The sequence below is a fragment of the Pinus tabuliformis genome, chromosome 4_1 (genome assembly GCF_031772625.1).
Source record: "Pinus tabuliformis cultivar Carrire ecotype Pingquan chromosome 4_1, CPIR1, whole genome shotgun sequence".
NCBI classification, from domain to species: domain Eukaryota; kingdom Viridiplantae; phylum Streptophyta; class Pinopsida; order Pinales; family Pinaceae; genus Pinus; species Pinus tabuliformis.
Window position 1 is genome coordinate 59,682,091 of NC_142303.1, and position 72,089 is coordinate 59,754,179.

A 72,089-nucleotide genomic window follows, 5' to 3' on the forward strand; every position below is an offset into this window, starting at 1 on the left:
AGTTTGTACTGGCTTTTAGCACTGTTTCAGGTGTTTATCTTGGAAGGCTCCCGTAACAATGGTAAACCCCAACGAACTGGTCGATTTGGACCCAGAGGTGGAAGACATTCTCTCTGTTTGGGGGAAGGAACCGACAATACAAAATGTGGAGCGTTATTTTGGAGGGTTCAAATACTCCAAGTCATTCCCGGTCTCGCATGGAAATAAGGTCTTGTCTCAGCAAACTGGTAAGGTCCAGGACAGTTTGGCCACCCAGGTTTGCAGACAAGCTCTCCAAGAGCAGCCAGCCAGGGAAGAAGCAACTGATAGAGTGTTCACAGCGGGTCATTCACCCAGGTCAAAGGGCAAAGCAGGGGCCTCTCTGGCGAATAACCATTCTCTTTCAAATGGCATCGAAGTAGGAGGGCGCAACGGTCAGGTTGGCAGCCATGAGGGAGAGCCGGAAGGCAACAAGGTATTGCTGGCTGGGAGACCCAAAACAGATACTCCTAAACCTAAAAACGCTGGGCTCTATCAGTCTGTTCCGGAGGAAGTGAAACAATCGGTCCCGCCTTTGGAGGATCCAGAAAGGACTGGTTCTGTTGAGGATGCTAGGGATTCAGCGGAGGGATCCTGGAAAAAAGGGGGAAAAAGGAAAAATCAAAGGCGCTTTGGATCCCAGGAGTTGGAGGGCAACCTGATCCTCGGAATGGAGGTATCTATTGATGAAACCATAGTTATGGCAGAATGCTCGCTGGTAGGCAGGGTAAGAGGTAAGAAGTTTTCGTCAGGCTTTTTGCAGTCATGGGGAGAACAACGTTTTGTCTATGACAGACCCCTGGGGTTTGAAGCTTTAGCTCTTGCTAAGGGCTGGTTTATGCTCAAGTTCGAGGACAAGGAGGCAGCGGAGTGGGTGCTCGGCAGGAATTGGAGTATCGATAACATACCAGTCCTGTTGAAAAAGTGGAGTCCATTGTTTGATGCTTTCAAAGAAAAATCCGATGTTTTCCCGGTCTGGGTAAGGGCCCCGGGACTTCCGTCGTTCCTTTGGACCGAAGCAGTTTTCAAATCCATTGGTAACAGATTGGGAACTTTCTTGGCGGCAGATATGTCATTCTTGCAGACCAAAGATAGAGCAATGGCACGCATTCTGGTGAGTCTTAATCCCAGCAACGGTCTTGCGCAAAAAATCAATCTCCAATACAAAGATTTTGTGTTCGAACAGTTATTGGACTACGAGCATCTTCCCTTTCGATGCTTTCAATGCCATGCATATGGTCACTTTTTCAAGGATTGCACACAGACCAGAAGAAGAAGGCGTAGCTGGAGGACCCCCATACCAAGACAACCAGGTTTCAGGCATGGATTCGCCTCTCAAGAGGAAAAAGGCATGGCAGATCAGAACGCGGAAGTTTTGGAATCGAAGGGGGGACAGAACGCAGAAGCATCGGTGGATTCCCAGCACCATGAAGTGGTCAAGGATCCAGCGGATGTCATGGAGTCGGAGGGGGGACAGAACGCAGAAGCTCCGGTGGATTCCCAGTCCCATGAAGCGGTCAAGGATCCAGAAGCTCGAATGGAGGATTCTAAGGAGGAGCCTGCAAGAGATCCAAGCGGTGATCAGCCCGAAGCTTCAGTTCCTGAGAAGGATAATCCTCCTCCCTCCACTTATCTTTTTCCTGGGCATTTATCTGATAACCATCAAATTTCCTCTCCTATTCATTCTTCTCCTAATCATGGTTTAAATAATAACACTGATCTCCTTGCGGGATCCCCTGTCATCGACCCCCTTCCGGATGCCATGCCTTCCTTAGATTTAAATAGTGATGATAAATGGCCTCCTCTTGGTCATTCGGTTCCCCAGACTCCTTGTCCCTATAATCTCAGGTCAATGGCTGGGAAGTCCGGGTCGTCCGTTTCTGTAGGTGGTTTAGGGGTTATGGCCTCCCATAGCTTACCTAAAAACAAAAGGGGCAGAATCTCGGAGCTATCAAAGGCTAAGTTAAAAGCGAAGATGGATGTAGCTGACGGGAAACAATTTTCAATTCCTGGGGTACTTAGAGCAGTGCAGAACCCCGTCTCGGTAATCAAATGATCCTGTCTTCATGGAATTGCAGAGGTTTGGCCAGCAAACCTAAAAAACTGGCCCTTAGAGATTGGCTCCTCTCCTCCAAATCCGACATTATTTTCCTTCAAGAAACTCTGGGAAAAGGGTTGGAAGTGGAAAATATGTTAAACTCCTTTCTCCCAGGTTGGAATTTCACAGCAATCGACTCATCAGGCCATTCCGGGGGGTTGGCGATAGGCTACAAAGAAGGAAGAATAAAGGTCATGAACCTATGGGGGTCAAAACAAGTAATGGGTATGGAGATCATTTCCCCAGATTTTTCCTTTCCCTTTTTGATTGTTAATATATATGGCCCCTGTCAAGGAAGGGAGTCATTCTGGATCGAGTTGTTGAACAAATCTTTGATGAAATCGTCCCTACTGATTGTGGGAGGTGATTTAAATTTTTCAATAGGGCGCGCAGAAGCATGGGGCCCCTCAGCAAGGGAAGACCCCCTATCGGACTTCTTCCACAACCTTCTCTTGGATAATAATCTCATTGACCCGTCCCCCTCTAAACTGAAACCTACCTGGAGGAATAGAAGGATTGGGGAGGATCGCATTGCAAAAAGATTGGACCGGTTCCTCCTCTCTGAAGATTTAATCTCAAAGGCTCCTATCTTCAAGCAATGGGTGGAGGAAATTGGCAATTCTGACCATTTCCCTATTTTCCTTGATATCTCCTGCCCTCCCCCTAAACCTCCCTCCCCCTTTAAATTTAACTCTTCATGGCTACAAGATCCCTCCTTCAAAAATCTTTTTGTGGAAACATGGATTCATCCGGACAGGGATGCAAGGGAGGACAAAAGTTTTTTATTTATGGAGAATCTCAAGAGACTGAAGAAGGCAACTATTTCCTGGGCAAAGGATAGGAAATACAAACAGAATGAAGAATTACATAGAATCAGGGAGGAGTTGAAAATTCTGGAAAGCATTGAGGAGGACGGCTATATCTCGCAGGCAACCAAGGATAAAATTCTTCAATTGGAGAAGCTTCAGAACAAAATTCTTTTGGATAAGGAGGAAGAATGGAGGCTCAAGAGCAGGGCTATATGGCTGAAAGCAGGTGACGAGAATACCAGCTTTTTTCATAATTTTGCAAAAGGGAGAAAATCTGTTAACACCATTTGGAGTCTAAAAGATGAAGAAGGCAGAGAGGTAAATACATACACAGGCCTCTCCGGTCTTGGACAGAGACACTTCCAGAGTCTTTTCTCAGATTCGGGAGAAGCCACAATAGCTGAGGTTATTAGAACTGCACAGTGTTTCCCAAGATTTGTCGAAGAGGATGAAGCAGAGGACTTATCAGCCCCCGTTACCAAGGATGAAGTTGAAGCTGCCATGAAACTCATGGGCAAAGATAAAATCCCTGGGCCGGACGGGTGGACTATTGAACTCTTCCTCTCTTTCTTTGATCAAATAGGTTCTGAAATAACTGATGTAGTTGAAGAATCAAGACAGAAAGGAGAAGTTTACAGGCCCTTCAATTCAACATTCTTAGCCCTCATTCCTAAAAAGGATGATCCGGAGACCTTTGATGACTTCAGGCCGATATCTTTATGCAACTGCATATACAAAATTATTGCAAAGGTGATAGCTATAAGAATTTCTCCCATTCTGTCAAGGAATATCTCTATGGAACAATTCGGGTTTTTGGACGGAAGACAAATCCATGAGGCCATAGGAGTAGCACAGGAAGTCATTCACAGTGCCAGGCAGCAGAAAAAGAAAGGGGTGGTCTTCAAAATTGATCTATCTAAAGCCTATGACCGAATAAACTGGATTTACCTTCGGATGCTGCTAACTCACTTGGGTTTCAACTATTCTTTCATCAGCTGGATAATGGGTTGTATCTCCAATGTCAGCTATGCGATACTTATTAATGGAGCTGCATCCCCTTTCTTCAAAAGCCAAAGAGGTTTAAGGTAAGGATGTCCCTTATCACCTCTTCTTTTTCTTCTAGTGGCAGAGGGCTTAAGCAGGTTGATTCATAAAGCCAGAAGAGAGGAGAAGGTAAAAGGTATTGAGGTAGCAATTAATCTTTTCATTACCCACCTCCTTTTTGTCGATGATATATTGCTTTTCACTAATGGATCTATCAATGAAATTAAAGAGCTTAAAAGCATAATTGATCTGTTTCTAAAAGCTACAGGCATGCAGATTAATCATAGGAAATCCCAGGTATCTATGGCAAACATTGAAAGAAGGGAAAGATCCTTGATGCAAAATCTCTTCCCCTTCCTTCATCAACAGATGGAATCACCTTTTAAATATTTGGGCTTTTGGTTAAAACCTTCAGCATACAAGATAGAGGACTGGAACTGGCTCATTGGTAAGATTGAAGCTAGAATTTCACACTGGAGTCATAGATGGCTGTCCAGAGCAGGCAGATTAACCCTTATTAAATCAGTTATACTAGCCATCCCTGTCTACTGGGCAGCCTTAACTTGGGTTCCAAAAGGTGTGATGGAAAAAATCAGGAGGATCTGTAGCAAATTCTTATGGGCAGGGGCTAAAGAAAATTCTGTCCTCCCATGGGTAGCTTGGGACAAGCTGGCAAGACCCAAAGATTGGGGAGGATGGGGAATAAAAAGGATCCCTGAGTTTAGCCTTTCATTGGTAGCCAAATCAGGTTGGTGGCTTATTTCGATGGAGAATCTTTGGACCAGAGTGGTCAGAAGAAAATATATCGACCCTGTCCCGATGGAGGACTGGATCAGAAGCCAGGAAAAGAGGAAAAAAAATGTTTCAGTCGTATGGAAAGCAACGGTGGAAGCTTTCTCTGTGATTGAACAAGGGCTAGCGTGGAAGATAGGTGATGGAAGTCGTTGCAGGATTGGAAGGGATCCCTGGGTAGGCTGTAATGAAGCTTATGCCCTATCCCCAGGTTTACTCAGGCATCTTGAACACAAGGGCATATATACTCTAAACCAGGTGGAGAAAATTGGTCAATTTTCAATATGGGGACAGGCTTGGAAGAGTGCAGAAGATCTGGGATTAAATATCAGGTGGAAGAACGAATGGTGTTCTTATATACAAGAACTTCACCGCTCTAATGTCAGGCTCAAAAATGAATCAGATCTTTTGATATGGGCGCAGGGGGAAATAGGCGAATATTCCCCTAAGGATGGTTACAATTTCCTTATGCAAAAGAAAGGTTGGGGCAATCCAGATTGGTGGTCGAAACTTATCTGGAAGCTTAAAGGACCTGCAAAAGCCAAGATTTTCCTCTGGTGCATGCTAAAAAGGAAAGTCCCAACCTGGGATACATTGCGAGCCAGATATCTAGTTGGACCAGGGAGATGCCCTTTGTGCAAATCAGAAGAGGAATCTATTAACCACCTTTTTATCACATGCGCTGAATCAAAAAAGATTTGGGGGGAGCTATCTAGTCTGCTCAACATCAATGCACAGCTGGGTGATGATCCTTTGGAAGCGGTTTGGAGTAGGTGGTGGCAAACCTACAAGGAAGGGAATATGAGAATCCTTCCTCTTATTTATTTCTGGGGAGTGTGGATTGCGAGAAATAAGAGCTTGTTTCAAGATAAAGACATCCCCGTTGCAATTACAGCGATAAACTGTGCAGCTATCTACTCTGCCATTCCTGTTCCTGATCTCAAAACTCCTCAAAAATTATCAAAGCCTGTAAATATCCAAGAGGGTATTCCCTGGGCCTTTTTTGACGGGGCCTCTCAGAACAACAAGGCAGGGGCTGGACTGTGTATTCACTTTAATCAAGAACATTCTCTTAAAGCCTCTGTAGGCCTCGGACCAGGCTCAAATAACTTTGCTGAGATCTCTGCTTTGCGCTTTCTTCTATGTTTGCTTCTTCAGCGAAATATTCACTCAATTCAAATTTATGGCGACTCTTTGAACATAATCAATTGGGTGAACGGAAATGCTGCATGTCGAAATCAAATCCTGAAGATTATTCTTGAGGAAATACAGCGCTTAAAGTCATCTTTCAATGTCTTCATCCTTTGCCATGTATTCAGGGACAGAAACGAGGATGCCGACAGGTTCTCTAAGGCTGGTGTACAACAAGTTTTGGGAAGCTGGGCAATTACAGAATACAGGCAGGGGCAGTCCATCGTCTCGAATGACCCTCCTTTCGAACAACCTCAGTGATAGCGACACTCTGTCTCTATACGCTTTCTTGGTCTTGGATATTTCTTCATATATGTTTTTGTTCCTCTGCTTCATGTTTTAATATGTGGACAGATTTTTCATATCAGAACTCCATTATATATTCCGCATCATACTGATCTTCATCTCGCCTGAAGTTCTGAAAACAACTTTGTAAGAGTGTGTTCTATCCTCTCTGTAGGAGACCTCGATCTGAAAAAGTTTTCTTATAGTTTTAGTGCTCAAAGACTCGCCCAAGGAGGAAGACCAAACAGGTAGCTATATGTCCATATCTTCGGAGTGTTAGTTATCTGAACTCCTTTCTAACAGTCAATTAGGACTGTGTTTTTTTGTGTACTCTACAGTGCAACAATCTTGCAACAGGTCTGCAAGTGGATCACTGTATGTAACTTTTTATTCTGCTCAATAAAAAGTGGTTTTTTTCTTCCGGAAAAGAAAAAGTAATGATAAAATGAATAAATACATAACGAGGACAAAAAATAAAAATAAAAATAAAAATCAAGCGAGCGACTAAAGGGAGAAGCCCTGGGAGGAAGGAAGAGATAAGGCTCCAAGAGACGAAATCCTAAAAAATAAGGGAAACAACGAAAGAACGAAAAAGCAAGACTAGGAACAAAGGGCAGGGATCCAACAGCTACTGATCTTTCAGCCGTCATCTCTATTGAGATTGCCCAGCCTTCTTTCAATTTCAGTGGCTTCCCTGAATTTACGGTGATGGTACTGCGCAACCTTTGCAATAACTTTGGCCTCCTCAATACATACTTGATGCTTGGTCTTTTCCGCATGCTCTGCTAATGTTGAAGACTTGGTTCTCCCATGTCTTAGGTCAGCTGCATGTTCATTGATCCTTTGCTGGATGGAGCGTCTTGTTTCCCCGATATAGGGGGTCCCACAGGAACAAGGGATCAAGTAGACACCTTTCATATCTTTAGGATCAATGGGATCTTTCACCGATCCCATTGATCCTAAAGGTGTCTACTTGATCCCTTGTTCCTGTGGGACCCCCTATATCGGGGAAACAGGACACTCCATCCAGCAAAGGATCAGTGAACATGTAGCTGACCTAAGACATGGGAGAACCAAGTCTTCAGTGTTAGCAGAGCATGCGGAAAAGACCAAGCATCAAGTATGTATTGAGGAGGCCAAAGTTATTACAAAGGTTGCGCAGTACCATCACCATAAATTCAGGGAAGCCATTGAAACTGAAAGAAGGTCGGGCAATCTCAATAGAGATAACGGCTGGAAAATCAATAGCTGCTGGATCCCTACCCTTTGTTCCTAGTCTTGCTTTTTCGTTCTTTCGTTGTTTCCCTTATTTTTGAGGATTTCGTCTCTTGGAGCCTTATCTCTTCCTTCCTCCCAGGGCTTCTCCCTTTAGTCGCTCGCTCGCTTGATTTTTATTTTTATTTTTATTTTTATTTTTTATTTTTTGTCCTCATTACGTATTTATTCAGTTTATCATTACTTTTTACTTTTACTTTTATTTTTATTCATTTATTCATTTATTTTTATTTTTATTTTTATTTTTTAATTTTATTTTTAATTTTTAATTTTAATTTTAATTTTTTATTATTAATATTATTATTATTATTTTTATTTTTATTTATTATTTTTATTTTTATTATTATTATTATTATTATTATTAATTTTTATTAATTTTTATTTATTTATTTATTTTTATTTATTTTTATTCATTTATTTATTTATTTATTTAATTATTATTATTATCATTTTTATTTTTATTTTATTTTTAATTTTATTTTATTTATTTATTTATTTATTTTTAAGTTAACTTTACTTTCCATTCCAATATTCTTATTAATTCTAACTTACTTCTATGTATATTACTTTTTATATATATATATTTATTCCCCTTTTAAATACTAATTAACCTATAATTTTTAATACATTTTTAACTAACCATTAACACCTTTAAATTACTTTATATATTTATATATTTTTAATGGTCACCTAATATAACTAATTGCCATTAAATTATAATAATTTTTTACTCTGGTCCTAAGGTCAAATGTAGCCGTTAATCCAGATAGTCGTTGGAGACTCTGCTCATACTATTTAACATGCTAAGCTAGATCTGTCTCTTCAACTTGTCCTGACGATGAACCACACTAGCTGGTTCGAAACGCGTCGACAAAAATTTCTCTATGTGATTTTCGCCGAAGAATCTTCAAAAATTTGATATGGATCACAGAAGCCTTAATTCAATAATTTTCTTAATGTCACAGAAGGCATAATTCATTGCCCTTTAAAATGTAGCCCCTGCATTCTTCAAACCAAAAGGTAACTTTCTATACGTGAATGTGCCCAGGGATAGATAAATGAAGTTTTTGACTGATCCTCTGTGTGAAGATTGATTTGATTGTAGCTGGAAAAACCATCCATGAATGAAAAGATTTCACATCCGGCACATTCGTCAATAATCTGGTCAATGAAGGGTGTAGGATAATTGTCCTTTCAACATGCTTTATTTACATCCCGGTAATCAACACACACTCAGATTGTTCCTTGTTTTTCATCACGGGAACAATATTTGATACCCAATCAGTAAGAGGTACAGGGTAAATGAAGCCAACACGCAAAAGTTTTTCAACCTCTATCTTAATGGCAGTAGCTTTCTTTGGATGTACAGGTCAAAGCCGCTATCATACAAGTTTGACATTAGGGTACATTTTGATTTGATGTTCAACAATCCTTCAATCAATGCCTGGCATTTCCTCGTAAGACCATGCAAATACATCTCGAAATTCACGAAACAGAGCACAGTAAAGATCGAGTTCCAAAGGAGAACAAGATTTGCCAACATGAATGTTTTCTACAATGTTGGGCTTGGTCGAAATGTATATAAAAATGGTTTCTTCTATGTTAGACAAATTATGCTCAGAATCTACCGAATCTATTCTAACAAAATTCGAAAAGAAATCTACAATCGAAGAGTGTACTAGTTCATCTGAATAATCCTCCCTGGAATCTGAAAGAAGGGAACGATGATGATAGCCTTCCCATGGTTCTTCTCCTATCATCATTGATTGGATGATTTCCTCATCTATAGAGTATATACAAGCAAAAGGATCAGAATAAGTACTGTATTCAAGTGAACGATCTACCCATACAATTGGCGAATGTGGATCTGGAAATGCCGCACAAGTAAGAAAAATTGATTGCTATACGAGTTCGATGGGACTTAGCGGCATATCCTCTGAAAAACTTTTGTTTTCAATACTATTGGTGATCCTCTTTAAATCAGATGAAGTAGAGGATAACATATTCCATGTCTTGATTCTTGCAACTTCCGACATTCCAGATGGTGGAGGAAGTGTGAAAGTACCCATTAGGGAGGGATCTTTGAAAAGACCTACACCAACAGATTGAAGTGAAAGGAGGGGTTCGTTAACAGATGGAATGCTTCCCATAACTTGAGAACTAGAGGCAAAAAATGAGGTTTGCTCGATAACTGTTATTCCAACTTTATGAGGAAATGCAAACGTACGAAAGTACATGGAAACAACAATAGCCATAACATAAACCCATGGTCGTCCAAGTAAAATGTTGTAATAAAGGGGTCCGTCAACCACCTCAATCTCAACAGTTACCATTTTTCTCCCTAGTTCTACTTGCAAGCTATTCAAAATCCCACATGAATTATAAGTTCTTCCATCAAAAGCCTTCAATGTGGTTGGTGATCTTGACAACATAGGTGACCCCAATGTTTTCCAGTAGCTCATTGACATAATACAAGTAGATGCTCCCTCATATATGATTGTTCGATGAATATTTTTGTTGAGAACTTTAACCTGAATTAGAAAAGCTAATTGAGCTGGTAACTGTGGTGTATATTCGGAGTGATTAAAAACCACAAGATTAGAATCCACTGGATCTACTCCACCTATTGCTAACAGTAAAGCCTGCTTCTTGGAGGGACAACTTTGTAATACCTCAATAGTCGACATAGCAGAAGGAGACTGAGCAAGATCTTCTATTATGTTATAATTTTGAGTAGATCGAGCTTGAGGGTTAAACGTTGATTTATACACAACTCAGCTGGCTTTATTTCTAACTCTAGTGCAATGGGCAGTGCAATATTTTTTGATGCGATCGAAGTTAAAGAACCAGGTTGATTAGTGGCTTGATTATTTGGTGATGATGGAGGATTACCATAATCTTTACTATGTGTCTGAACCAAAATATCATCTTTAGGTTTTGCGATGGATAAAATTAATACTTGGAAGCATTTTTTGTTGCAACCATATTAGTTTCTCAGTTCGGAAACGAATCTATCAACACTACGGAAATGGTACAAGTTTTTAACAGCTTAGAAACTTCCGAGCAGTGGGTAAAATCTCTTGTAAAGTGCTCGTCATTACATATCATACATGGAAAATGAGGTTTCTTTCCCAAATTAGAGGAATCAAATGATTTCTCTTGAGGAGGGTTTTCAGTTTTCTTTTTATTTTTCCCTTTCTTCTTGCCTCCTAGTTGCTTTTGATTCTTACCTTTGTCAGATGAGATGGCATTAATCTTGGTAGCAGGAACCTTAGATTCATTTACAGTTTGATTCGTGGCAAGTGATTGACTAGATGGTCTACTTGCCATTTGCATGCTCAAGGAACCAATCACACCGTCTCCGACATGAGAGTCCCTATTCAATGATTGAGGTGGAATGGATTGATTTAGGCATGGCGCATGTGGAATTTTTTCATAGAGCATGCTGGATTGCGTGTAAATTAAATCCAAGTATTGGGCATGTTAGAGCCTAGATTGACCTTAGGCTGAAGGGAGGCAATCCTAGGATAACCACAAACCAAGCTTAACTTGGTAGCTAGCCCTACCAGGTCGGGAGAGGGCTCTCTCCTTTATGAATCTCAGTCAAGATGACTGAATCAGATATGGATTTTAGGCTAGGTATAGTAGCTCTAGGGTTTTTGATTGATTTTTTTGGGTTTTTTGCTAGATCAATGAAGCAGGCAGTTTTAGGTCTGGGAAATCAAGTCAGGATGTGGGGTGTTCTATGGGGCAAGGTAGATAGGTGCTTTGGCACTTGAAATTTGAGATGGTAGGTCTAAGACTGGTGAGGAGCTGAGGAGGGAATGCAAAGATCATGTATCCTTCTCAAACAGTAGAAAACATAAAAAACTGAATAGTTTCCCAAGGCAGAGCACTGTAAAAAATGAATTCTACCTATCTATCTTAATATCATTCAGCTAGAAGAAATGAATTAGATTGTGGCACACATAAGACATGAGAAAAAATGATAACGAAAGATGAAACTATGCAAAAACACCATACCACAAGTATCCCATAAAAATAGCTGCAAACCCTGGTTTATTTCCTTGCCAAACTGTTGATAAAGTTTGTACAATATAGCTCAGAGCATCCAAGAGAGTCCAACCTCACCAAATGACCAAGAGAAAACATAATATAGAAATATAAACTACTCATCCTAACCATCAGGGATCGAATCCATGAGAAGAGGGGCAGTTTCAACCATTTCCCAACTAAGAATTGGAATATAGGCAGTCAAACAACTTGCCTCTATAAGTAGGGAAACTAATTCATTAGCCTCAGAACCATATCTAAATAATGAATCTACTCTCTAAGATCATTTTACTATTACATTTACATTGCAAATCATTATTTACATTATCAAGATCATCCATGAGGAGAAAAAATCAAAATTTCAGTGAAAACAGGCGAAAATTTGAATTTCTGGCAAACTGGCCAAAAGCGCAGCGCCGCTTTCCACCCACTTTTGGAGACCTTTCCCTTAGAAAAATTTAGACCAGGATAGCTCATTTGAAAGGTATTCCTGTCTAGTTTGTGGAACATCTTGAATTTTTTCATTTGGAGGTCATTCTTCCCTCAAAACTTGAATCTCCCAAGGCAGCTTCTGTGTGTCCAAAAAGAGGCAGAGAGGTCATTTTTTGATAGTTTTTGGACCTTTTGGTGGGCCAGTTTTGCTCCAAAGTTTCTAAACTTTTCAGGGATATATGCTCTCATCAGGATGAATCCAAAAATGTAAACTTTTTCCTCATTGGATGTCCCAGGGAAAAGCGCAACACTGGTGGCACTACACATTTGGGCCAATTTTCTGTGTTTGAAAATTAAAATTTGAAAAATGCAAAATTTTCCCAAAATTTGCCCAAATTTGGCACAAGGCACCATCATAAACTGCTTTGATGGGCTAGGGAGGCTTCAACCAATATTTTCAACTTATCTTGCTCCTTTTTTCTCTTTAAGGCCTTCCTCAACCTAGCTTTAAGCTTCCTGATCCTCATGTTGCAGATTTTGTTTCAAGCCATATAATGATATGACATGTGTTGGAGCATCTTCTTGTCCCTATTGGCCTTCTTAAGCACCCTCTCAAGATGTATGTTGACCCTCTCAAGCCAAGTTTCCCGATCATGTACAATCTCTTGCTCAATGGGAGTCAAAGTGACATGAGCCTCTTTGTCACCTTGCCTCTTTAGTTTCAACATTTCAAGCTCCATTAGGACCTGCTCATCCTCCAACTGTTTGTTCTCTTGCTCTAGATATGTGACAATAAATCTAGCCCTTGCCAAGCTATCCATCAACATCCGAATGTGGGCATCCTTCTCCTTCAAAAGCATGTTTTGCGCTGAAGTTTCAATTTGACTTTCAAGATTAATGACCTCTACTCTATGATGAGTCTGGTGTTGTGGCTCATCATCATGATCTTCTAGCTGAAATTCTCTTTCTTGTTCATCATCTATATCATCCTCGTGCATCTTCTCTTTGCCTTTTCTTTTTGTGGTTGTGAACACTTGTGGTTATATATGGACAATAGTGAATAATAAAGTGAAAACAGGGTGGAGGAATGAAGTGGTCAGAGTGTAGGGAGGAGTATGTGAGAGTATGATGTGTAAATATATTTTAGGGAGTGTGAATGGGATTTTAGGAGAGTGGGTAGGTTTTAGTGATGTGAATAGGGTTTGCAAGGTTCGGGGAGAGTGTAAGTAGGAATGGGGAAAATGTATGAGGGGAATGGGATTTAGGAAATATGTAAATGGGAATAGGGTTTAGTTTAGGGAATAATGGCAATTATATAGGGTTTGGTATAATGCTTGTGAAACGAGGAAAATTAGGGTTTCACCCTAGAAGCTAGGGTTTGATACTAAGAATGTACAACACCAAAATTTGGTAAACAAAACCTTGATTCACAAGCTATGACAAGTATATTTACTTGAAAGAGAGAGCATTTGAAGATTATGAGGTGAATTTGACGGTTTGGGAAAGTTTTAGTTGATTTAGAACTTGGCTGGGTAGATGTGCAGCACCTCCCTAGATGCGCAGCACCTATGCAAATTTACAAAGGAAAACACTGCCAGGTACGCAGCGCCAACTTAGATGCACAACACCTTTTTGTAGACCACTTTTGAAGGCATTTCTGGTCTCAAATTGGGTTTGTGATAGCTCATTGGAAATATTGGCGAGTCTACTTTCCAAACATCTTGAATGTTTCAATTTGGAGTTCATTTTCCCTGTCAAAAGTCCAATCTCCGAAGATTGGTCAAAATGTGCAGAATGAGGCTGCCTAAATGCAGAGTGTTGTTGCAATCAAATTTTGAAGGTCTTCCTCAACTCCAAATTGAGCTCATGATAGCTCATTGGAAATATCTTTGTGTCTACGTATCAGCTAACTCATCAATAAATTCATTTGGTTATTCCATATAGGAGAAAATTTGATTTTACCAAGGTCACTCCAGAGGTGCAGCAACCCTCCTGAGGGAAATGATGTTTTCGACATTTATACCAAGCCATGAAACCTGTGTAAAAAATGAAAGAGGTTTTTCTTCTTGGGTAAATTATAGACAAAAACCTCTCTCACGTTTTTCAAATTCATATTCTATTTCTCGAAAGCATCATTTGAATAAAACCTATCCCGATATGTGGAACAAGGGATTTGTAGAAATGAAGGGAAATGAAGGGGATAAGGGGCTTCTAAGTTCTTGAGAAAATTTTGGAGAATAGGGAGGGATGTTATGAAGTATGGGAAAGTGGAATTTAAAATATTGAGTGAGGGGAAGGGGTCCAAAAGGGTAAAACATAGGCTTAGCCTAGAAAATTGTCAAATTGTAGCAATAGGCTAGGGTTTGTGGGAAAATGATGAATTTGAGGGATATCAGTGATGGAAAGTGTTTAAGAAGGTATATTAAGTATAGGGGAAGGTGTATGAGCATCAAGATACAAGATTTTTTTATGATTTGACCATCCAAGAAAAACTACCTTCAAAACCCTAGGAGAGGGAAATGAGCCTTACCTAAGCACAACTAAAGCATGAACAAGGTATAAAACGACCCATTGGAACTTGAAATGATGATGACAACTCTTTGAATGATGGTACACTCAGCTGAATGGTGACATGGATCGACATTTGGAAAACTTTGGAAGGAGTGAAAATAATCCTAGACCTAATACCCAGTGACCAAATTTTACTTGAGGACTCACTGAAATGACAAAATTTGACTTTGACAACCCTAAGAGCACTTTGTAAGAGCATGTTTAATCACTGGTGGAAGGCTTCAAAGATTGACACTAACAGGGCATGAGCAATCACTTGCTCTTATGTAACAACTCCACCTTTAGCCACATCCTCAGTGATAGATGGCAATAAGGACTTAATGAACCACTCAGCTAAAAGCTGATCAGCAACATAGGTTTTAACCATGCGACCACGATGACACCACTCATGAATATGATCTGATATGTGAATAGAAATCATTTGTTTAAAGTTGTTCAAAATTTCTGTTCCAGTTTCATATCTGATGGGTAACTGGAAGTGGGTCAAAAAGGTAGTGGCTAAATGGGTGAAATTATTAAAAGAAGCTCTCGAAAATTCAATATACCACTTAGCAGTCGAACTAGTGAGCGTTCTTTGGAAAATACGGAGTCTTACTGAATCATCATTCAAGGATTTCAAAGAACACCATAAATGATAAGTCATAACGTGATTTGACAGGTCTTCTCCAAGATTTTCATTAAACTTTGGAATATTGGAAGGCAACTTATGAAGAATTACTGGCCACCAAGGTGCATACAAAATTGGATCATTGGTAAGCCAGTTTAAATCTGGTAATTCTGGAGTTGCCACAAATGGCAACTGCCGATTCAAATCAGGTTGAGCATATCTAGGAAAAGATGGAATTGCCTGTGCCATAGGCCTTTCCATACCTGCATAAGGTGGATGTCCTTGATAGGGTGGTGGGACATATCCAGTATATGAATTAAAACCAGGTTGACCTTGCATTTGTCCGTAACTAGGTTGGGCTTGATACACAGGACCCTGATATGCTTGATATTGTCCTTGCCTAGGTTGAGCTTGGAAAGCAGGCCCATACTGAGGTTGGACATTCTAAAAAGGAGGTTGTGGATACTGTGGTTTCCAAGGTTGTTGGGGTATCAGTTGTGAAGTTTGATATTGCCCCCCAATGCCAATTTGACCAAGCTAAGAATAAACTAAACCAATGGCAACTTGAGTCACTCCAGATAATGGCACACTAACCTGAGGTAATTGTACCCCAGAAATAAGCGGTTGTTGCATAACAACCTGAGAAGTTTGGGTTTGTTAACTTGAAACTTGTGGTTTCGAGGTAGCAGAACTAACTCGCATAGGTTGAGATACAACAGGCTAAGCTTGTATCTATGGTTCCATAGTTACTATAGGTTGGGTTGAAATAATCAACTCATTTTGCATAGGTTGTGTTGGATACACAAGCCTTGGTTGTGGTGGTATAGTTGGCTGCCACTAACAAACTCTCATTTTAGGCTGACCTGAATATGGTGGCACATAACCATAGGGTTGTCCTCCTTTGTAGGGAGGATGCGGTGAATAGGCATATTGCTGACCATATGGTGGCAGTCTAGTGTTAAGAGTATATATGGGTCTTTGTTCACTGAATTGCCTAGTTTGATACTGGTAAGCAGGATCAAACTGTTGTCCTTGATAAGAAGAACCAGGTAAAATCCCTGATGATGACATGGGTGATGACCATGGAAAAGAAGAAACCCCTGAGTGGATTCTAGACATAGACTGGTAACCATCCGGAATGGATGGCTATCCATATAAATGTGACTCATGTGTGGTAGTAAACATCGAAGAAGTAGCAGCAAAGGATTTTGCCGTAGCTGCATCAAATGAAGCAGTCTGGGATGTTTGCGGTTGTTCTGCCATGGTTAACTGACCGAAAAGTTGACCTAATGAATCAAGTGGTATCTCAGAGGCAACAGCAGAACGAGGAAGAGATTGAGAATAAAGATACAAACCAGGTCCAAAATGATTTCGAGTCCCGGGGGTAGAATCTTCCTCAGCATCTTCCTCTACAGCAATTAATCCATGTGGAAGGATTTCACTGTCAGGTTCGGAAAAGACTTCTGGTGTTAAAGATGGAGTTTCAGGAACTACAAATGACTGAGGTATTTCAGTAACAACTTTAGAATGTTCAAGGTCAAAGTCCAGATGTTCCGGTAAAAGAACTTCAGTTTCAAAGGAAGGTTCGTGAACAATTTCAAGTTCAGGAATGCCTTAGGTTTCAACTGCTATAGGTTCTAGATCAAATTCCAATTGAACAGGTTCAAGTTTTGAAGTAATTTCTCATTGATTAACTTCAAGTTGTCGATCAACTTCAATTACCTTTTCGCTTGTTTCTGTTAAAGTGGCCTCAGGTAGTTGAGTAACTTCTTCTTGTGTAACAGATATACCAGAAATAGTTGGAGTAACTTAAGGCTCAGTACTAGCCGTGATAGGCGGCTTTGGTAATTCAGATAAAGTACCAGAAACTCTTGAAGTACCAGACTCAGTTTGATGAGTTTGCCTTGACCAGATGGGAGTCGCTTCCAGTAGCAAGGGTAGTTTGCTCATAACTCTCCTTGAACGACGAAGTGGAGGTTGATCTTCCTCCAGAATTGCTGATTGTTCTTATCAACCTATACTCAACTAAGGAATAGGGAAGTTATTCATGGTCAATTAACTTTTACGACACTAGAACATAACTTTTTTTTTTCATTTTTAAAGAGTCGAGAAAAACAAAAGATGACTCTAGTCACTTTCGATGTTTAATGAGCTTGAAAGGACAAGTGCTTAGACGGACCTTTTCTTTTAAGGAGTCGAAAAGGAATGAAAATGATTGCTTTGGAGATACTAGATAAGAGGGTTTACCAAACTAATCATAAAACTGCAATATACACCTTGGTGATAAATGAAAGAGAAATTACCAAGGATTTACGATACGGCAGTCAGTCTTCCCAAATGCTGTGTTCGGTGCATTGTCATCGGTAAGGTGGCAGACTCGGCTTCCTAGGGATAAATGATTTCAATCTATTGGAGTCTCCCACTATATACTTAATGGTATAGGGAACATAAGTCCGTACTAGTACTTATCGAATTATAGAGGAGGAATCACCCAACCTCAATGAAAACGATAGCCACTAGGTTTTAAGACGTCGGAACATGTCTCTAGCCTAGACCTCTTGATGTTTGCGTTTAGTTCCAATGTGTTATTAGGTTAATTGATGTAAATTTTAGATTGATCTTGCTTAAATTTTGCCTTTGAGGGTTCACCATGAGATGTTTTTCGAAATTCCTAAGAATGCAACTAGAATGAGAAGCACTCTTTCCATTTGTTTTCAACAATGAAAATCCTATCTATGAGGGATAGAGAAAACATGTACCTTTTGAACAATCAACAAAGAGCACAAACTAATGCAATTCCCTAAACCATTCCTTTTGAACACACAAACTCAAACTCTAAAATGTAATTGTATGTATTTCTTTTTCTTTTTAGTTTCTCTTAATGTGAGTGATGCAATAAGAAAAACTAATGCACAAACGATTCAGAAATTTTTTTAACAAAAAAATGTCGATTTACGACAATTTCTCTTAAAGGGAAAGGAAGACTAAATGACACTTTCAACTTTAAAGAAACGAAGATTTTCGACACTTTAAATGAAAATATGAATCAATTGCACAAATAGATCAATCGATTATTTATGAAGGAAGACTTTACGACACTTCATTTTTAACAAAACAATCGATCGAAACTACCTTTCAACAATGGACTGCAAATGATAAAACAAATACATAAAAAACATTCAACAATCCAATCTAAATCAGGTCAAAAACAAGGAAACAAAGATTGTTTTCAAAGACAAGACCTCATCTATATCCAAGAAGCAATTCAAACAATTCAAAATTGACTAAAGGTTTGAATGCCTAGATGGGAAAACTGACCCTAAAGGGATCAGCGTAGGCCACAGTTAGAGACAGTGCACTGAATCACACTGAGTCTATGCAGAAGGTGCACTGCAGCACACTGTGTCAGTCATAGAGGTGCGCTGATTACAGTAAGACAATTTTATGCTCAAAATTGACTCAATTTTCAATGAATTGAACTTGAATTCGATGAATAACAGAAGGTACAGTATGTCAAAGTGTTTTAAGAGATTGATAAGCTACTATAAGGGATAGGATTGCTCCCCAGTGGAGTCGCCATTTTGTTTTGGGAAAATTTAGTGTTTCTTCAAATGCCTAACCCTCTAGACCTAGTAGCTAGTCTAGAAACAACAGACAAAGTAATTCGTCGCTTTTCCTATAATTAACAGATAAGAGAAAGAAGAATAAAGGTACCAACCTGCAACCTTCACTCGATCCCTCTCTCCTTTGACCAATTTTGCCACTCCTTTCCGTACTTAACTCGCTTGGAAAGTACCTGCACATGAGCCGAGATAGAAACCCATCAAAGCATACAATAACGATCTGTTAACTAAACATATCATAGAATCCAGAATATGATATACATCATATAAACACATGAATAGAAAAAGCTTAGAATTATTTATTAATAGAAAGAAAGATTACAACCCATGTAGATGCATGCTCAATTCAGTGTCATCCTTCCAGCTTCAAACCCTTCTCTCCTCATGAAGCAACAATTCGACATCATTACAATACTCTTACTAATCTCATTCAAACAACATTTCCTTAGCTCAAGAAGTTCCAACCTAGACCAGCCTTTAAGTGCTTGGTCAATTTATAGCTGAATGGAGGAGGTTAAGCCATTAATGGCCCCATGAATGCTCTGCCAAAATTGGGAGGTGGTTCCATGGAGGAAGGGATAATGGATTAAGGTTCATTCATCCTCTTCCTCATCCAAAAGCAAGCTCAATCCATCTAGAAACTTCCAAAAGCATCCATTGGATGAGGAATCCAATGGATTCATTTCAAAAATTTGATGAATCTCACTCAGCGCAGGTGAAACAAAGGCCAACTGCGTTGTAGTGCACCCAAACAGTGCAATTCCTACATTGCAATGCAGCCTGATAAAGGGCCACCTGCGCTAATCTCCTTAGGGGCATTTTTTGGATGAATGGTGACATGGAAACTCTTGGGAGGCAAGCATGATGTAGGTTAACTTCATTAGGGAATGAAAACAACTGAATTAGGGATTGATGGACCCTAATAATTTGGATCTAGAAGCTAGGGTTGATGTGCCCAAATTGACCTGTAACACCCATGGGCAAACATGGTTTCCTTTGTACCTTCTCAATTGAACACAACATAAGATTCAGCCAAATCATAGTCTTTTGAATTGGGAACGGTAGTTTTTAGCTTGCAAGCTTAAGATTTTTAGAGTACAATTTTTCATCTCTGGTGTTTCTCCACTAGCAGTAGGTATGGACAGTACCCTAGCGGAGTCACACAGAAACACAAACATTGCTCAACTGCCAGCGAGTGTGGAAAGTACCCTGGTGGAGTTGCTTGCTTCAACTCTCTATGTAGGAAGCCTTTCTCTTCTTTTTCCTTCATTTATCTATTAAAGAGAACTATGTGTTGGCACTTATTTATTTTGGGGAAAAAGATGGATCCTGAATTATAGAGAGCAGGAGAGGTTGTTCCTTCAGAGAAGCATATAAATACCTATGGTTTAGTTTTTCTCGTTTAGATTTTTGGATTTCCCCTTATCCATTTCTACCAGTTGTATAAGCTTGAAAACACCAAAGTAGAAAATTGAGTATAGGCATGAGGTTCCCACACTAGACATAGGTGTGAAAATTTTAGAATCTACACATCAGAAATCCTACGCCAATCACTAGTTTTTCATCTCCTACTTGTTTCTGCATTCAACAAGTTATTTAATTAATTTAAACAACGATGAACACACTATTGTAGGCTAAACATACATACAGATCATGAACTGAAAATAGAATGAGACAAATACATAAGGGATACTGTTATTTTTGGACAAATGTCCCCAAAAAAGCCCAATGCAAGAAAACTGGTGTAGCAGCTCTAAGGGTTTTCTATTATTAAGCAGTAGTTCTTAATACAACTCTATATTTCATCTCGACAATCTAGTTACAGAGATAAAAATATACTGGCAGAAACCTAAGTGAGATTACCTTACTTCACCTGCAAAATCTCTTCGTTTTAGCAACTGGACTAGTTGTCCCCAACTACAACTGCGTTTCCCCTTCGCAGTTGATCCAGGTGGATATTGGTGGCCACCCACCAAGTCCACTTGGAGCCTATTGAAAATGGCAACAAGAAATGCTAAAAATAGAAGTGCTAAAAATAGCACTGCTATAAATAGTAGTTTAGGTACCAGTGTTGGATTGAGCAACAAGGAATGAAAAATGGAAGTGTTAAAAATAGCATTGCTATTTTTAGTAGTTAGGGATAGATTCCAATTTTAGTTAGTCCCTGGACTAAAATTGAGAACTAAAATTCGAATTTGATCTTACCAGCTGTTTGAAAATAATTAACTAATTCACCATGAGTTAATTAGTTGTGAAAAATCAAACATGAAGTCTATGTGAGGACATGCAACAGTTTCTCCATTAATTGAGGAATTTATCCATCAGTTAAAGAGATAAGGATGAGTTGTAATTAGTTGGCTCAGTTAACTGAGTCAAGTCCAGTTAGATTGATTTGAACAATTTGTTTAAATTAATGTGAGTTCAATTAGTTAATGCTTGCTTGCATGTAACTGCTACACATCAGATAACTGAATATTATCTCATAAATAACTCATGCATGTCAGTTCAGACAGAGACCCATTTGAGATCAAAGGAGGGACAATGTACTATCAATTGGATGGATTTTTCCTATAAAGGAAACTCATCCATGGAGAAGGATTTATCTCCTTCAGGATTGCGCGGTTTGATTAGAGATTAGTAGTGTGTGAAGAGGCCAATTCACACATGTGGCTTCACTGGACCCCAAGGAAAATTGCGCAAAGAAATAGGAGGCTTGGAGGGTAGAGGAGAAGGTTTGATAGAGGCCTTTGACTGTCTGTGAGCAGCAAAGGTATTGCAGAGAGAGCAGGTAGCTTTTGAGCTGATTCTTTTTTTAATACTGAACATATTTCCACTTGTATGATAATACAGAGTTGGGGTTTTAGGCTGGTGCTTTCCCCTGGATATTTCTTCTGTGTTATGTGTGATTGATCTCTTCTTATTAGTTATATGTGTTCAATTGATCTTTCTCATGTTTGATTAAGCTTCTGCTAAATTGGTTATAGAAGTAGATCAAGTATTTTGCTTTAGTATATTGCATTATCAAGTGATCTACAGGTGGGAATTTCTACATGGTATCATAGCAAAGGTGATCAAGGAAGAACAATATACAAGAAGGGAGAAGTTTGAATTTTGTGATTCCTAAATATAGAAATCAAGTTCTTATCACATCTCTATTTCACCTATGTCGTTCAACGCTTTAAGACTCAAATATGCCCTTGATGGAAGTTTGAATTATATAGCCTGGAAGGATGGCATGGAAGCAGTACTAGAGGATAACGGTCTAAAGGAATTCATTGATCAAGAAGTCCCCTAGTCGACTGGTGCTACTGAATTGGTTGAATGGAAGAAATGTGTGGCTAAAGCAAGGAGAATCCTTCTGGAGGAAGTTCAAGATCACATATTCTCGAGTCTGCATGGGAAGGAGACACCATTTTCAATGTGGAAAACATTGAAAGATCTATATCAGAATAGCAGTGATCAGAGGAAGCTGGCACTGAAAGACAAGCATCAAAAATCAAGTGTGAAAAGGGCGACACGATCTCTATGTATATAAACAATCTCACCACATGCAAGGATGAGCTTAGAAGTGTGGGGGTCATGATAGCCGATGATGACATGGTGAGTCTTGCTCTCCTCGGTCTTCCTAAGAGCTGGTATAGCTACCAGGACTCAATTAATGGAAGAGAAAAACTGCTAGATTGGGAACGACTTTGGTCAGATCTGATGCAGGAGGAGATAAGAAAAAGCACCAGAGATGGTTCTTCATCCATGGAGGATGAAGAAAATTGTGCCTTAGCGAGTAAGGTGAAGAAGGGGAAGGAGAATAATTCTCATTCCAATTTGAGTTCTTCCCATGGTGGGAAGAAGTTTGACAAATTGAAAGTGCGATGCTTTAGTTGTCATGAGGTGGGCCATTTTGCTACAAATTGTCCACTAAGGAAATACAAGAAGGGATCTGTGTAAGGATCTGAAGGTGAGGCTTTGGCCTCATAGTTCGAGTTGGATTTCATTTCACACTGTTCGCATACATGGTATTAGAGCAAAGGTGATCAAATCATAAAATAGTATACACGAAGAAGAGAATTCGAAGTAAAAAAATTGGGTCGCGAGTTTTCAAAGCAGATCTGAAAATTTTTGTGCAAAATTTTCAGAAACAAATAGAAGATCTAGATTCCTTACAGAAAAAGACCCAAATTCAAAAAAAACAATCAGCTGAATCGGAGTTCGGATGAGGGAGATATCGTTGATTTACAATCAACTCTTTTTCCAGAAAATTTCGTGACGGCAGGAAAGATGAAACAAATTGGTGTGCTAGCCAAGAATCTGTATGCACTTGAGGTACAAGATTAATGCAAAGCCTTAAGGAGCAAGGCAAATGTTAGATACTTGGTGGTTGAGAGGGAGAGTAAATTACCTCTCAATATGTAGCACCACAAGAAGTCTGAGACAATTATGGAGGAGCCATGATTGGTGAAGCAGCTTCAGGAGGTTGTGGAGCAGCCACAAATGGGGAAGCTGAGAGGAGACAGAGTGGAGGCATCCACTCATGTAGAGACCTCTATTAGGGGGAAATTTCAAGCCAATTGGGCAAAGGGATCACATGCATCCATACCTCTAGGTAGGAGGTGGGGCAATGTAGAGTGATTGTCCCAAGAAGGCTGGAATAGCCGCAGGATCCTTGAGGTACCCAACCTCTTTGATTCAAATTTGCTATAGGAGCCCCGATGAGGAGTAGTAGGACTGGTTGATTGGGTAGAGATAGATGCAGATGGAGTGGCAGAGAGAGCTACAATGCAGGAATCCCAAGACAGTGTAGAGCTAGCAAGCTACAGCAATGCGAGAGGCACAGGAGTGTTGCACGAGTGCAATATGGGACAAAGAGGTGTGCAATGGTGTAAGATGCATGGAGTGTTGTAGAAGCTCAGAGGTCAAAGAGGGAGCACTTGTCAGCGGCAGATGGAGCTTCAACATCAGAGTATGTTTCTATCCCAACAGAGAGGTCAGTTGGGAGTTTTTTTGTTTCTAGAGTTGTTGGAGTAACAACACTTGGGAGAAGTGTTGCATGCAGAACATTCCAAAGGTTCAAGATCGGGTTCGCGTTGAAGCCTTTCTTGCTGAGAGGGAGTGTTGAAAATGGCAACAAGAAATGCTAAAAATAGAAGTGCTAAAATAGCACTGCTATAAATAGAAGTTTAGGTACCAGTGCTGGATTGAGCAACAAGGAATGAAAAATGGAAGTGCTAAAAATAGCATTGATATTTTTAGCAGTTCGGGATAGATTCCAATTTTATTTAGTCCCTGGACTAAAATTGAGAAGTAAAATTCGAATTTGATCTTACCAACTGTTTGAAAAATAATTAATTAATTCACCATGAGTTAATTAGTTGTGAAAAATCAAACATGAAGTCTATGTGAGGACATGCAACAGTTTCTCCATTAATTGAGGAATTTATCCATCAGTTAAAGAGATAAGGATGAGTTGTAATTTGAGTTGTAATTAGTTGGCTCAGTTAATTGAGTCAAGTCTAGTTAGATTGATTTGAACAGTTTGTTTAAATTAATGTGAGTTCAGTTAGTGAATTCTTGCATGCATGTATCTGCTGCACTTCAGAAACTGAATATTCTCTCATAAATAACTCATGCATGTCAGTTCAGACAGAGACCCAGTTGAGATCAGAGGAGGGACAGTCTACTATTAGTTAGATGGATTTTTCCTATAAAGGAAACTCATCCATGGAGAAGGATTTATCTCCTTTAGGATTGTGCAGTTGGATCAGAGGTTAGTGAGTGTGTGAAGAGGCCAATTCACACATGTGGCTTCACTAGACCCCAAGGAAAATTGCGCAAAGAAATAGGAGGCTTGGAGGGTATAGGAGAAGGTTTGATAGAGGCCTTTGACTATCTATGAGTAGTAGAGGTATTGCAGAGAGAGAAAGATAGCTTTTGAGCTGATTCTTTTTGTAACACTGAACATATTTCCACTTGTATGATAATACAGAGTTGGGGTTTTAGGCTGGTGCTTTCCCCTGGATATTTCTTCCGTGTTATGTGTGATTGATCTCTTCTTATCAGTTATATGTGTTCAATTGATCTTGCTCATGTTTGATTAAGCTTCCGCTAAATTGGTTGTAGAAGTAGATCAAGTATTTTGCTTTAGTATATTGCATTATCAAGTGATCTACAGGTGGGAATTTCTACAGACCCTCACCATTGTTTCTTTCAGCTTTTCAGTTTCCTTAATTGTAGCACAATTTACTATTCTTAGCAGTTTTTCGGGTCCTGAACTTCCAGAGCCGTTTTGAGGCCCTAAACGACATTTTTTGGGAAAACTGGGAGCAACATGGGTACTGAAATATGCTTACAAACATAAATGGAAATAAACCAGCTAGGGCAATGGTAGCTTTTCTTTGAGCAGAGATGTGGTGGCTACATGCCTCTGAACAATGTTACAATGAGGCTCAAAGGCCTATTTATTATTGAGAAACAATGGAAAACCCTAAACATCCAAAAACCTAAGCCTAGAAGATGAAACACTAAACTGTGGGCCCCATTTGAGTAAATTGGTACATCAACTTCCCGGGGTTGTAACTTTGGCATATGATCTCCGTTTGACGTGCACAATATCTTGTTAGAAAGATCTATCCAAGAACTACAACTTTGGGAAGAGCAACATCGATCCATGGACCCATGTTGCTTTTAGTTTTCCCAAAAAACATCGTTTAGGGCCTCAAAATGGCTCTGGAAGTTCAGGACCCAAAAACTGCTAAAAATAGTAAATTGTGTTACAATTAAGGAAACTGAAAAGCTAAAAGAAACAATGGTGGGGTCCAAGTGGACTTGGTGGGTCGCCACCAATATCCACCTAGATCAACAGTAGCTACATGGGCCTGCGTGGAGCACACTGGGACACTGCGTCAACACTGTGCTACCTCCTCTGCCTCCTGGAGCTCTGACATCAGCCTTCTTGACTGATCCTACTACTCCCCGACTAAATTTAGATTTATGTTGGAGGGTGGCTCTACCCCAGCACTAGAAATGTGTGGGCCCTTCCTGGCCCAACATCAGTCTCTTTGGGTCTGTGTTACCTCCTCTGGCGTCTCTCTGACTCTCTCTATTGTGTATTCTAGGTCTTGGAATAAATCACAACCTCAACTATCCCTGCCCCTCTACTGCAATAAATCACTTGGTTGATTTTCTCAGCAAACCTCACCCTAGAAAAATCAGCCTGACTGATCTCTCAAGTGTATCTCCAACTGACCCTCAAGCCTCCTCTTATACTTTTCCTATTGATGAATCAACGACTGAGATTAAGTCACTAATAAATGGCTAATATTAAATAGACTTGATCCCCGTCACTTAGAAGCTTCTCACCCATATTCTTATTATTACCCATTAATATTTTTAATTTCCTAAGTTTAAACTTAGGAACCCATTAAAAATATTAATTATTTTAATAACTCCTCATCCAGGTGGAATTTCTCCAAATGATTTCTAGGTTCTGGAGATCTCATGTATTCTAGTCCCTCCACAAAATTTCGGAGCTAGATCACATCCACTTCTACCCAAAATCAACACTCCCTCTTAGCGAGGATTTTGCTCTAGTAACACTTCTCAACATAAGTAATACACTGATCCACTGAATTGGTCCTTTGTGCTGCTAATGCTTGGCCTGATGCCCTTCATCCACTACACTATTGTTTCCTATACTACTACCCATGACTCTTCCACTTCCACTGCTACATCTGTACTACAACTCCCTTTCAAAATGACGCCTCATGCTACCCATAGCACTGCTACTGCTAACTGCTGCACTATAACTCAGTTGTTGAGAAGTAAGAAACTAAAAATTCACCCAAAAACTGGCATGATGGTCAGTCTGGATGCCTCGTGATTTTAAAGCTACCTATGATGCTAATCTATGCTAACCGTTTGCTACTACTGCATTGCTGCAAACTATGATGTGCCTCTCGCACTTCTACAACATCCACTGCGCTACCTCAGACTTTGGCAGTCTAGCTCTGCCACTGTTGCTCCATCACACCTTGCTCCAATCGACACTCGTCATTTTGCTACTGTCGTTAAGGGCTCCTGTAGCCGTATCTGATCCAAGAGTTTGGGCACCTCAAGGATATTGACCGTTCATATAGTCCTCTCGACTACAACTCTATGTCACCCCACCTGTTCTCCAAAGGCGCATTAGCACTCATGGCACAATAGTCATCCTTGCCTTCCCTGTTAGCTTTCACTAGAGTAGCCTTCGATTCAGAAGCTTCCTCCTTGCCCTTCTTTTGGGAGCACTGAGCGGTGTAATGTTCAAGTTCCCCACACTTGAATCATATGACCTTGGAAATATCCTTTTTCCTCCGCTTTTGCTGCCCTTGTTGTCCCGATGATGCGAGAGTTGCATCCTCCTCCTCCTCCTTCTTGACCCAAGCTCCTTTGCTGCTACCCCACACCTTGGTCAACCTCCTGATCTCTTCTTGTCGAAGAGTTTCCCACATCTCCTCCCAACTGGGAAGAGTCCTTCTGCCCAACATACTTTAGAAATATGTCTCCTAGTCCTCGGTGACTGCATTCAGGGCAGTCCTGACCATGAACTTAGGATCTAGGGTAGACCCCACGAAATTCAACTAGTCTTTAATCCCTTACAACGTGAGGAGAAAGGGATCAATCTCTTCTCCCTTTTGCATCTGGTACTATCTCAGCTGATTTTCTAATAGCATCTTCCGCTAGATGGAAGTGCCCTGGTACAAGGTGGTCAACATCTTCCACATCTCCCTTGTTGTTTCTTTCTCGGCAATGTGTGGTATTACATGATCTTTGACCCCGTCTAGGATCATGCACTTGGCCTTTTCCTGGGCCTCCTCGTACTTCTTTAACGGATCAACGTTGACTGAAAAAATAACTACTTTCAAGGCATATTCCTTGATGCGATGTTTGTCTAGGATTGCCAGGATCATGGCCTTCCAGATGACACAATTGGATGCTCCATCCAATTTGTCCTGATCCCTGAGTCCATTGACCACCATCTCTGCTAAAAAAAATATAGGACTGGGTCTCTTCTCCCTCTTTTGCTGCTAATCCAGCAAGATTCGGATCTGAATTTCTTTGGCGCAAGAAACCCTCTAAGGAACAAGCTCCTCTAGACTCCCTTTGAATCTTGATTTCCTTCACAGAAATCCTCCTGCCAAATGGAGAATCACTCCTCTTCAATCCTCCTTTTTTGCTGCAACCCAGATCTAGATTTCTTTGACTAGAAATCTGTAAAGGCAGTGACTCCCTCTACCCTGCCTTTGTCTCCACAGACACTTTTCTCCACCAACAGTGACAATGTCCCTCCAACTCCTTATATCGAATCCACTCTACTCCCCCAGTCCCAACAACTGAAGAATCTAAGCTCCTCTGGCTCTGCACAATCACTGCATGAGATCAGCTCCTCCTAGCCACTACGTCACTCCTTCCTGATCTAGAGAGATGACATAGCTTTGTGTGAGCCTAATTTACCCCTCTCTACTTCTGCACTGGCCTAGACAGCTGGTGTAGTTACTCTTGGGGATCCTCCCAGCTACTGCATCACCCTCACCTGGCTCAGAATGCTAACGCAAGCACTATGTGAGCCTCTGCATCACCTCTTCTACACTACTCCACTCTCCCTCTACGTCTCTGGCTCTGGAACAAAGCTGTCACTTGAGATAGTTGTCTCTCTGCAGCAAATTCTCTAGATCTCCTGGATGGTGTCTTTAGTCTCCTATGATATGTAATGCTCTGATAACATGTGGAAATTTCTGAATCTACACATCAGAAATTCTACTACAATCATTGGATTTTCATCTCCTACTTGTTTTTGCATTAAACAAGTTATTTAGTTAATTTAAACCATGATGAAAATACGATTTCAGGCTACACATACGTACAAATCATGAACTGAAAATAGAACGAGACAAATACGCAAGGGACACCGTTATTTTTTGACAAATGTCCTCGGAAAAACCTAATACGGGAAAATCGGTGCAGCAGCTCTGAGGGTTTTCTATTATTAAGAAGTAATTTTGAATACAACTCTGGATTCCCTCTTGGAAATCCAGTTACAGAGATAAAAATATACTGGCAGAAACCTAAGTGAGATTACCTCACTTCACCAGGAAAAATCTCTTTTTTTTCTGGCAACTGGGCTGGTTTTCCCCAACTACAACTATGATGCCCCTTCGCAGTAGCTGTGTGAGATTGTGTGGAGCAAAATGGGACATTACATCAGCACTGCGCTACCTCCTCTACCCCTTGGAGCTCTGACGTCAGCCTTCTTGGTTGATCATGCTGCTCCCCGACTGAATTCAGATTTCAGTTGGAGGGTAGCTCTACCCCAGTGCTGGAAATGCGTGGGCCCTTCCTGGCCCAGTGTTAGTCTCCCTGGGTTTTTGCTGTCTCCTCTGGTGTCTCTCTACCTCTCTCTTCTATGTATTTGAGGTCCTATAGAAGATCCTCCAACCTCAACTATCCCTACCCCTCTGCTGCAACAGATCACTTGGTAAATTTTCTCAGCAAACCTTGCCTCGGAAAAATCGAACTGACTGATTTCTCAAGTGTATCTCCAACTGACCCTCAAGCCCCCTCTTATACTTTTCTTTTTGATGAATCAATGGCCGAGATTAATTCCCTAATCAATGACTAAGATTAAAACAAACTTGATCCTCGTCACTTGGAAGCTTCTCACCCATATTCTTTTTTTTGGTCAAATAAGAGTGGGCCTGATCTGATATTCACCCTAGGAGTGACATCAGTTGAAGATTTATTAAACTAAGGTTTTACAGACTCATGTGCTGGTGTGTGTTCTGTGTTATTGAAACAACAAATCAATCAGATTGCCAATACACAGACAATAAAATTGAAAGACAGCAGAGAAATACAGTAAGAAACAAAAAGACACGAGAAATTTTAATAAGGAGTTCACCCTATTCTCTAGGGCTACGTCTCCAGTCTATCTTCAGTGGTGGCCTTCTTTTATTGTGTCTTTAAGCAGAGAAATTAAAATACAGGGACTCAATGTGAGTTCTCCTAAAGTAGATTTTGCTTAGCAGGGTGGTTCTTGGATTCCCCCAGCCACTGGAGTACACAGACTCTTCTTCTTCCTACCAGCTCTGTGACCCTCTGGTCTACAGTGGAAAGAGCCAAATGTGATGCTCAGTCCAGATAGATTCCTCTATGGGAAGGCTTGAATCTTCAAGCTCTCTGGTGCTCGATGTTGTCTATGGTCAGCTCAGTCCTTTGTCTTGTCTGCTTAGCTTTACTGCTCTATGTGTTTAGTGCTCCTCTCAGGGTTCACTGTTCACTGTCTCTCTTGGTCACTTGGACTCTTCTAAGCTCTGACTCCAATTCTAACTGATTCAACTATCTCTGTTCATGGCTTTAGCCATTCGATCCCTATGCCTGTTTGGTTCCTCTTCCACCTATGTCGATTCACCTTCTGTAGCTGCGCATAGAGTTCCTGTGTTTGGTGTCATCATGAATGCTCAGGGAGTGGCCACTTGTTTCCTCTAAATGGCACCAACAATGCTTCATCCGTTCGTTTCTTCAGTTACACCATGGATGCGTTCTTCCTCCACCGTGGCGGTCAAACAGATTCCAAATCCCTTTAGAATGCCACTTAATTCCCTGTCGATTCCGCTTCTTTCCATCAGGTGCAATCTCAGCCATCCGATATGGGCCCTCTAGATTCGATGCCATACGCATGTTTCGCACAGTTGACTTTCTCGACCAATAGCATGCAGTCAACAACAGTTTTCTCTCACCTCCACCTGCCATGCATCAATCGGTGTATGGAATCGCTTCGCTCTTGTCCAAAACCTCTTACCGTTCAAGGGCGCCCTGATCAATACCGCCGGTTTTCTATTGCGCAGGTCCCGCCTTTGTATGTTAGCATTTTTCACTTTTTCCGCCCGCGGTTTCCTAGCTCCCAATGTGACCGAGTGCTTGGGCTTCCCCTTTAGGGCCATGTTCGCCCAGTGATAGTGCTAATCGCGCATCAAAAACCTCGTCCTTTTCCCATTCCGAGGCTCCCAGGGGCTACTTTGGCCTCCTGCGCGGTCTCCATGGGCCTTGGTTAGCGCGCTTTGATTGAGGTCCTCATCCTTCCACGTCGGCTACCATGGACATTGGTTCAGGGTTGTTTTTGATACTGTTTTGGATTTCTTTAGAGATTTGTTCAACCTGATTCAGTCATGGTTCTCGACAGTCTTTCTATGGATCCAATTCGGATCAGAGTCCTTCTATTAACCACAAGATAGACTACATAATTTACAAAGCCTTACAAAGTAAGGATCAGAACAAGCCAACACAAGTTTTTTAAAGTTAGTCGACTATAAAAAAATGCAGATGACTCGAAATCCTCAACGGGAGGCTTACCAAAAACCATCCAAGATTTTGTGAAAACCGACGATCATAAACACTAGCAGAAAGAAACCAAGCATCCCTATTTACCAAAACCTAGACTTGGAAAAATTAGAGAGAGCCAAAGTTTAATCAAAATTTGGGTCGTTCTTGACACTAAAGTTACAAGCACTTTTTGAGCCTGATGCCCGTACAATCCTGCCCCTGAAGATCTACCGCTTCTTGTTACACTAAAAAATGTCACCTTGACTACTTACAGTTAGTATGGCTCAAATCAACAGTCATGCTACCCTCTTAGGCAAGTCTCATGCCTCTGTTATCCATCTCAAACTCAAAGAAGAGAGAAAGTCTTGTAAAAACTATGTTTATCTCTGGGGTCGCAGGTTCTCTCTAGCCTTACCTGCGGGGACGCTGACCATGTTCACAAAATCTGCGTCCATGGACGCTCTGTATGTTAAGGGACAGGTAACAATACAGAATTATTGGAGATACACTTTATCGCCGGGGGGCAGACTTAGTTTTTCGACGTTGTTTAACTCACGAAGAGGCTGAGAGAGTTTTGAATGATTGTCACTCTGGAGCATGTGGCGGTCATATGTCTGGGTATGCCACAGCTCAGAAGGTGTTGCGCGCTGGCTACTTCTGGCCGTCTATGTTTAAAGATTGTATCCTTGCCGTCAGAACATGCCACAACTGTCAAGTATTTGATCGAAAGATGCGCGCTCCACCTGCTCCTCTCCACCCTATAATTGCCGCTGGTCCATTCGCCAAATGGGGCATTGACTTTATTACTTGTAACCCTCACTCGGCCGGGGGGCATGCGTATATCATCCTCGCGGTTGATTATTTTACAAAATGGGCCGAGGCGATGCCTACATTCGACGCAAGTGGCAAGACAGCTGCAGTTTTCGTATTCAATCATATCATAACTAGGTTTGGTGTCCCACAAGCAATCATTACTGACCATGGGAGCCATTTTCGAAATGTCATGATGACTGAGCTTACAAGCCAGCTTGGTTTGCGCCACGATAGCTCTACTCCTTATTATCCGCAAGCCAACGGTTTGGTTGAGTCAATCAACAAAGTTCTAGTCATCATGATTCGACGGATCATTGGTATCCATCGAACGAATTGGCATAACATGTTATTTTCGGCGCTATGGGCATATCGAACTTCAGTGAAAAATTCAACAGGTTTCACCCCTTTCCAGCTAGTTTATGGCTTAGAAGCTGTGTTACCTATTGAATGTGAAATCCCATCACTTCAAATGGCTGTCGAATTACTTCCAGCTACTTCCGAAGAGGAGAAACGGTTATTATACTTAGCTAAATTAGATGAGACTCGACGTGACGCTACTTTAGCTATCGAGACTCACGTGAAACGAATGAAAGCTCAGTACGATAAAAATGTAACCCCTCGAAGTTTTTCGGAAGGAGACCTAGTACTATTATATGATCAAACTAACGATAAGCTAGGTGCCGGAAAATTCGTTCCCATGTGGCATGGGCCCTACATTGTAAAGCGAAAGCTAGCAAAAGGGGCTTATGAGTTAGTTGATTTTGATGGGGACTCTTTGGGTAAACCCAGAAATGGACTTTACCTAAAGAGGTATTATGCTTAAAATGATGGGTATGGAGAAATTTTTAGATAGGTTAGATTTCCTTTCTAGCTAGCAAGTGTGTTAGTTTAGTCAGTGTGCTTAGCTTAGCGAGTGTGGTTTTTCGTCATTATTCTGGCTTATCTTGGTTTTACTCTTGATATTGTAGATGTCGACGCCTCTCCAAACATACATTGGATTTGCTGATGGTGCTTGTCGTAATACACGGAATATCTCTTCCGCAGCTTGGGTTATCTATTCGCCCTCTGATGAGTTAGTTTCTATGCATGGGGTAAGCCTCGGTCAAACAACGAATAACATTGCAGAATACAGTGCAGTGGTTGAATTATTATCCGAATCTATTTCATTTGGAATTCAACGTTTGATAGTGAGGTTAGATTCTGAACTTGTTGTATTACAGCTTAATAGAGTTTATGCCATTAGAAATCCTGTGTTATTAAGGTTGTTTTTGAGAGTGCGTCTCTTGGAACGTGAATTTGATTACATTGAATATCAACATATTCCAAGGTCCCTGAATACATTAGCAGATGCAATTGCTTCTCGAGTGTTGGACAGACATTTATAATAATCATGCAAGTAAATTTAAAAACATTTCATCATACATGTTAAACAAGATAAGCCGGTAATAGTGATATATATAGGTAGAAGTGTGTCAAAAAATATATACATCGTCTTCGATCATAGGTTGAAAACACCTTATGATCGGCAAAATGATAGTACAAAAAGTCAAAAATGTCACATGTGACTACAAAAGTGACTAGTCAAATCACTGGTGGTGCTCTCTGTACGACACCACTGCGCGGGCTACCTTACGCAAAAATCTCCTAAACGGTCCAGGGACCGCGACTACGAAGCGCTGAAGCCTGATAGGAATGTTGTCCATAGTAGTCTCAGGTATATCTGCCGTGAGACGCTCTAGATCATGCTCCAACTCAGCTAGTACGTCCGCAGCCGTGTCCTGTGGGGCCAGTACCGGTGCAGCTGGATGTAGTCTATCATAAGGCCGGAGGTTGGCTGGACGCTGTGGACCAACATCTGCATTTTGAAAAAATTTTACTATTAGTTTTGAGACGATATATATAAAAAATACAAAAAAATACATAATTAGGAAACTTGTGAAAATAAAAGTACCTCTGTCGTCCCATTGTTCTCCCTGTGGAAGAACCATGTCCGGATCACCTCTGAAATCCATTCCGGCATACGGAAAGTCCTGTATCACAAAAAGCTGGCCCTCTAACCAGTCAAAATAACTATCTGAGAATCGAACTACTGTCGCGCCCTCGTCAGAATGCCGGGCCATCACCGCAACCCATCGTATCAGCTTTGGCTGCTGAGGACCCAAGATATCAACAGTGAGTTGCTGAGGGATCAACATTGGAATTCTCTCCAAGGCAAAGCTCACGACTATAGGCCCATATCCAAAAGTCTTTAGTCATCCGTTCTTTGCCTTGGTCAGTTGGCTTTTCATATGAGCCGACACAGCTTCACACCAGTTGAAAATGGTGCCTTGGTAACAGTCAATTGCCATCCGCATTTGGGATCCGGAAGCAATGTGTAAAGCGGCCGCGCCGCAAATTCTGGTAACCGTGAACGCTATGACTTTGAGTTCCGGTAAAGTGATGTGTTTTATCTCTATGCCTTTTGAATGGTGAGCCCCACGTGTGCACCAATCCTCGCGGAGACTATCAAGGGATTGGCCACCCGGCCTAGTCCCCGCAAGACTGAGTTGCTCACCTCTGTTTGGCAAGCCAGTGAGAAAGTATACATCCGAGGGCTCTATCTCGAGCTGGTGCCCTCCTATGTAAAAGCATTGTTCTTGAACGTTCCATCGCTCAACCAGCCATTCCAAGAATCTTACCTGGCCCCTCATGCCCGGTATGGTCCAATATTTGTATAATCCGCATGCTCTTAGGGCATCCAGGGAAGATTGATGATTTATTGCAGCTTCATCTTCCTCTACATGCTCTCTTTCTCTCCAGTCTAACATGATTAATGCCCTGCATATCAAAAATAGCAATTAGAAATTGATTTGGGAATTTTTGGTGGTTTTTTGAGAGAGTTGGGGTTTTGAAATGCGCGTTTCTCGGAAGACGCACCCCGGCTTTGTAGCACAGGGCACCCGGACGCAGCTGGCCTGAAGGTGGGCTGCGTCTTCCGACCGTTTTCCCGTATGAGAAAAAGTCGGGGGACGCAGGTCACCCGAAGGGCACCTGCGTCCGCCGAGAGGCGCATTCCAAAACCAAAACCCCCCCAAAAAATGAAACTAAAACCTAAAAATTGATTCTAAACGGATAGAAATGCAGAGTAGGATGTGTAAAATACCTGGATGAGACGGCGTTCGATTCCGACGGTCAGATTTTCCGCAACGACCACGGGAAGTTTCTTGTCAAAAGCTCCTTTTTCAACCTCAACAGTGAAACGGTAAAAATGACATGGTAAAAGGTCTTTTTATAGGTTTTTTGGATGAATTAGTTCATTTTTTATCATGAAAAGATGTTTTTGAATGTATTTTTGCCTATTTTAAACAGGTATGAGTAATGTGTTGCTTTTGTGCAGGACAAAGGGATTTCGAGGGAAATTGTAATTTTTCACAAACAAAAATATCAGAGTCATCTTTTAAGCCCTTTTCTGACTCCTAAAACATGAAAAGATCGCCGAGTGTTTCTTTTTCACTCGTTAAAACGGAATTAAAAGACGGTCCCCTTTTAGCTCTTTTCTGACCGCAAAATCAGGAAAAGATTGCCGGGTTTTTGTCGTTTCGAACTCGATAAGGAAATAAAACGACGTGTCCTTGATCGCTTTTTACTTTTCAGGTCAACGACACTATTATGAAAGTACTCCTTGGTCGCAAGATCAAGCGGTTCCCCCAGGTATTATTTTATACTTTTTCGGGCTTGAGGGACACAAATATACGAAAAAGTTCAACGTGGAGTCTCCTTTAGTTTTTTCAGACTCTCTAAAATTGAAAAACGCCGAGTTTCTCCTATACTGGGCTCGTTAAACTTTTACAGTAGAGGACCTGTTCAATTACAAACAGGAACGAACCACTCCTTCCTAGGGTTCGAATTTAAACTAGGTTGGACTCGTCCGAAGGATGAGCTTATAATCAAGCATTTGTTATCCTCCTCAAGCTTGTTAAAAATAAAGAGGTACTTGCCAGAAATGGTGGGGGAAAAAAGAGAAGAATGAACCTATTTGTCACCTTTTGTCTCAGAAGAAACTTTATTACCGCTCTTGAACACAACACTTTTCATTCACCTGGGTTGGGAAATCTTTTACCTCACAGTTGACCAAACCACTTTGAAAGTCTTTAACCGGGTTCCGGGGATTAACTTTGAGTTATTCGTCACCAACCCATCTGTCGTGTCGTTATGTGTTCAAGAGGTCTGCAAGCAAAAACTTTCATCTGCAAAATACTTGTCATCCATTTGACCATCCCTGAGTCAGTCCTTACAGCAACATTTCTTCAACTTGAACAATGATTTCGTGTTGTGGGCTTGCCTGCAACGGGTCGCTTTCTATCGACATCGACACATTATCTAGAAAGATGACTTAGGAATCGACAGTACCTTGAAGTCTGCATGCATCAATGGCAGGTTTCTCGCCTTTGACGTCAGTTTACATCATTGACTTTCGATCAAAGGATTCCGTGAAGTGTTCGACATCAAAACATCTATTCACATTTCACGGGTTGTGCTTGGTACTTTGAGAACCATTGACATTACGGGTGGTTTCTCTCATGCTTGTTAACAGTTTACATCATCGACTGGTAATCAAGTGGTTTCTAACATGTTCGACATCGAATCATTTAATCACATGGCTAGAATCATACCAATTCGGGAAGTAGAAGTGAAGACCCTGGATCTAGTTTCTACCATCCAGGATGCGAGGAGTTTTGTATTCATTATCTATGTAGACTAATCATAAACAGATGGCTGCGTCCATACTGTGTCTACAAAAGTCTATAAAAATGATGTACTGCAAGATCATTCCTGTATCAGAATAGTTAGTCCATTAGTTAAAGTTTTGAATCTGAGTATGGGAATGCCTACCTCAGTGATGATATAATCTTATCCATGTATTTTGTGTTGAAAATTGCAGGTTCCAACCAGGCCATCCACAAGACAATCCTTGAAATGATAAAGCGCTTCACCCTTCCTAGAATTACAAAACCCTACTCTATTCCAGGCTTTGCACTTTAGGGGGCAATCTGTTACACTAAAAAATGTCACCTTGACTACTTACAGTTAGTATGGCTCAAATCAACAGTCATGCTACCCTCTTAGGCAAGTCTCATGCCTCTGTTATCCATCTCAAACTCAAAGAAGAGAGAAAGTCTTGTAAAAACTATGTTTATCTCTGGGGTCGCAGGTTCTCTCTAGCCTTACCTGCGGGGACGCTGACCATGTTCACAAAATCTGCGTCCATGGACGCTCTGTATGTTAAGGGACAGGTGCGTCCCTCTGTAAAAGGCAAAATGCGCGAGTTTTATCTTAAAAAAGTTACTTGTGGTTACTTCTAGAACATTCTAGAGGTCGGTTTGATGAAATGGATGCGCCTCCAGTTGGTTCATGTATCTCTATTAAGAGGGAACTTATCCCATCAATAAGGGAGCTATCCCACCCAAAGAGGGGGATGATCCCATTGATAGTGGACCTGAATAACCTCTTTACAGCACTATAAATAAAGACATTGAGCCAGAGGGAGAAGAGGTTGGAGCTATACATTTTCTTTGGGTAAATGCTGCAGGATTTAGGTCTTCCATTAGAGCCTTTGTAAGGAGAGATTGTCTTTACTTGATTCTACTTGGAAGAGGGTGAGCTTTGTCAAAGTAGAGGAAAACCCTTGATGGACCCTAGAAGGAACTTGCACAACACCAAGGCCAGGTTGTAAGAGTTTCTTTGTTTCGTTATTAATACAAACTGGTTTATTTTTCTCAATAGCTTGTGTTAATGAGTTATTTCATGTGTTCCTTGGTCTGCATGTTGAATATATGTTTTATTATATGAAATGCAGGTGCTTGGCAATTGTTTGATTGTTTGTGGTTGCAGGAATTGACTTGAAGGAGGAGCTCATCAGGATCGTCAAGAACGGACTTCAACAACAGCGTTTTGGAATAAGGTAAGCCTAAACACTTGTAGTTTTCATGTTGTAAAAGGTGTATTTAGAGAAAGATCACTCCATTTTGTCTTGTTTGTCATTAGAACGTCTTAGACTTCTAGGAAGGGCAGTCGTGTCCGCACCCTTGACAAATTCCGTGTGACACTTCTTCCTGATTTCAATGCAGAAAGTAGCACATCCTTTAATTTTCAAATCGGATCCAAAAAGGAATATAAATCACCAATCTATAAAGCATCAGGTTCGGATTGGCACTAAAGTTACGATCACTTTTGAGCCCAAAACCCATACAATCCTGCCTCGGAAGATCTGATGCTTCTTCATGATTTTGGAGCAAAAAGTTGCATGTTCCTTAATTTTCCAATCAGACCCGAAAAGGAATGAAACCACCAATCTATAAAACATCGGGTCCAGATTGGCATTAAAGTTACGAGCACTTTATAAGCCCGAAACCCATGCGATCCTGCCCCAGAATATCTGACGCTTCTCCATGATTTCGAAGCGGAAATTTGCACGATCTTTAATTTTCCAATCGGACCCGAAAAGGAATGAAACCACCAATCTATAAACCATTAGGTCTGAAAAGGCAGTTATCCTCTGCTTGCTTTTCCACCCGAAATCCATACAATTGTGCAGGCAGGTGTGATCCACTTTCGATGCCTAGAAAAGGTGCCTATTGTTTATCCAGAGCTTTTCTCCTATGGAGCACTCATTTTCGCGCCATTTTCTTCTCTCTTCACCTATGAAAGGCTTACGAAAGGGTCTCTCTAGTTTCCTCTGGTCTTCCTGTTGGCATTATGATTCAAGTGTTGTCCTTGATGGCAACTCACTCAGAAGTTGGTACAGGTGCTCAGAGGTTGGTACAGGTGCTCAGAGGTTGGTACAGGTGATGGCAACTTAATCCGAGGACAGATCTTAGTACAGCATGCCAAGAAAGTTCATACACGCAGGTTCGTTAAGCCCAAGTCGCGTATACAAGTAGGTTCACTATATACCAAGTCGCGTATACGCAGGTTCTCTATATATCAAGTCGCGTGTACACGCAGGTTGGCTTCAGTAAAAGAGCGTGTATGTGGAAAAGTACCTTTGGTCCGTGGTGGTTAGTCCTTGGAAGTTGTGCCTATGGTTTCAGACCATGGTGTCTCGACGGGCGTTTCGATCCCTCGTTTTGAGGTTGATGGTATTGTGTTACTATGGTTTTGGACCGTGGTATTGTGAAGTACCTAAGGCTATATAAGGAGAAGATCATTAGGCAAAGGAGCAAGCATTGGGTGTCTGACGAAGTGAGAAGATCTGGTATTGCTGGTTATCTGTTCGAGACGCTTGGCAAGGGTCGGATCTGATAGCGAAGGTATAAGTAATTATTTCTAGATCTGCACGCGGGTTGCCTTTGGTGAAAGCGCATATACACGCGGTTTTGGCACAGTGAAGTAGCGTATGCATAATAAGATTTGATATTTCAGGTTGCTGCTGATTCTGGTGGTTGTTGCAGAGTTCTGGGCTTTGTCTTGGGTTCTGTGATCTTGATGACAGGGTTTCAGTGATTCAGTATTGGGTTGTTTAATGAATTATGATGCAAGTATAAGTTGATGATTGTATTGTAGTAATGTTTGTTGTGTACTCTTGGATCCAGTCTGAAAATTGATGAAACGTGGTCCCTGAAGGAAAGAAGGTTGTAGGGTCGGCACCTACGTACTAGTAAATGGATCGGCTAGTACAAGAGCTGAGGGGGTTGTAGCTCCCTTCCAGAAGTAGTTGGAAAACGAGAGAGGGTTGTAGCCCTCTGCAGGTTGTAGCCTGCGTACTGGTAAAGGACTGCACCAGTACATTGTAAAAGAAGTTTCTTATTAAAGAAGAAAGAGACGAATTGCAGCAGGTGGTTTTCACCCACATTGGGTTTCCACCTTATATCATGGTGTTCATGTGTGTGGCTCTTGTGTGATGTTCTGTTTTGTTATACTGCACCTGTTTACTGTTAAATATGCTTAATAATGTTCTGATGCATTTACTGAAGATTAAGCTAACTGAATCATAAGATCTCTGGATATACGCTAGTTGCATTAGACACAGTAGCGTGTACACGCGGGTTCACTTAATTGAAGTAGCGTATATGTTTCTGAGTATGAAATTGAAAAGGTTTTTACTGATCTGATAATACTGATTCACCCCCCCCCCCCCCCCCCCTCTCAGTATTATTTCCAACAATTGGTATTAGAGCAGGTCCTTTAGAGGAAGCTTGATCGCTTGAAGGAAAAGATCCATTAGAATGTCTAATCCAGAAAGAGAGGCACACATCAGGCCACCAGTCTTTGACGGGAACAATTTTACTCACTGGAAGATAAGAACCACTGCATATCTACAATCACTTGGAGCAGAAGTTTGCGGAATCGTAGAAGGAGGATACAAATTCCCATCAGCAACTCCTACAGATCCAGCAGAGAAAAAGCAATATGAGCTCAATGCCAAAGCTGTTACTGTCCTATTGAGTAGTTTGACTCAATCAGAATTTATGAAGATCATGCATTTCAAATCAGCTAAGGAAATATGGGACAAAATCGTTACAAGCTACGAAGGAGACGAGCAAAGCTTCAAACTCTCAGAATCCGGTATGAAACTCTTAAGATGCGTAGTAATGAAAGCATAGCTAATTATTTCCTACGTATGGATGAGATTGTGAATTGTATGAGGGATCTGGGTGAAGAATTTGAGGAATTTGTCTTAGTTGAAAAGGTTTTGAGATCTCTGTCTACTAAATTTGATTCTAAAGTATCTGCCATAGAAGAAAAGGAGAATGTGCAGAAAATCACCATGTCACAGCTTCACGGGATCTTAACTGCTTTTGAAATGCGACAAGAGGTACCACCAGAGGCCGCATTCGAAGTGTCAGAGGAAGAAGATGAGGTAAATTTTGTCAAGAATCTTGAACGGGGAACTGCACGGTTCAAAGGTAAGCTACCTTTCAAATGTTTTCTATGTGGTAGAGTTGGTCACTATGCTGTTAGATGTCCTCATAACAAAGGAAAGATATTTGAAGAAGATGGTAGAAGCTATTATACCCATATTAAAAGTTCATTCAATGATAGTGAAGATATTAGAAGTCTCATGGCACATAAGAAGAAGAATGCTTCATCCAATAATAGCGAAGATATTAAAAGTCTCATGGCAGATGAAGAGAAGAATGCAGAAACTGAAGAAGTTGCCAAATTAAAAGAACAATTGGAGACAAAAATCAGGGTAAGGGAGCAATTGCAGGATATAGTAAAGGATAAGAGTACAACTATTCAGAGACTTGAATCAGAGATCCTCTCTCTAAAAGAAGATCTTAAAAAATCAAGAGAACAGAACAGAGAAGATCTTGAAGATCAAGAACATGAAGTGACCAAACTAAAGCGACAAGTGGAAGAAGGAAGAAAAGCTGAAGAAGACCTAAGGAATCAATATCTGAAAAAGGAAGAACAACATCAAGTTGAGGTAAATATCTTGAAAGGTAAAATAGAAGAAAAGGATAAGCTTTTACGATTTCAAGATAGTACTAAAGTCTTGGATGATATTCTTAATAGTCAAAGGTCTCCTGCTATCAAGACTGGTCTTGGTTTTCATGAATATGTTGAAGGTGAATCTAGCTCACAAGGTGAGGCAAGAAACTCTAATGAGAAATCTGAAATACTCAACAAGGAACAACCAAGGAAAGAAATTCCTCAAGGAAGATCCTTTACTCCTAACTATGGACGTGATAGACGATTATTTCCTCCACTGAATAATGTTGAATGTTATGTATGTCATAATCTTGGACATGTTGCAGCCAGATGTAGAAGTAGAATGGTTCAAGAAAGATCATCACATCCTAGGTATTTCAGAGGATATTGCTTTGTCTGCAATGCATATGGACACAAAGCAATTGATTGTGATAGAAGGAACATGAAAAATGTAAGGTGTTATACATGCAACAACTATGGGCATAAAGCAAGGGAATGCAGGAGCAGATTTCAAAATTCAAGACAAGAGGACCATACATCATCACAGTTGCAGGAATTGAAGAAGACAGAGACAGAAAGGTGTGGCATAATTCAGACAGCAGACATAACAGACACAGGGGAATTTGAAAGTGATGAAATTCAGTATTCCATCTTGCATACGCTGATATAATGAAGACAAGTCGCGTATATACGCGAGTTACAGGCTGCAAAGTCGCGTATATGAAGAAAGGGCAGCAGAACAGACCCAGGTTTAGTCATGGTTGGCTCAGGCTCAGGGGGAGCAGAACAGACTCGGGAAATGGTTCAGTCATGGTTGGCTCACACTCAGGGGGAGCATATACTTCAAATAATTCATTGTTGGCATTATGGTTAGAAGTGGCTGATGAAACTAAATGATACATCTTGTTGTTTGATCAAAGGAATAGTATTGCAGGCTGATGCTTATGGTACAGATCTGAATGGCTGGTCTTAGAACCTGCATCTACTCAGGGGGAGCGTGGATAGATTGGTACACTTTGGCATAAACAAAGGGGGAGCCAAATCAGAAACTTCAGCATGTACTCAGGGAGAGTATGGACAGCAGTATGGACAGTAGAAGGTATACCAAAGAAGAAAATATCTTGGTGCGCCCTTTGCCCTTGATGTCAAAGGGGGAGAGTGACTTGGTGTGGTGGTTGCCATCAAGTCCAAAGGGGGAGATTGTTGGCATTATGATTCAAGTGTTGTCCTTGATGGCAACTCACTCAGAAGGTTGTACAGGTGCTCAGAGGTTGGTACAGGTGATGGCAACTTAATCAGAGGACATATCTTAGTACAGCATGCCAAGAAAGTTCACACACGTAGGTTCGTTAAGCCCAAGTCGCGTATACAAGTAGGTTCACTATATACCAAGTCGCGTATACGCAGGTTCTCTATATATCAAGTCGCGTGTACACGCAGGTTGGCTTCAGTAAAAGAGCGTGTATGTGGAAAAGTACCTTTGGTCCATGGCGGTTAGTCCTTGGAAGTTGTGCCTATGGTTTCGGACCATGGTGTCTCGACGGGCGTGTCGATCCCTCGTTTTGAGGTTGATGGTATTGTGTTACTATGGTTTTGGACCGTGGTATTGTGAAGTACCTAAGGCTATATAAGGAGAAGATCATTAGGCAAAGGAGCAAGCATTGGGTGTCTGACGAAGTGAGAAGATCTGGTATTGTTGGTTATCTGTTCGGGACGCTTGGCAAGGGTCAGATCTGACAACGAAGGTATAAGTAATTATTTCTAGATCTGCACGCGGGTTGCCTTTGGTGAAAGCGCGTATACACGCGGTTTTGGCACAGTGAAGTAGCGTATGCATAATAAGATTTGATATTTCAGGTTGCTGCTGATTCTGGTGGTTGTTGCAGAGTTCTAGGCTCTGATTTGGGTTCTGTGATCTTGATGACAGGGTTTCAGTGATTCAGTATTGGGTTGTTTAATGAATTATGATGCAAGTATAAGTTGATGATTGTATTGCAGTAATGTTTGTTGTGTACTCTTGGATCTAGTCTGAAAATTGATGAAACGTGGTCCCTGAAGGAAAGAAGGTTGTAGGGTCAGCACCTACGTACTAGTAAATGGATCAGCTAGTACAAGAGCTGAGGGGGTTGTAGCTCCCTTCCAGAAGTAGTTGGAAAACGAGAGAGGGTTGTAGCCCTCTGCAGGTTGTAGCCTGCGTACTAGTAAAGGACTGCAGCAGTACATTGTAAAAGAAGTTTCTTATTAAAGAAGAAAGAGACGAATTGCAGCAGGTGGTTTTCACCCACATTGGGTTTCCACCTTATATCATGGTGTTCATGTGTGTGGCTCTTGTGTGATGTTCTGTTTTGTTATACTGCACCTGTTTACTGTTAAATATGCTTAATAATGTTCTGATGCATTTACTGAAGATTAAGCTAACTGAATCATAAGATCTCTGGATATACACTAGTTGCATTAGACACAGTAGCGTGTACACGCGGGTTCACTTAATTGAAGTAGCGTATATGTTTCTGAGTATGAAATTGAAAAGGTTTTTACTGATCTGATAATACTAATTCACCCCCCCCCCCCCCCCTCTCAGTATTATTTCCAACACTTCCTTCATGTTCAGTCCTGGTGGTGTGGATTTCTTCCATGTCTTTGTCTGCCTGTCTTTGACAATCCTCCCGTAATTTTCCCAAGGGAGTTGAGTCCCACTCATCTTTTGTAAGTGTCTTTGCATACCACTCCTTCATTCGCTAGACGATCAGCTAACATGTTTTCTTTTCTACGCACATGTTCAAGTCTAGTTGGTCTCAGGGTTTGTAGGTGGGAATATATGCACTGAAATACCTACAAAATTCGCCACTGTGTAGAAACTTTTTCAGGTGCTTTTCTGTTACAGAGCTGCTTGGCTACTTTAATAACCAATTCTGAGTCAGCTTCAATAATGGCATTATGATAATTTGCCTCAATCAGTATTTCCAGGCACTGCTCTAAGGCTATGAACTTCGCCATGTTTTTTGTGGTTGTGCCCAGATGACTATGAAAGATGTCCTTTATACACCCCTACTCATCTCTGATAACTCTGCCAAAACCAGCCATCCCTGGGTTAACTTTAGAGGCTCGATCTATGTTGATTTTCAAGAAACCATGTGGTGGAGGTTGCCAAAAAATTGTATCAGCATTTATCTATCTAACATCCTTGTGTGTGCTTTGGGGAACAAGTGGTTGGAGACCCAATCGCAACATTATACTATTGTCTTGGGCCCAATCCTACATCTTAGTAGGTCCCCCTAACATGGCAACAATAGTTTCTTTGAGCTGTCTTAAAATCTGTGCAATAGTATGTTGAGTTGATTCAGTTTTTCTTTTGAAAATCCTACCATTTATTTCTTTCCAGATATTCCAGATTAAAGCCTGGAACCAGAGTCCAAGCATTGTTTATGAGCTCATTGCTCAAGAAGTTCCTTCTCTACCTACTCAGAGTGTTGGTAATGCTGAGGCCATCCCTGTCAATTTGTCTGAAAACTAAGGCCACCCAGTCCCACAGGGTGGAGGTGAATGGGAAAAGATTGAGTAGGTGTTCCATCATCTCCTCCTATGTACCACACAAATAACATTTGGATGGGCCAACAAAACCTTTATTTAGAAGATTATCCCAAGCTAGAATTTTCTTCTGTTGAACCAACCATATGAAGAGATTCATTTTCATCTAATGCGGGTTCTATCAAAGGGTCTTCCAGACCTCATTTGGGTACTGATATGCACACCCTATGTCTATCTTCTTGGCTTCTTTGAGGTTAAAGTTACCTTTTGTGTTCCTTCCCCATCTTAATTGATCAGCCGAATTTGAAACCAAAATCTTCCTCTGTTCGAAATCCATAGTCAGAGAATTTGCCTCATCTTTCAAAGGGCTCTCTTCCTTGTAGCCTAGATCCTTTCAAGTTCTCCATTTGTCATTGCTCCTATTCTGATCCCAGAAATCCTTCAGCAGGTATACACCCTTTTTGTCACTGTTATTCTTGAGATCGGTTAGTTCTTCCCTGAACATATTTGGTTCTTGCTGTTAGTTATCCTCCCAAAATCTTGCTAAGCTTCCATCTCGGATCTCCCAGAAACTATGCTTCTGGATAATGCTTCATTTTCCCAAGCAAGATTCTAGATGTAGTAACCCTTGATAAGCCCTGACATTCGAATATGATCCCTCTCCTGCCAATTATGTGCATATTTTTGTTTCCAAACCTTTGCCCTAGGGGATGCCGACTCCTTTAGCCATCTCCACCAGATTTTTGCACCTGAGAATCTGCTAAGGGTTTCATGGTTGTGAAGCCCCAAACCTCCATGGGTTTTAGGTTTGCAAATATTATCCCAAACTACCAATGCCCATTTCTTTTTCTCCTCCCCTTTTCCCAAAAGAAAATCCCTTTGCATATTCCTGATCTTCTGCAGAACTCCTTTAGGGGCATGCAGAGTTGACATCATGAAGATAGGTATGGCTTGGAGGATAGCTTTTGTAAGCACAAGGTGCCATGCTAAATTCAAATATCTGCTTGTCCATTTCCTTATTCTGTCCTAAAGCTTGTTAACAACTGGCTCCCACACTTCCATGCTCAGGGGTTTGTCTATAATGGGGATGCCAAGGTATTTAGAGGGTAACTGATCCCTTTGGAACCCCAGAATTCTGGTGAGGTTTCTTTGAATATCAATATCAGTGTTAAAAAAGAAAAACTTTAGATTTTTCCAGGCTTACCTCTGTGCCAGCCGCCATAGCAAATTCATTCTAGATTTGTTTAAAATCTTTGAATTCCTTGACCGTGGGAATGCCCTGCAACATAGTGTCATCTACAGATTGTTGGTGATTTGATACCTCACCATCTGTGGTGAATTTTAAACCTTGGATTCTTCCCTCGACACTTGCCATTTTTATTCCTCTTCCTATTGCTTCCATCATGAGCACAAAGAGGAGGGGGGAGAACGGATCACCTTTTCTTAATCCCCTAGAAGGCATGAAATTTCTTGAGGGTGAACCATTGAGCAAGATTGAGAAACTGGCTGATGAAACTAGGGCCATGACCCATCTAATACAGGGGTCACAACCATAAGCTTTCAACATTTCTCTAATATAAGACCAGCTTAGCTTATCATAGGCTTTTTCTAAGTCAAGCTGTTGTTGAAGCCCCGAAAATCGGGTCGACAACAAGGGGGATACCCACCCGGTCCAAACCTTGGTTGGCAGCTCCTTATCTGTTTGGTGTAGCGGGTCCAACTGGGGATAATGGGACCAGTTTCCCAATCTAAGGATGTGTGTGTGTGCAGAGTTGGATGATGCTGATCTAAGAGTTCTAATCTAAGCTACTTTAATCTAATTCTATACTATTGTAATCTAATGAAAACAGCACATCTAATCTATGCTAACCCGGGATGTATTTCTTCTATTATGCGATCTAAAGAGATTTCAAATAATAATTGGTAATAAAGATCATTCAGCTATCATAAGAATGGAAATCAATTAAGATGAACCACTTTGCATAAAAAGTTAGGCAAAACAGTTGTGAACATCATATCGCATAATAAGTTATTCATATATCAAACATAAATAAATGGCTCCACCGTATAAAAGTGCCAAATGGTAACTCAAACATTCATGCAATAACATATAAACAACTAAAAACTATATATCACTTTAAGAATATAAGCAGAAATGGTCAAGAGATAAAAGTACCATTTATGACTGGTCCTACTCATAAGCTTCAAACAACAATGATTTATCTCTCCTTGTTCTAATATCTACCAAGAGTACAGAAGTGCAACATCAGTAGCAGATATCAAATGCAAACATTAATAAACCTTGATCCATTCATTCATCAAAACCTCCTCTGAGGGTGCAGAAGTGCATGTTCCGAGGACAAGTTTTCTGACAAATTTCTGGACCCTTCTCTAAATGCCTGAGAAGGGTTTAAATACTGCTAACTAAATAACTTAATTACATAAATTTAGGATACGGTTTAAATGACCGCCCTTTATCTAAGCAAACTTATTTCTAAAAATTGAATCTAATTTCTAACTATTTCTGCATTTGCTCCTTAGTGTTGCGAGCATGCAACATTTGCCTGGGAAGAGTCAGCTGGTTGTCTTCTGCGTTTGCTTGGGCTACGAAAATAGAAATGGCAAGCACTGGCACCACTTTTTAGTAAACTGGAAGACATTTTTGGGAATCATCTTCTGGCTGGGCGAATTTACTGCGTATATACTTGGTAACAACCCAAATTCCTCTTAAAATGCCTCTGCTTTTGCTATCTCGGTTTCCGTACTCGTGGATGACTAAGCAAGTTAGGGACTTTTCTTTCTGAACAATTTTCTTAGCGATGCGCGATTAGCGCTAGGCGCTAATCGTGCATCAAAAACTGCCTCCGTTCTTTGATCCGGGCCTTTCTGGTGCGTTTTCTGCCTTTAGCGCTTTTTCCTTTACCAGGCATAAGCTTCAGAATTTTGTAAACATGCTACTTTTGTGAGCTTTTGACCTTGAGTGTTGAATCGCCTATTGATATCAGCATTTGTTCAGTAATACTCTAAAATCTGCGTTTCTGTTGCATGCGGTACCCATTTATGAGGGCATCTCTTCTCTGTTCTCCGAGCACTAACGCTTTCCCCTTTTCCTTAGATGTTTCCTGCATATTGCTTCATGTTGTTTCCTTTTTTTTATTCCTGCAGTCCACGCAAAGGAAAAGAGTAATGATAATAAATTTTGACACGAAAGATTTAAGCTCTACGAGTGTATAAAATCATGACACCCACAGTGAACTGACTCTTCGAAAAACACAAAACTATCCTTCATGAATACTTTGGCATACATTCATTAATTTCCTTTAAGGCGCGCGCCCAATTTTTGGTTTAGGGACAGCTTTTCTTGAATGCTGAGCCGAGGAAAATTTGAGATGGGTGATTTCTGCGACTCGCATCGCAGCATCGCATTTATCGCATTATCAAGATGTGTCATCGCAGAGTTTCCTGATCAGTTTAGCGCAGAATCGCGTAGATCGTAGGATCGCAGCATCGCAAGATCGTAGATCGCATTTATCGCAGATCACATTTATCGCAAGATCGCATTTATCGCAAGATCGCATTTATCTCAGATCGTAGATCGTTGCAATTTGTTAAGTTATTGTATGTTGTTTATGCGACGTTGCGATATGCGATGTCGCATATCAGCCATCGGAGATTTCTTAAGATTTTCATTTATGGGCGCTTCTTTAATGTATGTGATGCGATGAATTTCGCGTCGCTTCTTCGCAGTTTTTTATTGTGCTCATAAATAAATGTTTCACTCTTCTCCGTGCGATGTATTTTTTGAGGAGTATAATACAAAATTTTTTATAATTTTTTTTTTTTTTTTTTGGATTTTTTACTAAGGGTCCCCACTTCTTTAGTGTTATTGCTAATACTAAAGAAGGAGGGGGGTTCTTGGTGGTCACAACTGTTGTATGATCATTCCAGCTTTCTTGTTGCTTTTCAAGGAGTGGACCATCTCATGTGCTTGTATGATATTGTTGAGAATTTGTCTTCCTTCCACATAACCAGTTTGCTCCTCAGATATGAGTGCTGGAAGGAGTGGCTTGAGCCTATTAGTGATCACTTTGGATATAATCTTGTACACCACATTACAAAGAGCTATTGGTCTAAATTTTTCTGGTGTGATGGTTTTTTTTTTCTTTAGAATTAAAGAAATGAAGGAGGCATTGAGAGCCTTCAGGAACCGATTTGGATCTTCTTGAGTCTTCTACTACATCCAGGATGTCTTGTTTGACTATTGTCCAGCAGGCTTTGAAAAAGTATACATTAAAGCCATCCAGGCTAGGGGCTTTCCCATTTTGCATCTCGTTGATAACTTCCCTGACCTCTTCTTTAGATACTGGTCGATTGAGATTATGATTATTTTCCCTCGTTACAAGCTTGGGGATGTACCTTGTGAATTTCTTAATAAACTGTGACCTGTCTAAAAGTGGCTCCGTCGCTATGCTAAGGAAGTGTTGCACTAGGAGAGACTCCATTTCTTTGTGGGTGACCAACTCTTTCCCTTGAGAATCTCTGAGTTTCAAAATTTTGTGTTTCTTTCCCCCTCTTTGATCCATTGAACTCTTGATTTCTGTCTCCAGAAAATCTCCTCTTGCCTGCATCTGTCATCCCATTCCTTCTGAAGAACAACAGATTGTGAATTCCTTTCCTCTATGAAGCCATCTATAATCATAATTTGATTGATCTCCTGGATTTGTTGTTCAAGTTCTTTTTTGGCTTTGAAAATATTGCCAAACTTCTTCTTGTTCCAATCTTTGAGTTTGATCTTGATGTATTTAATTCTTTGTTGTAGCATGTACATTTTAGTGCTATGGTAGGGCAACTTTTCCATCCACCATTTCTCAATGTTTTTAGTGAAGTCAGGGTGAGAGAGCCAGACATTTTCAAATCTGAAAGGTCTGTTCCTTGGTGAGCCAATAAAAGTGGCTTCAAGCTGGACAGGCCAATGGTCTGATCCTCCGAATGGAAAGATAACAACTGACATGTCAGGGCCTATAAGAAAAAGGTTCTCTGAGATTAAGAATCTATCTAGTTTAGAGGCAAATTGAGAAACCCCCCCTATTGTTGTTCTAGGTGAAGATTCCATTTATTGTTTCAACACCCACTAATCTCATGTTCTCAATGAAGTTCTAAAAGGAAGTAGAGTTTCTTCCTAGTGTTCTAGTGCCACCTTTCTTCTCTGTAAGAGATTTGATCATATTGAGATCTCCTGCCAAAATCCAGGGTAGATCAGGATGTCTTCCTCTGAGCTCCTCAAGGGAGGTGAGAAGCTTGAGTTTGTCTTCTAGTGTTTGAGGTCCGTAGACATTTGTCATCATGTAATTTTCCTTATCACCCACACGCTATATTACCATCAAAACATAGTTCCTGGATGCTTCTGCATCCAAGATGCTGAGTTTTTGGGGGTTCCAGAGCATTAGAATCCCACCCGCCGAGCTGGCTGCCTTAACTTATAGATACTCAAACTTTCTCAACCAATTACTGTGGATTCCTTTGATTTTATCCATCGAACACTTTGTTTCGTGAATGAACACCATGTTGGGTTTTTCTTCTTTTATTCTACTGCTAAGATTTCTTTGTTTCCTTTTACTACCTAGACCCCTAATATTCCATGTTGTAAACTTCATTAAGATAGGTTTGTAAACTGGTGAGATCTTTCATCTTACCTGAGTTGATCATGAGTTTTCCACATTCTGTCAACAACTCATTATGTTTTTTCCTTCCTCTTTTCCTACCCGGGTTCTTGGAGGATTGTCCCTATCTTTCTTCCATGATCTTTGTCCCTTTATTTTCCTAGCTATCATGGTTTCTTTTGACTCTGGAATTCTTCATCTGTGAGCACCATAGGAAGAGCTATTGAACCCTATTAAACTCTTCCTTTGGCAAGGAGTCAACTCCTTTGTTAATACCCTATTCCAGAAATTTTTCTAGGTCTAGGTTTTCCTTCTCAAGAATCTCATGTAGTTCATGGTCCTCCATTCCTGCCTCACTTGGGGTCATCTCATGGTCCCTGTTGAGCTCCATAAATCTTGTTGTATCATCCTGTGGTTGTCTGTCCTCTGGTATGTCCTCCATACTAGATTCCATTTCCTTCTCATCTGTTTTAGTTTCCGATCCCTGGTTTTCCCCTTTCTTTCCTATATTTTCTTCTAAGATTTTGAAACTTTTGTGGCTCCATTGATTTTATTTTAATTCCTTTTTCCCCCTTTCCCCTTTCCCGCTACCTTGGTGAAACCCTAAGGATCTTTACTTGTGGTGGTTTTTTAGTTGTTCTCCACTTTGTTTGATGGGCAGTCTCTGTAAAGGTGCCCCTGTTCATGGAATTTATGACATCTAAATGTTACATGCTCATAGTCTACCGTCTACGCCCACTCTTCATCATAAAATTCTAAAATGATATCATCTAGGAGTGCTCCAGACAGGTCCATTTCCACACAAATTCGGGTGAAAGAAGTGTATTGGCCTCTTAATGTCACATCTGATATCTTAATAAAATGACCTAGTTTATTGCCAATAGATTTTAAGGACTCTGGCAGCCAATAATATAAAGGATGGGAGTATAGTCCTATCCATACTAGTACTGAGGTGAATGTTTCTCATTCTGGGACAAAATTTATCACCCATGGTCGCATGTAAAGTCTTGCAGTAGCATAGAAGCATGGTCCTCCCTCAAACACTCTTTCTTTATCTTCTAAGCTTGTGAACACCACCATAAAAAAGCCCTTGGATCCAAGGTGCAAGTTTATTTCCCCTTTGGGTTTCCAGTGGTTTCTTATCCATGCATGTAAATCATTCTCCATTGCCCAGATCCCCATAAATTTGCATATGATTGCATGTTCTGTCATGTGCTCTCTATGTACCTGTAGCGTTGGGTCACTCAAAACGACCCTAGGAGTGATGGTTGTCTTGGGTTTGCAGATCCTTGTCGTCCTTAGGGGTGCATCTTTCTGACTACTGCCCTCTTTCTTTTTCTCCCTGCTATCTTCCTCATGATTTCCTCTCTATTCATGAATCTTGATATTTCCTGTGTTAGTGTCCTCAGTTATCACCTCCATTGGTTTCTTGAAGCTGTGCAAATCCTTTTCCTTGCTTCTGTTCGCAATTATTTGACTGTAGGAGGGAGCCGAACTCCCTCCTCCTTGATCCGTCATGGTTACCAGCACCAAAACCTAGCTCAAAACCTAGTTCTTCATCCCACGATTTTTCAAACCAAAACCGTAAAAAATTTTCAACCATGTGAAAAAATCCCTCACCCATATTCTTATTATTACCAAATAATTTTTTTATTTTCCTAAGTTTAGACTTAGGAACCCATTAAAAATATTAATTATTTTAATAACTCCTCATCTAGGTGGAATTTCTCCAAACGATTTCTGGGTTCTGGAGATCTCATGTATTATAACCCCTCCATAAAATTTTGGTGCTAGATCACATCCAATGCTACCCAAAATCAACAACATGTTCATGGTTGGACCAAAACTCTCCATATAGACGGATCATATTTTCCATCAAAACTTCATTAGCCAAAAGATAAAACCAATTACAAGGAAGTCAGACACATCACTGGCCAAATGTTGAAGTTTCACAAGACTCTTTGAACTTCAACCCCATACACACTCGAAAGCCACAAAATAGCAAGGCACAACACTTATTTGCATGATGAAAACCAAAAGTAAAACTCAACAAGGAAGAAAATAAATAAAAGAAAGAAAACACAGAAACAGGAAACAAAATCAGAAGACAATATAACAAAATGACTAAAGCAAGCATGATGTAGAATGAGAACAAGGAAACGAGGATGGACTGCGAAGAACGAGTGAATGAAAGGGAAAGTTAACCATGCAGCTAATCCTAGTCCTATCCTAACATCTAGGAGGTCAGGGTCACGTAAAATGAAATTTCCAGTGAATCCATCATGATTGTTCTCAACCTGCATCCACAAAGATATGAACGATTAAAAACAGATATAAAGTAATGTGCAACAAAAGATACAAAAACTTGAAAAACTTGCACAAGAAATGGAAGGTCCTGCCTATGGGCAGCAAGATGTGCCAAAACCACTATTTTAACCCAATCCATATGCTTACCTTTTTTATGAATACCATTTTTAAACAAACCTCAGAAGCCTCTTGTGGATGTGTCCTCATCTACACCAAGATTCTTAGCAAGTGTGAGAAAGGATTGAAACTTATTGTCTGCAACGAAGCTTGCCAAGTAAGATTGTTCCAGCCATTCAACAATTGGATCATAAAAGTCATGATGGCCACCTTGAAACCTTTGTGATCTTTGAAAACATGAATTTTCAATATGAGAAGTGGGATCGTGATGGGAATATTGTAAGAGAAAATAGATCCGATTATTTTCGACAGTCATGCCAAGAAAGGGAGGACCTACCATAACCATCAGCGAAGGTTGAAGTGCCTCATCTGCTTGACAAAAATCCAAATAGAGAGATGTTGAATGATGGAGATCAAAGAGTGTGAAACAACTGTCATTCGATGTGCTGATGGGAAAATGATAAGCCAAATGATAGTCACCAACGATAGAGAAATGATCAGATGAGCTAGTTGAAGCATCAGATTCCCAGTTTGAAACAAACTAAAAGAAAAAAAAATGAACAATCTTGCAAATGCTCTGAATAATCGAACCAAGTTCCTTGCAAGCCATATATGATAGACCACCTTCCTACAACTGGTGAAAAATTGTACAAGCATCATAGTCATCAAAATATTTTAAAAATGATGTTAGCACCATGAATGCATGAGACCAGTTGAGGCACAGTGAATGGGGAAGAACTTGATTCGTGTGACAATTAGTGCATTCATCATCACTCAAGAGGATTTTTGGTGCGTTGAGAGGACATATTTGCAATACAAGATTCACAAGAAGACTTGGGAGCTAACCAGTAAGGGAGAAATTCGATAAGTATGATTCTTGTGGGCAAAGGAAGTCCTTGAGATGATAAACTTCACAACTCCATGACTTCATGAGAGATGGAAATTCCCAACCCGAGTTTGATGTGATGGATTTTCATGAAGATGAATGAACTATGACAAATTCGTGAATTCGGTTATAAGTAAAATCTTAGAAATTTGAGAGGTCACACCAGGAATACCAAACATTTTTTACATTGGAATTCACATCGAGTGAAACCATGCAGATAGATGGATTGTGCAAGAGAAACAAGATTTGATTTAGTTCAGGGGGCTTACCATAGTTGTGAGATCCTAACATAACCATCAACGGAAGTTGAAGTGCCTCGATTCCCTCGCAAATCCTGAAACTTTTCGAAATTGTAGAATCACATTTTGAAGCTTGAACCAGATCATGCGTGGTTTAAGAGTGACTGTTGTTTCTAATTTCAAAACTGCTCTATAGATGGCAACCATCTTTATCACATGTTTCACTATATTTTTCAGTTTCAACAACAATTAGATTACTCAATCAAAGAGGCTCTTCTGATATCACATTCAAAGATAAATGCATTGGTGAAATCTCATAAGCAAGCTAATTTGAAGAGTTGTCTTCATGCAAAAGCAGAGATGATGAGGGGTAGGAAGAGTTCTGTACTATTTGATTGTTTTCAATTTCATCATGGACAATGTCACCGCCTTATGTCAATTGAGGATATAACTCATCGGATCAAGAAGCAAGAGAACGTGGAGTATATCCATTGCAAGTGTATGTGTTGCGAATGGTAGGACACAAGGGAAAGTGAGGTGAAGGGGAAGTTTCTATATGAACATCTTCTTTGACCGAAGCAGATTCTAGATTCAAATTAAAATCTTCATGAGGAATTGAAAGATCATTTGATGTGCTTGGGCATCTGTCACAACATACAGAAGCATTGGAATGATTACTGCCCAACATTGGGGGTTGATTGAAAGAATTGATTGTATTGGATTTTCCATTGAGATTAAAATATTGAGAATCATTCAAGAAAGGAAACTCATTGTTTCAACGCGGACAATTTCGAAACAAAGCAGAAAAAAATGATAGTTTCCTTACCTTTCTACTCCTTTACCTGTAAAATATGATTGCCTTATGACTGATCACAATTTGAGCTAGCAGCTTTAGAATCAAGAGAATGTGAAAAACTGGCTAGTGAAGCAGATTGATAAAGCGAGTCATGATGTAAGGAGTCATTGCCTGTAGATGATAGAGGATGGTAGAGATCCAGATCAGATTTGAGACTTGAGTTATGGACGGTGACCTCCTCTTGTAGAATGAAGGAGTGTTGGGCATTGAATCCCCCCAAGGGATGTTTTAGGGCTTAAATCCCAAGTTGTGACTGAATCTTGTTGTAAAATCTCCACGAATTGCGGGCGCGAGGCACGAAAGTATAATAAAGTCACAAGGTGTCCACCCTAGTTTTTGTAATGTAATGTCAGCTGGATAGACCTACCCATGGTCCGCGGACCATGGGATTGTATAAATATAGCAAGGCTCTAAGTGTAGAAGAACTAACTAATAGAAGGATGAGAAGTCTAAGTGATTGAGTCGAAGCGTAAAGTATGTTTGTGGGTCGTAGACTAGGAGAAGGCTCTGCAGCTGAGTGCGCGGACCCCTGCAGCTAAGTGCGCAGGGCAGGTTGAGTCTGTAATGTTTGGAAGAATCAATAAAGAGAAATTTTTCTATAATTTTGTGTATCTTTTCCTGGTTTAATGCATGATTGGATATAATTTGCAAATACATTGTTTATTTACTACAAGATTGTGTATGAATTATTTGTATTGCTAAATTCTCTATATTTCTAATTATAAGACATTCAAGTAGGCAAAGGTAGTTAATTAATATTGGAAGATAAGTAATATATCGAGTAATAACGTAGAGCGCGACACAACCCCTGGTTAGGGTTGCATGAAGGCAGTGTATCAGGCCATGAGGAATGAAAAGTGCGCAAAGCAACCTACACGCAGGAGCAAAAAAACGACCAGTCAAACCTCTCAGACATCTCAAGGGTGCGGAAACCTGGTTCTAGCACCCTCCCATACTACTTCAGGTGAGACCTCAATCCGTGCTCTACGGACTATTGCTGAAAGGGCCAGTAGTACAGGGATTTGTTTAGCTAGTTAACTCCGAACCTGGGTCAAGCCCCAACAAGCCAACAAATGGTTCCGTTGCTGAGACTGGGATCTACATAGAGATGTCTAATGTCGTATCACTGGAATCTGACAAACAAAGGAATTGAAGAGTGGTTGGACAGAAATATTCACGAGTTCGCGCCGCAGGAAAATAGGAATCCATGACTATCAAAGGAAGAGTGGTTATATTGCTACTGGTATACAAAGATCCACAAAATTTTCTTTGCATCCTTCCCTACTGAGTTGTACGAGTGGATAGCGAAGCTAACAGATAGCCAAGGAAGTTGTAAACACGACAAACCTATTGTGTGGACTCCAAAATTGGTGTGCAGACTGGAATCATCAGAAGATAAAATCATGTGTGCTATTGATCACTAGCTCGATTGAATCATAGGAGGATTCATCACCGAATTTGCGATAGATACTTCAATCAGCTATAGCGAGGCAAAGCGATGTTTCCTCAATGGACCGCGAGGTAAGTATTTTAAATATTTGAACACTTGGATTAAAATGCTACTATGTGAAAAACGGGTTATGCGAATAAATTGATGTTTAGGGCTATGTGGAGTGGGAAAATCTATAGAAACGAAGGTAGCACTAGCCCCTTGATTTCACCTCCGCGAGGGGGTGAAGAAGAGCTTGCAAAGGTTTCTCCAAGAAGTGTGATCAATCTGATAAGGCAGAGGATTCCGCGCATACCACCCCCACCCACACCACCACCAGTTTCACTGTCTTCACCCCTGACTTCACCCATACCACATCCGCCATCACCGCAAAGCAGTATGGCCAGTGTGATAAAGCTACCAGTGTTCAAGGGAATAGGGAATGAAGATCCGGACCAGTTTTGGTTTGTGATAAAAGTTGTATGGGAAGCATAGGGTGTCACAGACAACAATATAAAGAAGGCAATGCTGGTAAGCGCTCTGTAGGATCGTGCGTTGACCTGGTACATTAAGCATTCCAATGACAATCTGAATGCGAGGATAGTGGACATCCAAGCTGCACTAAACATTGAATTTAACAGGCCAAAATCAGAGGCACATTCGATCATTGGATTCAAGGAAATCACAATTCTACCAGGCAAAATCCTGTGGGAGTTGGATCAAATACTGAAGTGCACATATCATGAAGTGAGCATGAGATTAACAGATAGGCAACACCATAAATGGTTTTTAGCATCATTAACATTGCATCTATAGAACGTGTTGTTGCAACAAAGGCTAACCACTCAGGATGAGGCTTTGGAGGTCGCAATGAGGTTGCACGAGACTCCGATACAAGATTCTAACCTAGGAGTTTAACCAATTCGCGCGTAGTAGAAAAACTTGTGCCTTTAGATGTAGAGTTTGAAACAAGACAGGACAACTCACCCAGCAGTTTATGACGATGCATGGTGCATAAAATGCAAGGGCCAGGGGCATGACAAGGACCATTGCCCGGTGTTCGCGAATTACCTTGCGAGAGGAGGGCCAATGCCACTAAGATCAAAGGCACAAGCATGACCAAGTGCGGTGCCTGTGTTATGGTGTGCGATTTGTCAAATAGGAAGAAATCATGTTATAGATAACCACCATCTATTACAAAATTATACACAGAATTCACAGCAGTTGTTATGTAGTTTCTGCAGGTCAGTAGGACATGATGAGTGCACGTGTAGAAGTTATGAACTGATGATGGATCAAACTCCTACCTATAGATTTTAGGCAAAAACATGGACCCTCGATCAAAACACATGAATGGCGCGCACTGTATTTTAGGGGCGTGGACAAGGCTGAGGTGGAGGGGGACTAGGAAGAGGTCACAGAAAGCTGATATGTTAAAATTGCGGAGGGCCAAGACATTATGCCCACAATTGTACAAATCCAACGCAGCCATCATGCTTGTATTGTACATTGTTTGATCATGAGACAAAGGACTATCCAACACTGATAGTGAGGTTGCACGATAAAGGAGCACTCCAACCTCCCCCAACTCAGAACCTGCAAATGATGAGGTCTGAGCTATGCAAGGAAGACCCTAATGTAAATATCGTGCTCCGGAGTGGTATTACGACAGGGGATGACAAAGGCAAGCAGCCTGAAGAAAGTACCTGGGTTCGCAAGGCCCCAACGAAGGAACCAAAATTTGATTTGGAGCGTGCTAAGGAGACCTTCATGGAAGCTAAGAGGAGCTTCGCTGATGCCTCCACTTCAGGAATTAAAGACAAACTGGAGCCAAAAATGGACCCATTGATGCTCACTACATTCTTGGAGACATGCATGAAGCTGTTGCGCAACAACAAGGCTATAAAGGGGTTGCAAGAACTCATAACTAGATGCGCTAGGACTGTGCCAGGAGAACCATGCATAGTCCAGAAGCTCAAGAAGCACACAACACAAATAGGAAGGGAGATGAGATTGAAGTGATACGCAAATCCAGGAATATGAGACGGACCAAGTGATTCTGGACCTAGGATCACATGCGAATGTCCTGCCAAAGCAGACATGGGAGCACATGGGTAGGCTTGCGCTACAATGGTCTCCTATCCAACTGTGAATGGAAAACTAGCAAAAGATCCTACCTATGGGGAGATTGCAGGGAATCACAGTAGACATCGAAGGAGCAAGCGTGCTAGCAGATTTCGAAGTGATAGAAATTGTTGATGATAGCAATACATACCCCGTGCTATTGGGAATAGATTGGGCCATTGACATGAATGGAGTGATAAATCTAAAGAAGCGCAAGATGATATTTGAGAAAAAGTTTCTACGTGTAGTGGTACCTTTAGACCCTATTGAAGGATCACGCTACACAGAGCCAATGTGCGACTACGATAGTGACGACGATCTAGAATGCATCTACAAGATAACCACGCAGGAGAAATATTGGGTAAATCCAACCACGGATGGTTGAATCTCTTGGGAGTGCAAAAGCTCCTACACATCATATTCTAATGAGTAAATAGAATGATGGTAGAACTGGTTACACAAGGTAACCACGCTCAACTATACCATGATGACAAGGTCGTTGCACTGCGTGGAAACAGAGGTAAGAGATCTGCCTACATATGATGGGTTGAGTGAGGTGGATGACTTCCTTAACAAATTTGAAAGAGAAGTACCGGAACAGTAGTGTTTCGACGCTCTAAAATGGGTACTACGAGCTACGCTCGCAAGATGGTTGGGTATGCACCAAAGAAGTTTTCAGGACTAGCGCGAATGCAAAAGGCTGATGCACATGCAGTTTGGGAAGCCTCAGATGCGATTGAAAGACAAGTATGACAGATGAACCGGCCCACACACCCACCTATCCATGTGGATATAGGCATATGCTACAAAACCTGCACGAATGCACACCATCCTTGCGATAGGAGACACGATCAGTAAGCAGGTACAGGTAAGGCAATGGCATGAATGACCCATCTAGATGGGACCACAAAGTATGGAAAAACGAAGTGCGCAGAAGAATATTCACACAGAAGCTTTTAACAAAGTACGCAAAGCACTGAATAAGGTCCACCATGTGAGGTGGACTGACTGGGGCCTACGCGTACCAGTGGTTCTCTGGGCTCATAGGACCGCGTGAAAAAACCTGACCGCACATGCACCACCAAGTCGGGAGTATGAAGCAACCATAGTAAGACCTATAGTACTTGGAGAACTTAGAATGCGCATGATAGCACCGATAGATACGACAGTTCGCGGAACCTTGGAAGCAAAAATCCAACAGGGAAATCTCAGACTCTAAGAACTTGAAGAAGAAAGGATACGATTAAGGAAGAAAAGCACTCTGGTGGACACAGAAGTCAAGAAGGTGGAGGACGAGATAAAGGAAGATTTTCTTGGAAAAAAACTAGGGCAATAAGGCAGGATGCGTACAATCATAATGACCGGCTTAAGGCCTATCACCGCAAATTGATCAGTCTGATGCCTTGGAGTGGACCGCACATAGCTAAGCGTATTGACTAGGGTAGTGCATTGCAGATGGTAAAGTGCGCGATGCCAACCGTAACAATAAAAGGTGGGTATTATCTAGGAAACATGATGGATGATAGGATGAAACTTTTCACGGGTGGTGCGACCACCTGACTAGCCAAAGGAAGAACAGTCTTAGTGCTCCAGGCAGTTGAAAGGGAGCGCGAGACTATAAACTATTATGCCCGGGAGCTGCGTGATGTTGGAGCTACGCGCAGAAGCAAAGAGTCACAAGATCCACGACTGCGCATGGGGGGCTACGCTGCCGCGCAAGTTGACCAAAAAGTGACCATTGAAGTCACTATTCATGATGGGATGCTCGCCTTGAGATCAAATGGAGCGAGCATCAGGCAATTAAGACGCGATTGATGGGAAAGATTTGGGAAAATCTGCAGCCAAGGGAGAATTAATGAACCGGATTTGGGGGGAACGGTCGAATTCAAATTCAAAAAGCATTATAAATTATAAAGGGCTACCTAGCAAACAACACTTGGTCATTTGTGAATTGAGCTATTGAGCAGAGCCCTGATTGTTGTGTGTCGAGCGTTGATTGAGCCCCTGAGTTCGCGAGTGCTAGATTTTTGGATAGATACGATGGCAACAGCTGAGGATGTTATGGAGATAATAGAAATGACCACTGAGGAGGCCGTGCAGGCCCTGACTATGGGGATGCTTCAGAAGGTGTTGGGATTGTGGTAGAAATCCTAAAATCACCGCGCACGCCAAGACCCAAGAAGCACAAACACGTGATGGTTCTTGTATGTGTGTCCCTGCAGAACCCTCTGCACACCAAGTTGTCAATGGAGGAGAAGGGGAAAGTTGTCACCATATAGACCGATGAAGAAGAGGAAGACCTGGAGGACCTAATCATCGCAGAAGACGAGGATGAAGGCATGGAGGAGGAAACTCAGCCTGCACACCCCCAACAAAGTTTCCCACCTATGTCCCCCCGTGAAAAGGGAAGGCTAAAGTGCTCAAGGACCTAGACGAGACCAAGAGCTCACTCCAAACCCTACTCCTCCCAAACAACATTATTTTTTAGGGAACGTACCTGGGGCGAGTACCGAGCCTAAAATTTAAAGAATGGGACCTCACTGACCACGAGAAGTTACCTCACCTTGAGACCAGGCACCTCATGAATCCAATGCAGAACACCGTAGCGGGGGTTACAGAGTTAGAGCCACGAAAGTGGTTGCATGGAGTGGAAAAGGTTGGGCTACTAAACCTGCTCTGGGTGCCACATTTCCACCGCACCCCAATAAACTTTTTTGTTATCAGGAAGTTGCTCTGCCTGGTGCACGATGGGTGTTTGTGGCTGGAAGAGCCCATCCCCATCAAAGCAGACTTGATTCACCACATCTCTCGGCTTCCATGCAAAGGAGAGGACCCCATGGATATCTCGGAGGGGAAGAGTAGTGACTTGGCCATCGCGGAGGGCATAAAGAAAAAACACAAGCTGGTGAAGAAGAAAAGGGGCTACGCCATATCTAGCATTAGTGACAAAGCAGTGAAAGTGGCAACCAATATACTGGCTGGTAAGGTTATGCGCAAGTGTCGCACAAACGAAGTACCCACGTTGGTGCTCGCACTGGTTGAGCAGTGTGTGGAGGGGGTATAGTTTAACTAGTCTGAGTTCCTCTGTAAGAATTTTTTAGATAATTTCCGCGAAGCTCAAGAACAGGGAAAAACATTCCACTATGCATGGCTTCTGCTGTCCACAGTGCTCATGGGAGGGGAATTACCAGAGGATAGTCAATTCCCCATAACTGAAAGGGACCTACCAGAGGCCGCGAAGTATGCTTCGCTCTAGGCCAAAAAGGATGCCCAGAGGATCTGTAATAGTAAAACATTCTGGGTGTTCATGGAGATGAACCTCAGAATGGGGATCAACCATAAGCCATGGTTGTTGCCCACTATCTACAATAGCCTACAGAGTTTTGTGGAATTCAAAGCGAACATCCATAAAATTTACATCAGAGTGCGCAAGGACCCGACCAAACAATGGATAAAGCTACCCTTTGTAGCCATAGACGACGTCATCATTAACATACTAGAGGCATGGCCGCCAGAGTGGTGCGCCCCAGACATCACGGAGATAGAGAAGTTGGTGGCACCAAGAAAGAAAGATGAGGCCAAGTTATGAAGGAATGAATAAGAGAAGAAGCGGCAACAAAAGTGCGGGCGGCGTGGGACGCTGCACAAACAACAACTGAGCAAGAACAGACCGCAATAGCAGCGTAGGAGGCAGCCACAAAGGTGCGTGAGGGAAAAATGTCGCCTTCGCATGGGTAGGAAGTAGAGGAAGAAGAGAGAGGCGCAAACCCATGAAACGCGTCAACAGAGTTGAAGTGCCAGCACCCAGACGAGTGGATAGGATCATGTAAAAAGGTCAAGGCATCGAAGTTGTCTATTGACCCGATCACCCTAGCTGACGATGATCTGCACGACATCGGTGAGATAGTGCACGATGTCACCTTTGAGGCCCTCCAAAATTTCATGTAGGAGAACTAGATTGTGTTGGGGGTCCTCAGAGCACAGTTGTAGGAATTGCATGTACGCCCTCCTCAGGTTGGTACCCTTTCAACTAGCCTCACAGTCAGAACAACGACAGCAGAACAGATGTTGTGCGCACGGATGACGAATACCATAGTGCTGCTAGAAGGGGCACTAGTGACAACAAATGAGACCGACAGGCCTATGGTTAATGCACTAAATGGTCTTGGTATCAACATAGCTGCACTCCCATGAGAGACCTTATATGTTTTACAGGATGGGATAACTACAAAGCTGTGAGCTAGGGAGAGCCGCATATTACGAGTCCTCAATGAGCATAAAATCAATATGGAACAATTGAGCTTGTAGCACGACGAAGTGGTGTCGCAGAATCAATAGCTAGTACAAGTAATAAACGATGCTTGCCAAAGTGTCCCAGAGCTGGCCATCCCAGTAGACATGCCAGCAGAGGTGCGGATCCACAGGTTAGCAGTAGGGGTATGTGAGGCGAGGGAAGAAATGACAAAGGTGCAGCTAGAGCTGAACCTTCAGATCGTTGAGCTGTGGTTAAAGGTGCAACAATCCACCCCCCTGAAGTCAGAGAACAGTGCGTTAGCGCTATCATAGTGAGACTAGATCAAAGTGGCAGTGGAGTGCGAGACTACACTAACATGTTGGAAGAATCATTTGAGGTCTTCACAAATCTGCAGGAGGACCCCAACATCCAGCGCTTAGAGATAGAGGCACAAGATCTCCAATAGCAGTATGACAGCATCAAAGGAACTGCGCAGATGGTGGCCCTCACTCAGAGGCTCGTACAGATGCAACAACCTAAAGCACTGAAAGAACAGGTGGATGCGGCATGACACAAGGAAGCAGTCCTAAAGGTGCACGTTCAGGCTTGGATCGACGAGGCCTTCACCATCACAGCAGAAATTGAAGGAAAGCTCACACAAATGCAGGGAATTCACATACTGATGTAGAGAAGTACTTTTGACACAGAGGTCTCGAAGAAATGTATGCAACAGATCCAACAAGCACCAGCTTAGTGCGCTACTGACCTTACCGCAGTTCGAGAACAGTTAGAGGCACTTCACGTAAAGATCTCTACGCCGACAGAGTGACTCAAGGGTGAGTCACAATGTTTGTGTTGGGGGAATGTTGTGCATGGAATCCCCCCAAGGCATGTTTTGGGGCTTAAAGCCCAAGTTTTGACCGAATCTTGTTGTAAAAGCTCCGCGAATTACGGGCACGGGGAGTGAAAGTATGATAGAGTCACAAGGTTGTCCACCCTATTTTTTGTAATGTAATGTTGGCTAGATAGACCTACCCATGGTCCATGAACCATGGGATTGTATAAATAGAGCGACGCTCTAAGGGTAGAAGAACTAACTAATAGAAGGATGAGAATTCTAAGTGATTGAGTCGAAGTGTAAAGTGTGGTTGTGGGTTGTAGAGTAGGAGAAGGCTCTGCAGTTGAGTGCGCAGAGGCATAGTAGTCTGCAGCAGAGTGCGTAGGGTAGGTCGAGTCTGTAACCATTAGAAGAATCAATAAAGAGACGTTTTTCTATAATTCTATGTATCTTTTCCTGGTTTAATGCATGATTGGATATAATTTGCAAATACATTGTTTATTTACTTCGCGATCGTGTATGAATGATTTGTATTGTTGAGTGTTTTGTATTGTTAATTATAATACATTCAAGTACGAAAATGTAGTTAATTAACACTGGAAGATAAGTAAGATCTTAGGTAATAGCTCAGAGCGCGAAACATCCCTTGGTTAGGGTTGCGCGAAGGAAGTGTATTAGGCCACAAGGAACGGGAAGTGCGTGAAGCAACCTACGCGCAGGAGCAAACAAAGGACCAGTCGAACCTCTCAGACATCTCAAGGGTGTGGAAAGCTATTTCTAGCACCCTCCCATAATACTTTGGGTGAGACCTCAGTCCGCGCTCTGCAGACTATTGCCGAAAGGGCCAGTAGTACAGGGATTTGTTTGGCTAATTAACTCCAAACCTGGGTCAGGCCCCAACAAGCCAACAAGGAGTGAGTCTTCATCATAAGCTTTGTGATCCATTCTGGATTTTCCTCCATTGAAGCAGGAGATGAATGAGAAGATGGACTAGAGATTTGATTTGCAAATTTCCCAGTTTCATGATCATCGGAAAATGAGGAGTACAAGGAATGAAAGGGGTAGTAGGCTCCTCCTCTGTGATTTGAGGTGCCTCATGATTTGCAAGAGTTAGGGAAGCAGAAAAATCAAGAGTTTCAGGTTCACCGTATGAAGAGGAAATAACCAAGTGCTCAAACTCTTGTTTCAAGAAATCCCAGTTCAAATATTCTTCTAGAATTTCACAGATGTTGGAAATACTAAGAGTGGGGTGAATCAGTATTTCTTTTCAATTGTTAATTTTACCAGTTAGATCACTTATATTTAGAAAACAAAATGAGCAATAAGAATAAACTATTTTATTAACTTATTCTTTACAATAAATCAAGTACAATATATGTAGGGATCCAACCCTAGATGAATACACATATCTTCAATCTCTTAGGCTCCAACCTGTATTAGCCAAGAATCGACATGGACTTCCAAGGCTCCAACCTTGTCAATTTTGAGGCACCAACCTCAAGGATCCAACCCTATATCTGGTTCAGGCTCCAACCTGGTTTCTTGAGGACTCTGATCCACTAGGGGTCCGACCCTATCCTCTAAGGCACTAACCTTGTCTTTTCGAGGCTCAAATCTCTTGGGCTCCAACCCTAACTTTACTTTGTCAAGATGTATATTGTTATACTTCACAACTCCCAATGTCTTCTTCAACGAGCCTTGTCAATCTCTTCACTAATGCCTTCTCCAAATAAATTCATCAATGAAAACATTGTCTTCTTATAAGGTGTCACCACCACTCTTCATGGTACCCAAACAAAAATTCTTCAAGGTCACCTCATGATGGCTTCAACGCATCATGGTATTTAATGATCTCCACAAATATTCAATATGTTGCTTCACAAAGTTCTCCAAATTTGGAAACTACGACAACTTCAACTACGACAGTTGTGACCATGGAAACTATGGTGGCTTCGACCACGACAAATATGGTAACTTCGACCATGGAAACTATAGAAACTTCGACCACGATAGCTTCAATCACAGAAACTACGAAAAAATCAACTATGGCAGTTGTGACAACTTTGACCACAACAACTACGACAACTTCAACTACAGCAACTACGACAACTTCAACTACAACAGTTGCGACCACAGAACTACGAAAGCTTCGACCACGACAACTTCGACCATGGAAACTATGACAACTTCTCTGCTCCTAGATCGAACCAGTGGGATACTATTTAACCCAAGAACAATTCCACAAACTTATCTAGCTTTATTTTCTATGTTGCGGCTTCTTCTCTACCTCTTGTCTTCTCTCCACCGAAAACTCTAAGCTTGAATGGATGAATTTAGGCTTATATTTATAGTGATTTCATTTATAACTGAAGGGACACGTATATTTTAAGTGAGGCCGACTTGTATGACTAAGTATAGGTTGGCTCATTTCTAGGAATAATTTCCTTAACTTAAAAAATCAATATCTCACAAACTATTGGGAGTTTCGGGGCAAATAAAGGCTCATTAGAATCCATTTTGAAAGGACGCCTCCAAGGTGTCCAAAATAATTTTTGTTTGTGACTCTCCTTAAATTTTATGCATAAAACATTTGGGACAACTGATGAGCCCCAATTTTTGGTATAATTTGGGCTCATTTGGCCTACTTGCTTTGCTCAAACCATTCACTTTTTACTGCTTATGCATGCACTTCTTAGTTTATTCGTGTTGTTTGTAGGAAGAAGGGTAGACATTTTATCTATGTGACTAATGCATGATGCTTTCAGGTTTTTGGCATTAAAAAGGGGGAAAAAGACAACGAAAAAGGAGACAAGGAGACAATGAGGTGGCACTGCTGGTTTTTAGGAGAGGATGTCCACGGTCTTGGGGACCTTCCTCATGATTCCCACCAAGAACTCCGAGCTCCAATCCATCTTCCCACCGAGCTTAGAAGCAGCCAGCTGTTCTACAGGAACAGCAGTTATAACTGTTCTACAGGAACAGTAGTTATGACTGTCCTACAAGATCAGCAGTTAAACTTTAGTTGGACAGCCGAGCTCCTAAAATCAAGGACATCTGTTGGATGATCGTTTTTGCATAAATACTGAGGTTGTAGCCTTGCAGAGAAGCTTTCTGAACCTTGGCATTACTCTTGTAATTGGAAAGTACGAGCTAGAGCTCAGTCTTTGTTCCTTTTTGTAAGCCAATTTGGCATGACATCAGATTATGAATAAAGAAGGCAGATTTTGATCTAGTTCTGAGTTTTCTCAAGGAGCTATAGCTCTCAGGTTAGGGCCCAACCTGAGAGCAATAGATCTCCTCAGTGTTGTAATGTGTTTGCATTTCGTTCCAGCACTTTGAGTTTGTTTATTTTCACATGCAATTCGAATTCACAGTTTCGTAATTTAGTCGTTTTCATGAGCATAGATAGGACTAGTTTATGGTGATTTGCTTTCAGTTGCTTAAGTTTGACAGGAGGATAGATATATTCTCTTGGAGCTCCAAGGAAAAAAGGTTGAGGAAGTCTCCACTGCCATCTCTGTTTGGAGATTGGAGTGCAGCCTATACCAACCACAAAAATACGCAGTTCTTCACTTTATACATGCTGCAACATAGTCTCGTTTATGATAGATCTTTCCATGCACTTCACTCTTGCACCATACACCTTCATCACCGCTTCATGCACATTCCTCTACATGCTTTATATTGCTGTTCATTGAGTTCATAGCACAGGTAGCATAGGTTAATGAATTTTCATCTTGGTGACAGTCATAAGCCATTTGTTTTATTTACACTGCTCTCCCTCGTTCTATTACCTTCTTCTTCGTCTTGATCACGCATACAACCACATCCTTGACCTCTGCTCCGCTCTGTTATCTCCCAAACTCCTCCACTCCTCACGTAACTTCATTCTTTAGACATTTCGTTGTTATAACCTTCCATCCATCAACCCACTTCATACACTCGTTCTCCATCCTACTTCTCCACTCCTGAGCCATCACCAGCTTTATTCCTACCTTGCACATCTCCCCCTACCATTCCATCACTCCACCATCACTTCAAACACCCACGGTAGGTCATCTTGTAGCAATTTGTAGACTTCCTGTAGAAACCCCTGCGTTTCCTGTAGAATCCCCTGCAGACATCCTGTAGGAGGCCACTCACTCGGTTGCTGAGCCTCTGAACGTGAGGAACCTCTGTGGACTGATGCTAAGGATCTCTGGGGACCTCTCCTAGCCTCCCCAACCTTTCCCAAGCTTTCCTTCCTTCCACATCACATTTGCACAACCAAACCCTAATAAGCACAAAATCACAATCACTCCATCCACTTAAAGAAAAAATACAAAAACATGTCTTTTAAGATGCAAGTAGATTAGATTCATGAATTTTCACTTATTAGAAGTAATGGCATCATTGGTAGAAGTTTCCTTCACATTCTTTGCATCATAGAGGTTAGACTAGTCAAATTAGGGTTTCCTAGGGTTTCCATGTTTTGATTTGCTTTCAGTTCATTTTTGCCAAGTAGATTAGTCTTCTTTGAGCTAGCTTTCGTCCATCATTTAACAAGCTTCTTCTGAGAGCCTATAGAAGTTGGCTTGAGCCCTAGCGGACTTGTGCCAGCTGACCAAGTGACAGCTGCAACAAGAGCTAGTACTTGTGCATACAGCACCGTCGCTTCCAAGTTTGTACGAACTACCGGGTTGATAAAATTAAGAGACAGGAAGCCCCAGGAGTTGTAGCATTATTGCTACAATATTGGAGCTCACCATCTTTTTGGCGTCGTTGCCGGGGAAGCGTCAGAGTATTAGCAATTGTTGCTTTTCTTCTACTTTCTTACTCTTACCTTCTGCTAAGTAGTTCACTTCATTTCCATTCTGCAAAAGTAGCATAGACTTTTCCTGCTTTCATAGATTAGCATTTCCTGCTTTCATAGATTAGCATTTCCTTTCTGCAAGCGTAGACTAGCATTTCCATTCCTGCAATTTCATTTGAGCAAAGTAGATTAGTCCTTTCCTGCTTTCAGTTAATTTTGCATCTTTCATAGATAGTTGTAGATCAATCTGTCTCAGTTTTGCAGGTACCAAAAGAAAAGCAAAGCAAAAGCAATCAAAGAGAAAAAAGAAAGTCTTTTCCATTTCATGCCTCGTAGGAACCGAGATAGATCAGGCAAATTCCTACCAAACACCCCCACCACATCACTGAGTCACCCTTCTCTCCTCTTTGGTGACAGTGACCCAGAAGAACCTATAGGTGAACATCCTGAGATATCCAAAGATCCTATAGTAGAAGAAGAGTTAGAGACTACTCCATTTGAAGCTATGGCTGATAATAGAAGAGAAGATGAGAGAATAGAAGGTGCCTTCCCCATCCGAGAGACCAATGGAGAGATGAAAATGAAAAACATTAGCCCCTCCGCCTTACCTCACTTCCATGGGTTGACCACTGAAGATCCAGATACCTTCCTGTTTGAGTTTGCTGTCCTTTGTAGAACCTATGGCTATACTGAAGATGAGCAAAAGTTGAAACTTTTCCCTTCCACTCTCAAGGATGCAGCACTACGCTGGTTCCTGGGTTTACCTGGGAATAGTATCACTACTTGGGCTCAGATGCAGCAAGCTTTCAACACCAAGTACCGGGATTACTGTAGGTCCAAGGAAACAAAGGGGGAAATCTTTCGGATGTCCATGGGAAATGATGAGTCCTTAGAGGATTATGAGGAGAGGTTCCAACTAAGCTATAAGCGGGCCAGGTGCACACTTGACCCTGAATCCCTCAAGTTGGTCCTACTCCGGGGAGTCCCTGAAGACCTCTTAGATACCCTTCACATGTTATCTGGGGGGGACATTTACCAACTGCCTTATGAGGACATCAAGTCTGTATTTAGAAACCACTCCAGGGCAGCTCGGAAACGAGGTAGAGGAAACCACCTCTCAACTAGTGTCCCTTTCTCCAAACATGAGCTTGCAAACCAATTAGAAGATCTTAAGAGTGAGGTGAGACAAACCATTGCCATGCAGCTTGATACATTCAGGATTCAGCAAAAGAAAGAAGAGGCTGAGAGAGCCTTGGCTGTCTTCTGTCCTAGGTGCACAAGGAGGCACCCTAAGAACGAATGTCCATTGCATTCGATTGAAGTGTGTTTCGTTTGTGAGGAGGACCATCCCACAAATCAGTGTCCAACCTTACCTGGGTTTAAAGCCATGTACCAAGGGACCGAAGCTCCCACAGAGCCTCTCTATTACCTCAACCAAAGGAGGCCACAAGGATCTAGACCTTATCAGCAGGGGATGCAAGGGGCATCTCAAGCTTATTACAACCCCAACCAGTCAACTCCTATGCCTTCCTGGGGTCCCCCTGCTCATCCTTCATGGTCCATGCCTCCTCCATGGTCTTGTCCACCTCAGTACCCCACTCAACCTACTTCTCATCCATATCACTCACATACCCAGCCACAGCCTCAATGGAATGCACCTCAGTCGGGGTGGAGGCCCAAATACAACACTCCTCCTACCATTTTGCCTCCACCACCAGTTCAACCTCAACCATTACCTCCTGCTCCTCCAAGGCAACCTCAAATGCCTGCTCAACCGAACCCGAACCCCAACAATAGACAGACCCAGCAGGTATACACTGGGGAAACTTCATGCCCTACCTATGCTGTGGAGATCCAGGAGATCAACCTTCGATCTGGAAAGACTCTACCAGATCGCCAACCTCCTCCCCCAGAGGATGAGGAAGATAAACAGGAAAGTGAACCAAAGGCTATTCCACCCTTTCCTGAGAGACTAACAGCCACCACACAACCTAACCCAGAAGAAGATGAGCTTTTGGGTGAGCTCAAGCAGTTGTGTGTAAAAATCCCACTTCTCCAAGCCATCAAGGATGTGCCAATATATAACAAGCTGGTTAAGGAGAAGTGTTTCAAACACCTAGGCAGACGGAAGAAAGATGCCTCAACTATCAATGTCATAGGACAACTGTCTGACCTTATGCTAGGACAAGTCATCTGCCCAAAGTACCTAGATCCTGGAAGTCCTGTAGTAGATGTTCACATCAATGGCACCATTATCCCCCACACCTTGATTGATCTGGGGGCGGCCATCAATGTGATGACCAGGGATACCATGCTTAAACTCAATCTTCAGGGTTCCTTGAGGAAGACCTCGACAGTACTGCAATTAGCAAATCGCTCCACCGTGACTCCCGAAGGGATTGTGGAGGATGTCATGGTCTCCATTGATTCTTGGGAATACCCTGCAGACTTCCTGGTTCTGCAACCAAAGGCCAAGCTTACTGGATATCCTCTCATTTTGGGAAGGCCTTGGTTAGCTACTGCAGATGCTTACATAAGTTGTCGGGCAGGAAACATGACCATCAAAAATGGTCCCATGTCCAAGCAGCTAGTCCTATACCCTCCTGCCCAACCTTCTTTAGAGCATGATTTACCACTCTGGTTGGAAGAAGGAGAATAAGACGAGGTGTACTCAGCACCTTTGTGCACCTTAGATACCACTAGAAAAGACCCCCCAACCGAGGATGACTTGATCGAGACCTTGATCCAGAATCCACCTTCCAGTGCACTACCCTTGGAGGAATTGGTGAGGGATGCCCAAGCTAGCACCTTAGTGGATCTCTGTACAACCAACCCTGTTACTCCCAGAGTCAAGAATGTGGAGTTCGGCCCTGAGAAAGCATTGAAGATTAGCTCCTCCCTATCTCCTTCCCAGGAAAAGGAGCTGTGTAGTCTGTTGGCCAACCACCTAGATGCTTTTGCTTGGAGCTATAAGGAAATGAAAGGAGTCCATCCTTCGGTCTGTACCCATCATATATACATCAAAGAGGATTGTAAACCGGTTAGGCAACCTCAGAGGAGAATGAATCCATCCCTTAAAGACATTGTCAAGGAAGAATTGCAGAAACTGTTGGATGCCGGATTCATCTACCCCATCTCAGATAGTGAATGGGTGTCCCCTCTAGTGTTGGTTCCCAAGAAAAATGGGAAATGGAGAATTTGTGTGGACTACCGAGAACTGAACAAAGCTACCAATAAGGACCATTTCCCTCTACCTTTCATAGATCAAGTGTTGGATGGACTGGCAGGAAAGAAGTTCTTCTCTTTCCTGGATGGGTTTAGTGGGTACAATCAAATCCAAGTCAGCCCGGAAGACCAAGATAAGACCACCTTCACTTGTCCTTGGGGTACCTTTGCCTATCGAGTCCTTCCCTTTGGGCTATGCAATGCTCCTGCTACCTTTAAGAGAGCTGTCTTGAGCATCTTCTCGGAGCTGGTCCATGATGCAGTGGAAATATACATGGATGACTTTACTCCTTATGGGGCCAACTTCCAGGAAGCATTGTCCAACCTGGGGAAAGTCCTAACCAAATGCACCGAGATGAACTTGTCCCTTAGTCCTGAAAAATGTGAATTCCTAATGACTGAGGGGACCGTGCTAGGCCATACCATTTCTTCCCAAGGATTGCAGGTGGATCCTAACAAAATTCCTCTCATCAAGAGG